The sequence below is a fragment of the Citrus sinensis genome, chromosome 1, assembly GCF_022201045.2.
Source record: "Citrus sinensis cultivar Valencia sweet orange chromosome 1, DVS_A1.0, whole genome shotgun sequence".
NCBI lineage: Eukaryota > Viridiplantae > Streptophyta > Magnoliopsida > Sapindales > Rutaceae > Citrus > Citrus sinensis.
This window is the reverse complement of record NC_068556.1, coordinates 7,421,454-7,493,542: the sequence shown is the minus strand read 5'-3', so window position 1 is coordinate 7,493,542 and position 72,089 is coordinate 7,421,454. Positions and strand designations below refer to the sequence as shown.

The 72,089-nt window shown below is 33.7% G+C and overlaps 3 protein-coding genes and 1 non-coding gene across 4 annotated transcripts; 3 read left to right on the top strand and 1 right to left on the bottom strand.

Annotated features, from left to right (window-relative positions):
• Positions 1-23,084: 23,084 nt before the first annotated feature.
• On the top strand, positions 23,085-23,607 carry LOC127903043 (60S acidic ribosomal protein P2B-like). Its single transcript, XM_052443619.1, has 3 exons — positions 23,085-23,089; positions 23,215-23,384; positions 23,483-23,607. The coding sequence occupies exons 1-3, from the start codon at positions 23,085-23,087 to the stop codon at positions 23,605-23,607; spliced, it is 300 nt and encodes a 99-aa protein (XP_052299579.1).
• A 4,389-nt stretch (positions 23,608-27,996) lies between these two features.
• Positions 27,997-37,479, top strand: LOC102614913 (dolichyl-diphosphooligosaccharide--protein glycosyltransferase subunit STT3A). The gene is made up of 23 exons (XM_006494250.4): positions 27,997-28,256; positions 28,810-28,872; positions 28,995-29,050; positions 29,152-29,223; positions 29,383-29,488; positions 29,578-29,628; positions 30,384-30,479; positions 30,635-30,694; positions 30,807-30,920; positions 31,958-32,044; positions 32,338-32,441; positions 32,670-32,765; positions 33,110-33,230; positions 33,319-33,399; positions 33,495-33,626; positions 33,736-33,981; positions 34,843-34,986; positions 35,681-35,867; positions 35,940-36,037; positions 36,238-36,317; positions 36,402-36,489; positions 36,926-37,015; positions 37,125-37,479. The coding sequence occupies exons 1-23, from the start codon at positions 28,140-28,142 to the stop codon at positions 37,182-37,184; spliced, it is 2,349 nt and encodes a 782-aa protein (XP_006494313.1). The 5' UTR covers positions 27,997-28,139; the 3' UTR covers positions 37,185-37,479.
• Positions 37,480-37,937: 458 nt separating this feature from the next.
• LOC102615209 (protein unc-13 homolog) lies at positions 37,938-42,877 on the bottom strand. The gene is made up of 5 exons (XM_006494251.4): positions 41,989-42,877; positions 40,826-41,692; positions 40,263-40,718; positions 39,497-39,686; positions 37,938-39,418 (listed from the first exon to the last, which is right to left on the bottom strand). The coding sequence occupies exons 1-5, from the start codon at positions 42,478-42,480 to the stop codon at positions 38,487-38,489; spliced, it is 2,937 nt and encodes a 978-aa protein (XP_006494314.1). The 5' UTR covers positions 42,481-42,877; the 3' UTR covers positions 37,938-38,486.
• Positions 42,878-58,619: 15,742 nt separating this feature from the next.
• On the top strand, positions 58,620-58,726 carry LOC112496519 (small nucleolar RNA R71). Its single transcript, XR_003063076.1, has one exon. It is a non-coding gene; the product is annotated as a small nucleolar RNA R71 (small nucleolar RNA).
• Positions 58,727-72,089: the final 13,363 nt, after the last annotated feature.

Sequence of the window (72,089 nt, the reverse complement as noted above, 5' to 3'; positions counted from 1 at the left end):
TCCAACTTAGGAAGATCTTTATACTAAGGTAGTAAATAGGTAAAAAGAAAAAAATGTAAAAATCTATCAAGATTAGGATTTTCTACTACTAGTGATAATTTAATTCTTGAAACAGATGCTTCATATAATTAGTGGAGTGCAGTACTAAAATATATATCAAGAAAAGATTTGTAGATATACTAGCAGAACATTTAAACCCGCAGAAAAGAATTATCATAACAAAGAAAAGGAAGGAAGTTTTAGCTATTAAAAATGGAATAGCCAAATTTACTTTCTTTTTATTACCAAAGAAATTTAAGGTACGATATAATAATACTCAAGTCAAAGGATTTAAATTTAATAAATTGCCTAATCTACCTCAATATAAAAGATTAATTAAATGGCAATAATTCTTTGTTGAATATGATTTTGAAATTGAGTATATTAAAGGATCTAACAATTGCAATGCATATTTCTTTAGTCGAGAACACAATGGAGAAAAGTCTTTCCAAAATAATAAAGGGCATAATGATGTACTTTGAAGGTCAAGAATTGCTTCTCAAGGGCAATGGCGTGATTTATAATGGGTTTGCTGTGATAAATGATGCCCATGAAAAGTTAAACAAACTTTTTCTGGACAAAAGTTTGCAAAATCATCCAAAAGTCTAGACTTCATAACAATATACTAGTAACATGCTTAAAAAGGTCAATTTCAAGGATAAATTGAGGACAAATTACCCAAAGCTCTTCACATAATTCAAAGATCACATATTTAGAGAAATTTCTCATAATTAATGATCTTAAATAGCAATATATAAAGAAAAAATGTTTTCAAAACTCTTCAATAAGCTTAAAACTTCAATTTAACCAAAGCGGATAGTCTATTCTGATGGTTAAAATCCCATTAGAAAATGACTAAGCTTATGATTATAAAAGTATTGGTAAAATAGCTTATCGAATTTGTCCAAGACAGGGATGTACCCAAATATTAACTTTGTTCTAAGAGCTGATTCAAAATTGATAAAAGAAATGTATGAATATAGTTTTCTTAACTGTGTTTATGTCAATGATGATTGTATAATATTTTTTATGAGCAGCAAAGAAAGCATATTAGCCAAGCAGACAATATTGAAAATGAAAAAGGCAATATATGAAAATCTTATAGAATCTAACTTGCCAACATACCATGAGATATGGAAGTTGCTAAAGCATCAATCATCATGTGGCTATTACTACGAAAGATCAAAAGAGGAATCTAGCGAGGAGGACATGTCGCTCAATGAAGAGCTCATAATAAGCATGTGATAGAAAGATGACTGAAAAGATAAAAGATGCTAGTCGAAAGTATCAATAATAAAGAAAAGATTCCAAAAGGATTGAAGCTTATCAAAACCATGTGAAGACTATTGGCCAATAGAAGAAAAAGACAACAATTGCCCTTAATGATAAAAGGAGAAGGGGTTACCTTATGTTCAGGGACTCCACCATCTACCAGAAAATTATAAGTGTCATATACCTCTTTAAGCTTATAAATAGAATTATATAAGAATGATCTCTGTCATTCACTTGCATGTGTATTTTTTCTTCCATAATCTCTTTTTTGTAAAAATTCCAATTATGAAATAAATAAAACTCCTTTTGAGTGAAATTATAATCTTATATATATCTTATATACTTTTAGAAATTAACCAAGAATCTTACTTACCAACACTTGTGCTAAATGAAAAAAAACTTTCTATTAGTAAGCACTCTTCCATAGGCAATTGCAAGAAATTCACTTAGACAGATCCTAATAAGCCAGTCTGCCATATATTGCATTAGGCCGTGTAGAATAGTCACTGGAGTGATCTTGAATGATGTATGGAGCTATGGCAATGCTAACCATGAACCGATCTATGGTTATAGGCAATTGGTGAATTTATTCCAAAATACCGAGGGATAGTACACTGGCTAAACTATCTTCCTATATTTTAGCAACAAACGGAAGCATGTTGTGCCTTGTTTGTTCTCTATGATTTTATAAGATAGGAAGTGATAAAAGTAACTCAAATTCATAAAAATAGAAAGATTAGTTAACAAGTTTTTGGATGCAATTGATAATTTAGATTTTAGTAAAAAATATCAAGTTATTTATTCAATTTCCATTGTTAAAGCTATATTAACTACAAGCAAACACTTATGCAAAGAGATGAAAATGATTAGCCTTAATAATGTTTAAAAAATATTTGATTCTTTTGAAGAGGAAAATAGGATAGCCTTAATGGAATTTATTTTATTTTGTCTTGAAATAATTCAAGACTGATGCAATCTAAGAATAGGACTCAAGATCGTCCATAAATGATGGATAACAACAATGACAATGTGAATTGGTTGATTTATGAGGCTGAATTTTTATTACAATTTCTATTTGAAAGCCTTGATAATATGATCTTTAGTTCAGAAAATAGATTGGATGTATGTATCAATATTTTAGAAGAAAAAATTTGATCTATGTCTCAAGAGAGACAAATAATTATAAATACAGGGTCTAATCTAGAATTTATAGACCTCTATGAATATGATAATCATTTAGAAATTTATAAAATTATAGTATAATTTTAAAAAGTCTTAAGGATAGATGTAGAAGAGATGGAAGAAGGAATGATCCAACTATTGAAAATCATTAAAACCAAGATTAATTAGGTTTATAAGGGCCATTAAGATAAATATAAAAATTTCTAGGCAACCAAAAGAATTAAAGAAACTTGAAATTTGTAATCATTATGTCAAGATTCTATCCTTCTAGTATTACTCTTATGACTTGGGTTGTGTTTTGTATTATCATTAGCATTGAAATGCTTGAAAACATTTATTAATTAGTATACGAAATCAATTGAAATAGAAATTATAAAAAAAAATCTAGTTATTAATAATAGTAATGATTAATTTTAGTTTACCTCCCTCATGAAGTGATAATCTTTAAATTGTTCCTTATTATTGAAAACATCAAGATACCCTAAAAAACTATCATCTCCCCCTTAATTTAAACGGAAAAAGGATAAGCTGGTACTTGTATAAATCCATAATGATCTTTACGAATAAAGCCATGTGAATGACGATAGCATGTGCAAACAACGTCAAATTACTCAGTATCTTTACTTAACCCCATTTTCTAGTGCAAATAAATGTATGGTGTAGATTAAAAAGAACAATGTGGCATAAAAAACTGGTGTTTTGCTTTCACGTCAAAGTAAAGCAAAGTGTCTGTACCTAGAATCATGGGCTTTGCTAAGACAAAAAATAGAGCACCATTGAAGGCACTGTAAAGATGAAATTCAAATGAGTAAGATGAACTCAAGCAGCAACAATGGAGAATTTGAGTTTTAACATCCTCCTCTAACAACTGAGGTAATAAAAATAGAATTTTTAGTAATATTTAACTATCATTTTTTGTTTTGGGCTGTATGTAAGAATTTATGTAATTTGTGGGCTCGATAATATTAGGTTAATGACATTGCATCAGGGTGTTAATCATTGATTTTGAAACATTTTTTGAAACCTTAGGTTCTGATGAATTTTGGGGTTTTTGTTGGTAGCAAAACACAAAAGAAATCTTTTCTTGTTTTTGGACTTTGAAGATTGAAAATTACAAAAACAAATCATGAATTCTGTTCTTCGTATAGCTATGAGTATTACAAGTTATTGTTGTTGGTTATGGTTGTAAGGCTCAGCGTAGGTGATGATTTTGAAAATTGAGTGGGCGGTTGTCATTTAACATTGTTTATGTGTTTTTGTACTTACCGTTTAATTACCATAACACTTGTAATGGATTATTTGCCTAATGAGGTTGTATATTCTTGTTCTCTGGGCATAATTTTACATGTGCATAATTTAAAAGTGTTGTTACTACCAAGTATAAGAGTGTTTAGTTATGATATAACATGGTGAGTCCGGGGTCGAACCATAGAGTATTTAAAAATCTAGTAGTCAATTAGACAAAAATTAATTGTAGAAAAACAAACCAATCTAAAAATTATTAACATTACGAGATCCATCCTTGGATTTCAAATTATGGTCATAACACTCTCTCAAATTTGTATTTTGTAGTTCTTTTGCTTGTTATTTAATTCTTAACTAACCATTAATGCGGATAAATATAAGATCAAGTACCTAATATGTCACAACTATATTAACGTGTCGATGTTATGTCAAAATACCATATAAATCCAAAAAGATCTAGATTTATAAATTAACATGATATAAAAGAAACAAGTAAAGAAAAAATATAAACTAATAAAATAAACTTTAAAACTCACTTAAGAGAGTAAGTAATTCAATCATTTGAACTCTTGAGTTTCACCTTTTACCTCAGCTTAGAAAATTAGCCTCCCATATTGAAAAACAAAACACTCATTTTATTTAACAAAGCTTTTGAAATATATTATGAGAGAATAAATTACACAAAAGAAGAAATTTTTCTAAGCCCCCAGTCTCAGCTTCCTCTCTTCTCTTCTCTGCACCCCACTCCATTCTTCCTCTCTTTGCTTTTTATAGACAAGAAACATATTATCTTTTATTTATTTATTTATTATTTTTGTTATATAGTTACATAGAGACGTGAGATAGTCAGGTGGCAAAATGGTCACATGACTATCATGATATGGCTCGTTTCTCTTTTTCTTTTTCTTTTTCTTTTGTTTTGTTAATCACATCTCTTCAATAATGCATTCCAAATGACATTAGTAATTCTTTTTTGTTTTTCGCTTTCAATCCCAATTTCCTCTTTATTCAAAAAATATTTACAATATAAAAATTAACACACTACAAATTAATTTTAACATAAAAATTTATTGGGGGAATATTAAGATGATTTAGGAATAATGAGCGCATTAATCAATACTTTAAATAAAAAACTGATAATTTTATATTATTAAATGTACAATTTTTACATGTAAATGTATAACTTGTTCGCAAAATTTTTTTATTGCTCTTCTTGTGTGTTACAATTGTCGCAAATTATTTGAATGGTACTAGTATATGTGTGGATTATAGATTTTAAAGCTTGTTTGTATGTTGTGATATATAAGAAAATATTTAGGAAACAAAATTTAAGGTGTTAGCTTTTATTAACTTTATGGGTGTAAGTTGGGATGTTGGCCTAATAGACCTAGATTTTTTAAGTAGAGTGATTTTGATTAGTGGTCCATTAAGACAAACTTTTAAGAGAAACAATTGACCTCTTTATAGGTTTATAATCGAGGTTACATTGCCTTGGAATAGAAAAAATGCGGCAATAGAGAATAATAGTAAAATATATTAGGTTTGACACTTGTTTAATGAAAAGAAGTACACAGAGATTATGGAGTTGCTACTATTGAATTTGATGAATGTGGATAAAAAGATATTATTTGATGATGACATTTAGACTATTATTGTAGAAGCACTACAAGCTTCTGGAAGAGTGTTCTAAAAAAGAGAAGTAAAGGCAAAACACCTACCCCTAGCCCTAAACCCGAACCTAGCATTCCATCAACCCTTACTCTTGAACCTGGCATTCCATCACCCCTTGCTCCTGAACTTATCGTTTTATCGCACTTTTTACCTGAGTCGATACATGAAACTGAAACTGAACTACAATAGGAAGCTAAACAAGTCGTAGTTGCTCTTGAACTATTAACCGCATATGATCCTAAGCCACTTACGGCAACATCAATCAACGTATTAACCACAGATCAGCTTCTTGAGAAGATTAGGCCACTGATGGAAGTGAATCTACAATAAGGTTAGCCTATAAAAGACTTTGATAGCAACTTTAATGACACACGCCAAGCCTATGACCAAACCCTATTGCCTACTCTAACAATTAACCCAAAAATTGGCCAAACACCAGCACTTGCAACCACTACTGCATCTTAACTAGACAAAGACAATGACATTACTGATGATTTCTATGATTTTACGATAGACGATGAAAATAATGATGATGATAATGGATTGGTTACTGATTACATAAATCTATCATTGTCCCAATTTTACGAAGATAATACTTTATGGATAGGTTAATCCATCTCAGATCTTGCCAGAGTATCAGTGCCTTCTTTTTTGCCAATGTCTAAACCAACGCAGTCAGTACCACCACAAGAAACACCAAGTCCCAATCATGAAGCTGGATTACATCTCAAATTTCTATCTCAAGTTGACCAAGTCGAACAATCTCAGATAACTATGATGAAGTTAAACAGAGTTAAGGGGAGAAGTGGTAAAGTGCAGTCATCTTATATGCTTATTAACAAAAAGAAAATTGCTTCTATTAAGATAAGAGCTTCTCAAAAGATTGCATAGCAGAGGTAGAAAAGACTGAAATACAAGTAATGCAACCCAAGAGGAGGGGTGAATTGGGATTTTAAAAATTATGCCATACAATTCGCTCAACAAATCAATCTAACGCCTTAATGAAATAGAAAACAATAAATTCAAACAAGCGTAAAAATAAAAGAGTAAGGGAAGAGAAAAACAAACACACGGTTTTTTACGTGGTTCGGCAATCCTCGCCTACATTCACGCCTCCAAGCCAACCAAGCTCGAGGATTTCACTATCAAAGCCTCCCAAGGCTTCAAGTTCTTACAATTGACTTACAAGGTGTCAATGAACCTTTACAATCAAGAGACTATCTCCCCAATCTCTTTACCCCAAGTGTTTCTCACACTTATACACTCACAATTTGATAAGAAATGAAAATTACAACAAAAACTCTCTTTAAGAGTAGATATGCAAATAATAGCTCACAATGATTCAATCTATGATGATTTGTGTTTTGGAAGCTCAATATATGTTGTATGATCTTATATTTGCTTGCATTCGTACTTAGAATGAAGTTTGAGTTGAGTTTTTATAGTGAAAGCCCAAAAACTAGCCGTTATAGGTAAATTCCCGCGCTCAAGCAGTTAGCCGCTCAGGAACAGTGATATTATAGTTATTTTTGAATTTTGCTGAAGTAACACTATCCACTAAAATTACACTTTGACCCAAAACTTTCTATAATTATATTATGGCCCAAAATGTCATAAAACTTTACAAATAGGTCCAATTTCAGAACTTCCTAAGAATAGTTGTCTTTCCCAAACTTTTTGAAATTATGATATGACCCCAAAGATTTTATTATTTCACACAAAAGTCCTTTTTAACATAATACCCATATTTTTCAAAGTTCTCAAAACCTTTCACTTTAGTCCAAAATATTCATAAATTATAGTATGGCCCAAAACATTTCAAATGTTTGTAAAAACGTCCAACTCCGAAATTTAATACTTATTTAAAATCAAAGATTTCAAATCTTAGCATTTAAGTTCAAATTACTTAAATCCACAACATACTTTACTTTATAAAAATAAAACCTTTTAGTTAATGAAAAGTATTTAATTAAATTAATCTCTTGAGTTTCTCAAATGTTAAATCATGCATCAATTAAATCATACCGGCTTTACAAGAATTTATCGCACTAATTTGTTCGTTGAGCTCTAAACTATATTCTTGATGTCGCCGTTGTCCGTTGAGTGTCTTCAATCTTGATTTCACTTGATTCACTTGCATAAATATTATTCTTCAAAAACTAGTGAAAATGTGAAATACAATATTTATTAAATTACTTAATACACATGTTTGTTATCATCAAAATTACATTATGTATAGTCCTTTAGGCTAACAATCTCCCCCTTTTTGATGATGATAAACATCTCATGTATTTTGACATTTATACTCCCCCTTAATACATGGCATATATAATTAAACATATAAATGAAATTCAAAACAAAAACTCCCCTTGAATATTTGATTTAGATAATTCGAAAGCTCCCCCTTAATATTTCAAAAACATGCATAAATACTTGAAATACAAAATATGTATTACATGTCTTCATATTCAAAATTCAAAATACATGACTTCCTCCCCTTCATCATCAAAATGACTAGAAATGTATGCGAAGACCGAAAAATTTAACCAAAATGACATTAGCAAAAACTTATCATATTTATTTCCCGCTTTAAAAAATAGATATATGCAATTTGAAACAAGATCACCAAAAATAATTTAATGAAAATATTACCAATTTTGGGCGAGCAAAAATTTCGGCAGAGTCTCCCCTTAAAAATGAACAAATCCTTAAATACACAATGTGGTTAAAAACACTTCCATATAAGGTTTAACAAGTATAACAAACCAACAACTCCACCAAGTTATCAAGCAACACATAAGAATTAAGCATATAATTAATCAATCCGAAAACATCATCCAAATATAACATATCCGAAGATTAAATAACAAGCATCCTTAATCCACAAATTAAAAATAACATATCCAAATATCAAACGACAAGATATCATCCGCAAATGAAAAACCACAATGCATGAATAAATGTAGTGCAGAGTGACAAATGACAAAATAAAATAGAGTGCTAAGGAGATGGTAGATGTGATGAAGAGGATGGTGGTGAAAATCCAAGAGCTGCAAAAAGTTACTGCTGGCCATCAAGAAGCTGCTGCTGTTGAGCAAAGAGACGCTCACGCTCGGAAATGGACTGAAGGTGAAAAGCTTCAAGCATAGACTGAAGTTTGTCTTGCCGCTCAGAAAGTGAATCCACTTTAGTTAACAGCTGCTGCAACGGATCCTCAGAGTCAGCTGAAGTAGAGTGGGAAGGACCCTCGGAAGGTGGAGGGCGTGAGAGATATGGAGCACTAAGATTAGGAAGCAAGTGTGGGGGACGGACATCGTTAAAGAAACGATGATCTGTAGGAGCAATGTCCCCAACCTTTTTGTTTCTTTCATCTTTATGCCATTGATTATCCCTCCAATAAAAACCCAAATTAGCAATTGATTCATCACCTAATTCCCTTGAATCCAAGGAGATTGGCTCGGTTATAGGGACATGGAAATACTCTAGAATTTGGGTAATAATACTAGCATATGGAAAGGATCTTTTGGCTAAGTTGGGAGTACTAAGCATGTGATGAAGGATAATTTACCCAATATTTAGCACCCTCTCCTCTAGAATGCAGTCTAAAATGGCTACATCTAAATGACTAACTTCATCCGCATGACTAGCCCTATGAGTAATCACATGATGAAGAACATAATGAAGGATTCGAGTTTGAAGAGGTAAGGCTTGAGATTTCAAAGGTGAGTTACAGAACGCAGTGGACAAATCACGCCGTTGACAAATTTTTCGAACGACATTTTCAAGGGAAAACCAAGGTTGTTTGATTTTGGCTCTAGCACTATACATTTCCAATCCCTCATTTGGAGTGCCAAGGATAGAATTTAGCAAAGCAACATCAAATTCAATGTGAACTATCCCAACATTAGTAACAATTCTATTTGACACTTCCGTATCCATATTCGAATAGAAAACTTTGACTAAATTTTCATAGTAAGGATCATTAACGACTAACACATTCTTCCATCCCATAGCAATAAGTAAATCTTTAAGAGATTTATCACAAATTTCTAAATTCTCCATATTATAGAGATTGACAAAATAAGGAGTAATTACCATCCTTTGGTTGAAATGGTCAAGAAAATGTTTCCGAAGTTGGAGTCGAGGAAAATGAAGCAACATAAAGTCCAAATAGTCTCCATGATCATCCTTATGCTTCTTGGCCACGTGTTTCCCTTGGACTTGTCACCACCCGCCATTGTTGGAAGAAAAAAGAGCTTAAAAATGTAATTTCGGATTTAACAAAAATTGGGTGAAATGGAATTGTTTGAGGCGAGAAAATTAATCTTAGAGATGAATGAACCTAATTTATGATGTAGAGTGAATTAAAAATGGGCTAAAGGAAACTTGAAAATGAAGAGAGAGAAACAGGTAGAGTGAGAATTTTTTATTTTGGGTTTTATGTGGAGAGTTGATGAAATGTTGTTTTGAGAGTGAAAATTGAAGGAGTAATGGATGAATAATGAGTTGAATGATTGATTTTAACAAGAAAATGAGTGAAAGATGAAGAAATTTGAGAAAGAAAATGGAGAACACTATTCATGCGTGAATGAAATGAGAATGGAATGATGAAGAACAAGTGAAGAAATCATGATGGAGAAGTGTTTAATGAAGATGAAATGCATGGGTATTAGTTTGAATGGTTGATTTGGGCATGAAAATGGATGAAAATGGAAGAAAATGGAAGTGAAAATGGATGGGTTGCTCACGGTTTTGAGTGAAAGAGAGAGCATGTGCAGAAAATAAACAAAGGAAGAAGAAGAGGCAAAAAAAATATGCCCAACTCGTGACCAAGTGGCTAGCCGCTTGGGGGCAAGCGGCTAGCCGCCTGGTTGCTGTCCAGTTGCACTCAAGTTGATTTCCGGCTAATTTCGATCAATTCCGTGACCATTTTGTGATCTCGAAACATCTCAAGAGCCAATTTAATGCATGATTCATGATTTTAAACATCTAAAAGATGATTAATTCAAACAAATAATCCATCCAACAAGCATATATTCATGAAAGACATAAGCATTCAAAAATTAATAAATCAAACACCACATATATCTAACTTGCTCAAACACTTCATAAACATTAATAATCATTAAGCAAACAATTTTAATAGAGTCAATAACATAAACAGAGATGTTAATGCGAAAATTTCATCATCCCAAGTTCATGCCGAATTTTTGAAAATTTTTCTTCGCAAAGGGGTTTTGTAAAAATATCGGCAAGTTGTTTTTCCGTAGAGATAAATTCTAATGCAATATCATCTTTTTGAACATGATCTCTCAAGAAATGATGCCTAATCTCTATATGCTTGGTTCTAGAATGTTGAATGGGATTCTTTAAAAGATTTATGGCGCTAGTATTATCACACTTGCTAGGAATTTTTTCAAGATTAATACTATAGTCTCTAAGTGTTTGTTTCATCCAAAGTGCTTGTGCACAACAACTACCTGCGGTAATATATTCCGCCTCAGTAGTTGAGAGTGCCACCGAATTTTGTTTCTTACTAAACCATGAAACAAGCGAATGACCAAGAAAATGGCAAGTTCCACTAGTACTCTTCCTATCGACCTTGTAACCAGCAAAATCGGCATCCGAATAACAAGTTAAATCTATATGAGTTCTTCTAAGATACCAAAGGCCAATATCTATGGTTCCACTGAAATGATGAAAAATTCTTTTAACAGCAAGCAAATGAGATTCCTTGAGACATGATTGAAATCTTGCACACAAACATACATTAAACATGATATTGGGTCTACTTGTGGTTAAGTAAAGTAAGGATCCGATCATACCTCGATACTTTTTAATATCAACCTCTTTACCTTTTTCATCTTTATCAAACTTGATTGTTGTACTCATTGGAGTATTCTTGGTATTTGATTCATCAATACCAAATCTCTTGAGCAAGTCTTTGACGTACTTAGCTTGGTTGATGAAGATCCCCTCATTGTTTTGTTTGATTTGAAGTCCAAGAAAATACTTCAATTCTCCTATCATGCTCATCTCAAATTCCTTACTCATACAAGAGGAAATTTCTTTGCACAAAGATTCATTAGTAGAACCAAAACTAATATCATCAATATAAATTTGAACAATAAGTATATCTTGATTTTTATTTTTAATAAAGAGGGTAGTATTCGCTCTTCCCATCGAAAAACCGTTATCCAACAAGAAATTTTTAAGCCTATCATACCATGCTCTAGGTACTTGTTTTAATCCATACAATGCTTTTGATAACTTATACACATGATTTGGAAATTTCTCATTTTCGAAACCAGGAGGTTATTTCACATAAACTTCCTCCATAATATAACCATTTAGAAAAGCACTCTTGACATCCATTTGAAATAAAATAAAATTTTTATGACATGCAAATGCTAACAACATCCTAATGGATTCTAATCTAGCTACAGGTGCAAATGTTTCATCGAAATCGATTCCTTCTTCTTGGTTGTATCCTTAAGCCACTAATCTAGCTTTATTTCTTACAACCATATCGGATTCATCCATTTTATTTCTAAATACCCATTTAGTGCCTATAATGGATTGATGTTCCGGTTTAGGAACCAATTCTCATACTTTATTTCTCTTAAATTGATTTAACTCATCTTGCATTGCCATAATCCAAAACTCATCATTTTCCGCATCCGCAAAAGATTTTGGTTCAATTTGAGAAATAAATGCAGCATGCTCACATGTGTTTCTAAGTGATGATCTAGTTGTGATACCTCTTAAAGGATCACCTAAAATTAAATCCTTAGGATGAGAGGAAACATACCTCCACTCCTTGGGAAGTGTTTGAGAACTACCTTCTTGTTGCTCCAGCTCCATATTTGTTTGTTCTTCTTGTCTATCCTCTTGATTTTCTTGTGGTGCATTCGCTTGATTCTCTTTTGATGATTCTTCTTGTAACTCTCCATCTGCATCATCATTAACAACTCCTTTCTCCGCAGAGGAGGGGTTAGATTCATCAAACGCAACATGCATGGATTCTTCAACAACTAAAGTTTTTTTATTATAAACTTTATAAGCTTTGCTTGAGTTTGAATACCCGAGAAAGATGCCAACATCAGATTTTGGATCAAATTTACCAAGATTATCTTTTGTGTTTAAAATAAAACATTTGCATCCAAAAACTTTAAAATAATCAATGTTGGGTTTTCTATCTTTCCAAAGCTCATAGGGAGTTTTATTCAGATGAGGTCTAATCAACACTTGATTTAAGACATAACAAGCGGTGTTAACGGCGTCGGCCCAAAAATATTTTGGTAATGCATTTTCATTTAACACGGTCCTAGCCATTTCTTGAATAGACCTATTCTTTCTCTCAACAACTCCATTTTGTTGTGGAGTCCTAGGTGATGAAAATTGATGCTCAATGCCAAAATCATTACAAAAATTTTCAAATGCATGATTTTCAAACTCTCCACCATGATCACTTTTAATACAAGTAATAGAATAACCCTTTTCATTTTGAACCTTTTTACAGAAAATTCTAAATGCACCAATGGCATCATCCTTATTAGCTAAGAATAATACCCATGTGTATCTAGAATAATCATCTACAATTACAAATGCATAAAATTTGCCACTTAAACTAGCATATCTAGAGGGTCCAAACAAATCTATGTGAAGTAATTAAAGAGGTTTTAAAGTAGAAATATGATTCTTGTTTTTTAAAGAGGTTTTGATTTGCTTTCCAAATTGACATGCTTCACAAATTCTATCCTTTTGAAAACTAATTTTTGGAAGACCTTTAACTAAATCGTTTTTCAAAATTTTTGAAATTAAATCCATGCTAGCATGTCCTAGTCTTCTATGCCATAACCAATCATCATCATGCAATGCCGAAAAATATTTATCATGAGTAAATGCACACTCTATATCAATCGTGTAAACATTGCCACATCTATTTCCCATAAACAAAATTTTCCCATCACATGCATTCTCAATAACACATCTTGATTTATCAAAAACAACTTTATAACTAGGGGTGGGCAAAATCGGGTTCGGATCAACCCGATCGGGTTTTGGGTTGGTCGGGTTGGATAAAAATCGATCCGAACTCCACCCGAACTTAAAACCCGATCCGATCTGATCCGAATTAAATTCGGATCGGATCGGATCGGGTTAAAAAGTCGGGTGGAGTTTGGATCAAATCGGATTCGGGTTAATTCGGGTTTCGATTAAATTCGGGTTATTCGGATGAATTCGGGTTAATTCGGGTCGGGTGTAATCGGATCGGATTCGGGTTAATTCGGGTTCGGATTAAATTCGGGTTATTCGGATCAATTCGGGTTATAATTAATTTGGCAATTGGGGAGGTGAAATTAGGAAATTAATTTATTATAATTTTATTGTATTTTTTCCTAAGGGGTTTTGGTGCTGGAAAGTCACATTCTAACTAAGGAAATTAATTTATTATAATTTTATTGTATTTTTTCTATTTTTTTTAACTCTTTTTGCCATGGGGACCTCGGGAGATACAGGCATACAGCCGTTTAAAAGAAACCAAAATTTGACAACATGTATAAAACAATTTATAGAGACGGACAGAAGATTTGCATTATTGCCCAACATTTATAAAACAAGGGATTGATTCATTACTTAGTTCTAATAATTAATTACTTAGTTCTAATAATTAACCAAACTTTGACAACATTTATCTAATCCAAAAGACAAACACAACAAACGTAAGGGATTGATTCATTTTCATTCTGGCAATAATAACATGAACGTGCATGTCATTTATAAAACAAGCATTTGTGGCTTGTGCACGTGCAGAATTTGTCAATACAAAGAAATACTCACATTCTGGCAATAACAGAATTTGTGCACTTGCAGACTATTAAAACCAACCCAACTTGTCAATACAAAGAAAAATCTTCAATGGAGTATGTCATCAATGCTTTAAGCTGTAACAAATACTCATACCTCTGCCATTTAATAATGAAAAAAGTTGAACTATCATGTGCATCCTATAACCAAAATTCCAAATAATATATGCATGGTATCCAAAATTCCAAATAATCTAAGCTGGATTCTAGTCTTCCTTTTTTCTTAGAATTTTTCAATTGGTTTCTTTTCCACTCTTGTCACCTTGCTAACTAAGACATTTCTCTCCCACCTTCCTTGTCCTCCCTCATTCATCCATCCATTCATTTCAACCAACAAAAAAAGAAAACTACTCTAGAATTAAATTCAAATGATTCAAAATTAAAAATTAACACAAAGCATAAAATTAAAATTAACACAAAGTTTAAATTTAATAGTCTCCATCCAAAGCGCAATGTCCAATTCTAAAATCTAAACATTAATCTTTAGAACACAAAATTAAACATAATTAAATAGTTTCCATTTTCCAAAACACAAATGACAAAGTTCCAAAATCCAAAACACAACAAAGTTTAAATGTAAATCTAGATCAGCTTCCTCCACGGCTCCACCGTTCCTCGCAAGCACTTTGACAACTTTTAACTTCAATTTCTTCTACTCCAAGTTGAAGAATTGAAGCATATATCCCCTAGGGAAAAATTGAAAAAATAATATATGATAACCGTTTAACTTCTTTCTTTAAGCCGCATTACAAATAAAGAGACATTAAACACAAACACATATGCCCAATTCATCACCAAGTAAATTTAAAAATAATCCTAATTCCTAAGTAATACCATTCCAGCAATTTCAATGTGTCTAAAATAAATGAAACAATTATAATATTACAATTTGAATTAAAACTTATAAATTAAAACTATAACAACTATTGTCTATTATTATAGTGTAAATTACAACCTAAACATATAATATGAAATTATAAATAATAATATATATTAAGAATTACCTTTCAAATATCCATAACACCCATATCAGCGCTCACTGTTTCCACCGTTGAAGCTTGTGATCTTACAAACTCTTTAAAATGTCAAAAAAAAATGAAATTAGTAAGTAATTTAAGTACATGTAGATGCTATTTATAAAGTTATAATACATCTTAACTTTATAAAGTATGAGAAAAATATTACCTTCTTGTAGCTCCATATGGAATATCTGCTCTTTACTATCTTCCTGAAGGTTGTAGACAGGATTAGCAAAAAGTTTAGCTTGTAACCAATTTTTGGTACATATCAATGCCTCAACCATACAAGGGATCAAAGAACTTTGATATTCGTCAATGACGCGACGCCCTGTGCTAAAGGCAGATTCAGATGCCATTGTGGAAACAGGAACACCGAGGACATCCCTTGCAATTTCCTCTAATATCGGATACTTCGATCCATTAACCTTCCACCAAAGCAAAACATTGAGCTTAAGATTGCTCGGATCTTTAACTGGGTCACTCAAATATCGTTCCACCTCAGATACTACTCTCTTGCCCTCATTCTGAACAAACACTTTCTGAGCATACCTAAAGAAAGGACGAGAAACTCAGAAAATGTCATCATCACCACTCGAAAAATGTCTCTTAAATAACTTTAAAAGCTAGATTTGCTGTCTTGCTGATTCGGGCTTCAAGCCTTCAAGTTCCAATTCCAAACTTCCAAGTTTTCCAACTTCTAATTCCAAAACAGAGAGTGAAGAGAGTCAGAGACCTTTTGAGACTGGAGACTGGATCCATGACCTGTGAGGCGTGACCGTGAATAGGTGTGGTGGCCGGATGTCAACACTCAACAGCCGTGACCCGTGAATGCCAATGGTGGAGACTTGAGTGGATCGGAGGAAGCTTGTTGGGTGGATCTTCAATCGGACTGAGTTATGGTGGAGTGGAGGATTTAAGGCGTGGATCCGGCGCTTGGTTGCAGCAGATCTATAAATCGGGTCACGATCTTCGCGAATCAGCTTTAGCTTCGGTTGGGGTCGTTCTCAGAAGTGGTTCCTGGCTGCGTGTGGTGGCCGGTTGAAGCTAGCTCCGTGAACTGTGCGTGTGTGTTTGTTGCGTGTGGTGAGGTGAGCGACGAAGGCCGTGACTTCGTGAGGCATGAATGAGTGTGGGACTGTGGGTTGGCTGCTGCCTGCTTGTGCTTGACGGCTGTTGGTTTTAGTGATTTGTGTGTGACAGTGAGGGTTTGTGAATTGTGATAGTGATACCGTGAGTGAGGGTTTGTGACTGTGAGTTGTTACTTGTTACTTTGCTTTGCTTGTGTTGTTTTCTTGGTGAATTACTGAATTGTTTTGTAACTTTTGTTACGGTGAATAGTTTGGAGTGAATTCCTGAATTGTTTTGTTGTGGTGAATACTTTGTGAAATGTGAATTACTGAATTGAATTGTGAATTACTGTAAATCCGTGAGTCTGTACTCTGTACTGTGATCTGTATTCTGTTTATGTGAGAGTGTGAGTTACTGATTCAGTGCCTGTACTCGTGTGAGATGTGAGTGTGTCATGTGTGTGTCTGTATGATACTGTAAGTGTAAATCTGTAATTTTTGCCCAAGTTTTTTTTTTTGTCTCAACCCGATCGGGTTTTCGAATCGGATCGGGTTTCACCCGATCCGATCATGATCCGATCGGGTTGAGATAATTTCACCCGATCGGGTTTTGTTGACCACCTGATCCGATCCGAACCCGAAATTTTTCAGATCGGATCGGGTGGGGTCGGATAATTTGCCTACCCCTTTATAACCTTTGTCACATAGTTGACTAATGTTAATTAAATTGTGTTTCAAATTTTCAACCAAGCACACATTTTCAATTAGAGTTGAAGAAATTTTACCAACATTTCCAATTCCGAGAAGTTTTCCTTTTGAGTTATCTCTAAAGGATACAACTCCACCATTTTCGATTTTGGTGAAATTTGAGAACCATGCATAATTTCCGGTCATATGCCTAGAACATCCGCTATTCAAGTACCATTTATTTATCTTTTTCTTCAAACCCTACAAAGAAAATCTTATGTCTTAAGTACCCAAACCTTTTTGGGTCCTTGATCGTTAGCAACGGTTCCTTTTAGAACCCACACACATTTGACACCATTATATGCATTCCTTTTTATGGGACATCTATATTTCATGTGACCATTTTGATTACAATAATGACAAACAATCTTATGATCATTTGTGGAGGTAGCTTTAACAAAACAATTCTTATAATACTTTTGCTTCAAGTTAGGCTTATACCCAAGTCCTCCTTTATCAAAAACACATTTTTGGGAGTTAAGCATGTTATCCAACATCTTTTGCTCATTTGTAAATTTTAGAACATCATTACTAAGTTCAATATTCTTTTTCTTGAGCATTTCATTTTCCTTTTTCAAATCATCTACATGTGACTCTAAATACTCATGTAAAGTGCTAGGTTTTTCATTTGATAATGCAACTCTATTATGCAAGGTTTTATTCTCTAATTCTAATCCTTTAATCTTCTCATTCAATGACTTATTGCATTTTTGCGTGGCATCCTTTTCATTTGTAAATTCTAGCAAGTGCTTTTTAAGGCATGCATTCTTTTTACCAATTTTCATTAACTCATCATGCATTTATTTAAAAGCATCATACAATTCATCATAGGTTGGATCACTTACCTCTTTGAGATCATCATCATCTCCTATTGCCATAAGTGCTAGGTTTGATACTTCTTGCGATTCTTCTTTATCGCTTGAATCTTCATCGCTATCATCCCAAGTAGCAACCATAGCTTTCTTCTTGAGTTTGTTGAGAAGTGGGCATTCCGATCTTATATGGCCGGGCTTTTTGCATTCATAGCATATGATTACCTCTTTCTTCTCCTTTTGGTTTTTGAAGTTTCTAAATTTTCTTCGGTCACCGGTTTTCTTGAAAAATTTTCTGAACCTCCTTGCTAGCATAGCCAACTCCTCATCATCCGACTCACTTTCTCCATCACTCTCATATTTTGTGGCTTTGAGTGTAATGTTTTTCTTCTTTTCCTCATTTCCTCTTTCGGCTGCCAAATCTTCCTCATAACAAATAAGAGAACCAATTAAATCATCAATAGGTAAGATATTCAAATCTTTAGCTTCCTCAATGGCAGTCCTTTTTTATCTACATTCCTTAGGTAATGACCTAATGATTTTCTTAACTTTACCCCAAGTGTTTCTCACACTTATACACTCGCAATTTGATAAGAAATGAAAATTACAACAAAAATTCTCTTTAAGAGTGGATATGCAAATAATAGCTCACAATGATTCAATCTATGATGATTTGCGTTTTGGAAGCTCAATATATGTTGTATGATCTTATATTTGCTTGCATTCGTACTTAGAATGAAGTTTGAGTTGAGTTTTTATAGTGAAAGCCCAAAAACTAGCCGTTATAGGCAAATTCCCGCGCTCAAGCGGTTAGCCGCTTGATTATCCGGCTAGCCACTCAAGAATAGTGATATTACCGTTATTTTTGAATTTTGCTAAAGTAACACTGTTCACTGAAATTACACTTTAGCCTAAAACTTTCTATAATTATATTATGGCCTAAAACGTCATAAAACTTTACAAATAGATCCAATTTCAGAACTTCCTAAGAATAGTTGTCTTTCTCAAACTTTCTGAAATTATGATATGGCCCCAAAGATTTTAGTATTTCGCACAAAGGTCATTTTTAACATAATACCCATATTTTTTCAAAGTTCTCAAAACCTTTCACTTTAGTCCAAAATATTCATAAATTATAGTATGACCCAAAACATTTCAAATGTTTGGAAAAACGTCCAACTCTGAAATTTAATACTTATTTAAAATCAAAGATTTCAAATCTTAGCATTTAAGTTCAAATTACTTAAATCCACAACATACTTTACTTTATAAAAATAAAACATTTTAGTTAATGAAAAGTATTTAATTAAATTAATCTCTTGAGCTTCTCAAATGCTAAATCATGCATCAATTAAATCATACCGGCTTTACAAGAATTTATCACACTAATTTGTTCGTTGAGCACTAAACTATATTATTGATGCGCCGTTGTCCGTTGAGTGTCTTCAATCTTGATTTCACTTAATTCACTCGCATAAATATTATCCTTCAAAAGTCATATATGGTTAATTAATAAAACGATGAACAAATTACTTAAGTTTAAAAGGTTCTGTCATATCAACAAGTGAAATGTTGTTTGAAGTTGAGGATACTAACAAGTCATTTATGATTAATAATAAAAACTCATATATGGTTAATTTAGAGGATCTTACGTGCGACTATAAACTGTGGCAAATCAGTAGTCTACCATGTAGTCATGCTCATTTAAGGACTACTTATAAAGCATATGTTGCTTTTTGCTTCGCAAAAAAGGCTTTTTAAAAATGTTATTCGGACATAATTCATTATCTGCTCAACAAGTCTAAGTGGTCACATATAGAGACTGATGAAACTCTACCTCAAAATGTATATAGACCACTTAGTAGGCCCAAGACTTATAGAAGAAAGAAGCCTGGTAAAGCACCATCCTACAAAAAAATTCATAGTTTCATGTACATACTACAGAGGCATTGGACACAATACAAGATGTTATTATTATAATATAGCCAATGCAAGCAAATAGACTAGAATAATGATAGCAAAGCGTATTCTCCCATGTGTTCATAAATTTATGTTTTTTCCCCCTAACTACCACCATATGTTTTATTATCCTTTAAAAATCTTTTATTATATTCATAATATTTAGGCGCATCGAAAGACTTTGGCAGCAGCTTCAAGCTCTGGTGAATTTTCCAAAAATAAATGTTTCTGCCTCAATGACAAGGATAAACACACCTACACAAGAAAAAAAGGGTTCTGCTACTCTCACAACTATAGCACCTATATTGACATCAACAACAACACCAACATAACCATCTAGTGTTGCAGGAAATAATGACATTACATCAAGTTTTTTTAAGTTTCATATTCAAAGGCATGACATATGTTGAATATTTAGAAGATGGAGTTAATGATTTTGTTTGCTTATCAATGTAAGTTAATTTTAAAAATTTTAGCATAGATGGAATATCAATGTGATATGAGTAACATGTGATATCAGTTTGTTCAAAACATGTTCATGATTGTGTTGTGTTTGTTGCTCAATATGTAAGTGCCAACAAGGGGTTTAGCAAACATACGACGAGCTAGACAAATGTTGGAAGTTGCATTTGAAATGCCACATACAATAGGAATTGAAATTACAGAAGAAACAACTACTCCAAGAGGCCCTTCTAATTTGCCTTTCGTACAAGAAAGACGAAAGGAGATTTAATGAGCAAATCGGTCCTTCGTATTTACTATAAGTTGTTTAATATGCCGTTGGGTTCAAATGTCTTTCAATGATGCATTTAAATTTCCTATATTGTGTTAAAATACTTATAAAGTATTGTTGTTGTGTTTTATTGCAAAGTACGTTTGAAGTGAAGGCATAGGACAACATCATTCATTTTAGCACACTCACCACAAACAAATGATAATGGTCATTTTATGTAACTTTGTATCTACAACACACTGTTAGGGCAGTGATTATGATAGTTAGAAAGAATCATAGTCAGTCTAATTTTTTTGGAGTGTTGTAATTCATGTTTTGGACAAAGATAAAAGGAGCAATAGTAGAAGGGTACAAATAGTCACTTGAATTTTTATGAAATATTCATTGCAACATACATATATAAAAAAAGAACAACTCGTGTGCTATCAAAATATAATGAACTTTTGATAATGAAATACAACACTTTGATTGCTTATGTTCATTCCTTATTTATCTCTTCCTCTTATTTGATTTTGCAACAAGCTTGACAGCTATTATCTTCAGCTTTTTATTTTCATGATGGAAAATATGTTTCTCTTCTTCATCTTGCAACTTACCCAGCCATTGTGCAATCACCTTGTACTCAAGGCTAGATGGTCCCCATCACCTGAAGTAATCACATCCCGACTTTTCACATTTATAATAAAGCCTCTTAAGATTTGTAGTAAATTTAGAAACTTTAATTGTTGCTCGTTCACTACAATAAGTACACGATTTGTTTTTAAACTTGATGACTTTGTCATTCACTTGCAACTTCGCTTTTTTGTCTTCATAAAAAAAGCTAATGGAGCTTCCCTAAGAGGATGGCATTCTCATTGCTTTGTTGGAGCTTTTAAAGCAATAGCTGGATTTCAATGCTTTGGGTTGGTGATGCATGTACATGGGTCTTTGTAATCATGAGATAATGCTATCACAAAAAATTGAATTTTTAACTAATGGTGTACTTGTAATTTGCATGACATAGCACAACTACATATGGGTCCAAAAATTTTTTTAATTTGATTTTTATGCCATTATCGTAATTTACATATAATGGCATGGCTTGTAATTACTTAACTAACATGTCTAATTTAAGGAATTTATTTAGGTTTATTAAATCATTTGCACACTTTATTTTTTTAATCTCTTTTTCACTATTTACATATTAATATTTTAATAGTTAACTTTTACATTTTCAATGACTTATCATAAATAAACTATTTTTATTCAGCCTCACATTGTCGTTATAAGAATATTATGTTAGGGTAGGGGTACTTTCGTATTTTCATTAGTCAACGGAGGTTAGTGGTTAAAGATAATGTTTTTTTAGGTAGCTTGATGTTTTTAATAAGAGTGATGATACAACCACAAACTCTTATACAAATTTATCTTGTACAAACTGACATGACATTAATTCATTAGTTGAATGAAAAATATAAAATAATAAAAATAAATCATGTCGGTGAAGTGATATTTAATTCAATCAATCTTATCATACCACATCAATTTGTACAAAATAAGTTTGTACAAGAGTTTATAGCTATATCATTACTCTTTTAATAATAAGAGGATAATTTAGAGATTGTCACTCAGAGAGGGTAACTGAAAATTTATCCTTATAATAATAACAACAACAATAACAATAATTACAATGAGACGGTAGCTATAGTGGAGCTGCTCTATTGTGGAGTATTAATGATGACTGTCAGATTCCAACATGGTTGGACCTTCATAATAATATTAGTTTCTCTCTCTTATCTTATTATTATTATTTTTATCTCTTTTGTCTTTTTTTTTTCTTTTTCTCCTCTTCTTCATTTGTTGTTCTATTTTTTTTCTTTTATTCTTCATTTCTTTTTCTCTTTTTTTTTATTTCTTATTTTTCTCTTCTTTCTTTTCTTCTCCTTTTACTCTTCATCTTCAAATCAAGTGGAAAACATCGTTCATGTTGCACAACGATAGGCTAAGCAATTGCGATAGTGCTGCATGACGAGATCAATGGCTCTATTCTGATTTATATTGAAACAACAATAATTACCTGATGAAATGGATTGGGGGGTTTTGAGTTACTGTGATATTCAATTATTTTTTGCTTTTGTATTTTTTAATATTTAAATAGAGAACAAAGTTGTAATAATAAAATTTGAGTGGGATATTTTAAGGAGTTTTGGAAATGGATCAAACTCTTGTTTGTCTCTTTATTCTACCAAGAAAACAAGAGTTGATTTTAATTGCAAATTTCGATTCTCTAATCTAGTAAGTAAACCCATCATAAATTAATTTTATCTCACAGTTATATAATAAAAATTTTTATAAAATATTTATTATTTTTGTTAAAATTATTATAAATTGTATATACTATACAATATTATTTTTTTTATTTTAGAGTTACAACATTTTTTCCTTACAGAAATTCAAAACCTCGAATCCATTTCGGTGGAGCAATAACTATGGCGTCCCACTGGAGCCCTTGACGACGAATAAAGAATTATTATACAATTTATAATAATTTGAACAAAAATTCTTTTTTGTCTATTATATCTATTGCTCCACTATCTCTCTTATTGGTGTTTGTGTTAGTGTTAAGAATCCAAAGCCTCCTAGAGAAAGAAGAAATGAAGGTGATGCAGCATATTTGTTCCCTATTTTGGGAGAAAACACCACCCCTTTTGCCGATGATATTGAGGGAATCCTTGGTTCTATTGGAGCTGATTGTGAGGACAAGAGGCTTGAACTCCTTCTATTAGAAGGTAATGGCAAAGACAAAACCGAGTTATTCGCATCTAGGCGGGGGAAATTGGCCAGAATGTCTTCTAATGGTGGAGTTGTAGTTGCTGCTACTCTGCAGGTGGTGCAAAAGCTGCCCAAGCTATTGTTGAGACCAAGAAAGAGGAGAAAGTGGAGGACAAAGAACAATCTAATGACAATATAGGCTTCGGTCTTTTCGACTCAAGAGTTACAATGCTTCCTTAACATCTTTCTCCTCAATTGCAAATTTCTAATTGGACTTATTATTTATTTATTTATTTTTTTGTAGTTATGTAGTTCTTAGTTTAATCTTTCTTTTGGGGTTATTTTTCGCCACCCCCCATATGTTTCGACAAATATTACCGTGCACCCACTTATTTCAACAATGATCGCTATGCACCCATTCCGTTAAGTTCTCCCGTTTAATTTAACGATTGTTACTGTTATTTTGGTGAAAGACGATTTTGTCCACAATTTGAATTTCAAATTATTAAATTACAAAAAATGCATCAATCACCGACAAAGTGCACGTTGAATTGGGAAATTGTCTGAAAAACTGTTACAGCCAAAAGTCAAAATTACCCACAAAATTTAACATATTTACGAGTGAAAAATTACTATTTTACCCTTAAAAAATAATGCTCCAAAAGTCTTATAACGGTAACCTGCAAGTTTCAATTGCTTGCCCAAATGCTCACAACGGCAACAAGAGATAATTATTCTACCTCAACATGTTAAATAGATTCATAATGCATGCAATTAGTTTTCACGACTGAAGAATTCATTGTTCACACCCCAATCATCCACTACAGCAAAAAATCATTATCAAACAATGCCTACTTTAGCTAATACATCCAACAGTCATGGCAAACCCCAAGCATCAAACACAAACCAAAGTCCTTCATCGAGCACCCATGGTGTCCCACATGCTGAAGACATAAATGATGGTATTATAAAGTTCTACAACAAGAGATGTTATTGCGGGTACAGGGAGTCATCAGAGTCATAACTATTGAAAGTCTGTTGCTGCTGATCAGAAGGGAAACAGGGCCTCAAATTAAAATCTTCATTATCACCTTCTTCAATATGCACTTGTTGTGTGGCAATACTGTTACAGGGAGTACTCCTTTGGTGGGAAGTTGGTGATTTTTCAAAGGTATTTACAAAGTCTTCGTATAGGGATGCATTAGAGTGAATAAGACTTGGCTGGGTATGTAATTGGTCAGGTGGTACAAGTTTCATCAGGATATCACTGGTTTGCGCTTCATTGATAGGAACATTGAGGTTGATAGCTGTGGGGTTTTCTGGTGAAATGTTTTCTGTTGTGGCATTAATAAGTGGCTGCTGGAAAAGTGAATTTCTAGCTGATGAGGTAGCTGGTTTTGAGATAATCTCCAGGTCAAGATGAATTTCATAGTAGCCGTAGTGGTTGTACAAGGACCACACTGAAAAAAGATCATCATCACTACGAATGTTAGTGCAGTCATTATCCCATGGCTATGTTAGAGTGAGCTTGAATTTCTCTTCAAAGCTTAACTTTCTTTGCAACACCATGTGCATAACCCTATTGATAAGGGCAATGGTGCTAATTTTCTCTAGATCAATTATTTCCATATTATGTGTCTCTCCCATGAATTTTACGAATACAGTGGTTCGCTTATCGTCATCCTTATCCATCTACAATTAAAAAAGAGCATAATGTAATGCTAAGGCTTACTATATAAAAATTTCTTTAATATTGACAAAAAAAACCATGCACACATGTTGTATAACAGAACAAGGCACAAACACTAAATAAACTATATTAATGTGAAAATTTATATAACCTCATGTTATTAACAACAGAAAGAATCATTGACATGCCGCACTAATTGACAATTTTCTTTAATCAAAATTTCACCTCAACATCCATGGAATTAAATTAAAAAACTAAGTAAATGGAGATGAACTTTACGTTCTTTAATTAACGAGATGGGGTTGCAGGCAAAAGATAATAGCCAAAGATTCAATTATAATATACAGATGGAGTACGAAATAGGGAAAAAAGTAATGTATAAACTTAATGTATCATTATCTAATAAATATAGTTTAGATCCACTGGAGTCTGCAAACCATGACTTTAATGTCCACAACAGTAAAAAGGCATATCCAGAACAAGTATATGCTCATGTCAAGTAATCAATACTACTTGGGCATTTAAAAAATTAAATACTCACCATTAAACTAATATGAAGAATCAATTATTAAGATATAAGATGGAAGCAATCAATATGTACATTATTGACATAAATTACCAAACAAAACATGTCTGAACAATTTCAACACAGGAAACACGTAAAACCGATAAAACCCATGACCAACCTCATCAAATCCCACATAATTATCACTCGCATGCATGTAATCTAACATGTATCGAGTAATTCTCCAACAAAAAAATCCACACGAACAACTTTAAAACCTCACCTCAATGTGTGCAGGCTGAAGCTGCAAAACCCAGTATATCCCGCTCTCACAATCCAATAAGCTGTGTAATCCTCAAGCTTCTTGAAAAACGAACATGTGGTAGGTAAGAGATCAAGCAATTGTCACGAAATTGTCTCCAACACGCAAGATTTTCCCTCCATATTGCTTCGATATTTGCTTGTACAGATTACGTTTTGCAGAGATGAAACTGTTTTTTTGAAATGACAACACTATTCTCTTCCTTGTTCTCTTTCTTCTGTGCAACAACTTTAACTTAATTTTTTATTTGTTTATAACACCCCTTGTTCTCTTTTTTCAGTGCAACAACTTTAACTTAATTTTTTATTTGTGTATAACACAATCTCTATTTTACCATTGGCTTGTTAAATTAAACGGGAGAACTTAATAGAATAGGTGTGCGGCGATCATTGTTGAAACAAGTGGGTGCACGGTAATCTTTGTCGAAACATATGGGGGGTGGCGAAAAATAACCCTTTTTTTTAAATTGGGATATTTTTAGCAGAGACCACATTACTTGTGTAAATTCTTATATTAATCATCTTTATAATGTAGATGACATTTGAAAGATTTTTTTTTAAAGTTGGGATATTTTTAGCAGAGACCACATTACTAGTGATATTAAACATTTTTTACATTATCAAAATGTAAATATTTAGTTTTTAAAATTATAATTTTTATAATTACAAAAAAAATAACACAATGCAATACAATATAGTGCAAAATAGCGGTGTTCGCGGATCGGATTTTGCGGATTGGACATCAATCCATATCCGATCCTCAATTTTATGAATTATAAATTTTCAATTCAATTCAATTTACGGATTAGTGAAACTTAATTCAAATCCAATCCATATGTCTGCGGATCGAATGTGGATTTGACCCAATCCATGTCCAATCCACCATTTGGTGGATTGATTTGCAAATTAAATTTTTTTAATTTTGTCTAATCTACGAAGTAATTAAATTAAAAAATTTAATATAAAAATAATTTATTAAATTAAAAAATAATGTAAAATAATTTTACTACCATTAAATTCAAAATTGAACAAGATTTAAATAAATTAATTGTTTAAATAAGCTAGAATAATATATTCAAAATTTTAAAATATAACACACCAAAAAAAAAATTCATTTGTTTAAATCAATATATGAAAATTAACTAAAATTATAAATTTAAATGTTGAAACTTGAAAGATTGAACGTAACAAGAAGAAATTAAGAAACTTGAAGAGCTTAAAAAGAAAGTAAGAAATTAAGGGTAATTACCTCAAGTGGTGAAGTGGAACAGTGATGGCTTGTGTGTGCGGTGGGGTAGAGATTTGGTGTTATATGCCAAAATATTTCATTTGGCTTAGGATTTTTATTTTGCTTTAGAATTTTTAATGTTTAGGAAGCTATATTTGCTTATTTAATTATTTTTTATTTTATATTGTTATCAAATAAGATATGATATTGTGTTAATTTAGCTATACTTTAATTAATTAATTAATTTATTAGTAAGTAGCATTGCTACATTTATGAGTTTTATTTTTTTATTAAATAAATACTTTTTTTTTGCGGATTCACGGATTTTTACGGATTTACAGAAGTAAATCCATATCTAATCCATCAATTGCGGATTTTTAAATTTTCAATCCAATTCAATCCACCAATCAACGGATCGGACGGATTGAGCGGATCGGATTAGATTCTGAACACCCCTAGTACGAAATATAATATAATTAAAAATTAATATAATACAATATAATAACAAATATTATACAAATTATTATAATCCAATATTAATGCAATGCATATTAATGCAATACACCTTTTATTAAATAATACAATGCACTATAATACAATATAATATGCCAAATATATTTTTAACATAATATACCTTATATTGAATAATACAATGATATGCCAAAAGCACACTCAGTGTACCTTTGTACCATAATAAGAATAGATCAAAATGGGGTCCATGTCTCGACAACTCACTCCATGCCACGTGGCATACCACGTAGTCAGTAACCAATTGGAAGTGATGTTTCTCATTATTATACAAGTCTCCGCCACGTGGAAAGAAATAGACACTTTTTGTCATTTATCTAGCTTATATACCCAATCTCGTCATTTCGCACACTTCCCGCAAATCTTCTCCCTCGCAAGTCTACGAAGTCTTCTCCTCTCACTCTCTACACTCGAGACCTACACGATACAAAAACCGCTTCATTCTCTCTTTAAGATTAACCTTTTAAGTTAACTAAAATCAGTGAGCAAATTGGTCGTCAATGGCGGCCGCAGCTAAGGCCGGCGAGGCGACCTTGCGTCACGCCTTTGGAAATGTTCTCTCATTCTTCATTCTCCTTTTGATCGGAGTTCTCGCTTTCTCGATCCGTCTCTTCTCTGTAAGATCTCCGATCATGGCATTTTTTAGATCCGATCCGAACAAACGTAATTTAATTTCTTTATTGTCTTTTGCTGCTCAGAAATGAAGGAATAATATTTGAAGAAATTGATCGTGTTAATGGAAATTTACGTTTTTGTTTTTCAAATTCAATGTTCATTTCTTTAATTTATCGAGAAAACGTAAAATAAAACGAAATTTGTTAGTTTAGATTGTAAATTTTGAATTAGATTTTAAATTTTCAACATTTTAATTTTCTGTTTTTGATATATTACTTGATGCATTTTCTCAGAAAAATTTTGTCCGAAGTCAATTTACGTTGGAAACTGGAGAGAAAAGAATTTTTTTTTAAAAAAAAAAGTATAGAATTTAAAGTATGAAAATTTAATTTTTCGTTTTTGTTCAATTCCATACTAGAGTTACTATATTTTCAAAGCTACTAAAGTTAGGTTGCATAACTATTTGTACCGGCTCACTTTTTGAATAAGCAGTTCAACTACTATTTATATTGTTATAATGTTAATAGTCTCATGGATTTGCCTATTGATTTGCAGGTTATAAAGTATGAAAGTGTCATTCATGAGTTTGACCCGTACTTCAATTACAGGGTCACTCAGGTTTTATTTTTCTCTAATAAGAAATTGCCCTTTTTTTTTTAAATATATGTCTTCTATTCTGCCGTTGCCAACAATATAAAGCTCTGTGAACAGTTAATAATCGGAATGTTTGTTGGTTTCAGTTCCTAACGAAGAATGGCATATATGATTTTTGGAACTGGTTTGATGATAGAACCTGGTAATTACAGTTACATTACAACTAGCAGATGTGTTATTATGATAGAAATTTTTCTTTTTGAAACAGTGTATTTAATCTATTGGATTCGGCTTTTATATAAGGTATCCTCTTGGTCGTGTTATTGGTGGAACTGTTTACCCTGGGTTAACCTTGACAGCAGGCACCATATGGTGGTGGGTATCTTAAGAGTTAGTAGTAAGATTACCTGTGTATTGTTTCTTTTTTGGTTACACTTTTTTACACATATAACCTTGATGTGGTTTTTCTGTTGAAAACAGTTGAAGTAGCTGGTTTATTTGCTAATTCGTTTTGTCATTGCACTTTTGTGTCAGGTTATTGAACTCCTTGAATATTCCTCTGTCAGTGGAGACAGTTTGTGTGTTCACTGCACCTATATTCTCTGCTTTTGCTTCGTGGGCAACTTACCTTCTAACTAAGGTTTGTTTAGTATGTATTTTGTGGTTCCGTCATTTCTTATCAGCTTCAAAATTCAAATTTAGTTATACTATTTGATTGATCTTCACTAGGAAGTTAAGGGTGCTGGTGCAGGACTGACAGCTGCAGCTCTTCTGGCAATGGTAAATCACTCAATGAGTAGTTTTTCCTTCTGTTGAAATAATTTTCAGACTTTCCAAACAACGACAACAGACATCTTATGTTATGACAAGTCCTTGGACGATTTGATGTCTAAGGAGTATTGCCCCATTTTACTGGTGTGTAGCGTTTATTGGAATTGATGTGTGTAGTTTCACATCCCATTTCTCTTTGACAAGAGCATTCTACTAGATGATGAATGATCAAGACAAGAACATAATATGCACACTTTTAATGTTTAAGCTTACATTTGTAGAATTTGTTTTTTCAATTTTTAAGCCTGCAATCAGAGCTTCTTAGGAATCTCAGTGATATTCAGGAGCAAATATCACGGTTGGGTTTCTATATGGTCTAGAAATCTCTTTCCCATTGGGGAAACTTCGGGTGGATGAATGATAATTTCCCTTATTTATTTTCATCATGACTAGTGGAACTTTGGAACCTGGGTCGAACCTCTGAGTTGATTTAATATCGTAGTATAAATTGTGATGCATAGCTTTGTAGATTGAAGTTATATATTGTCTGTTATGATGTTTTTTGTCCAATAGATAACTAATTTTCTGAAAAAGCAATATCAAGAAAAATTGAAACATGCACATTTGAATGGTGTTGGCAATCATTTATAAGAGATATGCTGGTGATCCTCTATGACCGTGCAAAATTTGCATTGTTTGCTGAGTAATATAATCCTTATCAACTACACCATTCACCATTGTTATATTTCATATCTTGTTTGCAGGTTCCATCATACATATCTCGATCTGTGGCCGGAAGCTACGATAATGAAGCAGTAGCAATATTTGCTTTGATTATCACTTTTTATCTTTATATAAAGGTTAGTTTTCATTTGAAGGGGGCAGGTTTATTTTAACTAAACTTGCCGGCTAACATTTTGTGCATTTAACTGTTACCATATGAAAATCTCAGGATTTTTCTACATAGTTTGTATTTTGTTTTATTGTTTTCTGATTTAAAGTACATATTATGCAGACACTGAATACTGGATCCCTCTTTTATGCCACTTTAAATGCGATTGCATACTTTTACATGGTAAGATTTTTGGTGTATCAGATGTTATATATATATATATATATATATATATATATTTTAACTTAATTTATCATCATATTTCTGCTTATCACTGCCTGTGTTTGCTATCCAGGTTTGCTCTTGGGGAGGTTATACCTTTATTATTAATCTTATTCCAATGCATGTGCTTCTGTGCATTGTAACTGGTCGCTACTCTTCTCGATTGTACATCGCATATGCTCCTCTGGTAAGTATCGTCAGCATTCGTGAATTTTTTATTGTAGTCAAGTAAACAAAAGGATTATAAATTTCACATGATCAGTGAAGATTGTAGTTTTGGAACATTTTTACTCTTTAGAAAAAGAAGGAACTGTTCAAAAATTGTCCTTTTGTCTCTTTTAGTCCTTTATGTGCTGAAAAACAATGATGAAAGTTTGTAGGGCTTGGGCCATTAGTGATGAGGTTATTTGTCAATTTCAAGAGAATATGAATTCTCAGACTTGGGGTCTTGATACTATTTTTGATGCAGGAACATCTGAGAAGTCCAACAAATGTTGGGCTATTAGCCTTTTTGGATAGTGCTCAAACTCAATTGGTTTTATTTTATTAGTAATTAGCTTTTTGTTCCTTAAGTCCTTAGGGAATTGAGAAATAATGACATACCGTATCTAAAAAACATATTATGAAAAGAATGGCACTTGCAATGCGTTTGGAGCACTGAGCTCAGAGAAGGATTCATGACCTATTTGGGATTTGGATACTATGTTATTATATGTCTAATATAATGTATTTGAAGAACCTCAGTAAGTTATTTGTTATTTTTTTCCGTATTAAAAATGGTGAAGAGCTTCAGACCAGGAGCTGAACACATGTATTTTTTTTAAATTTTCATTTGCTTATTATTATTTGCCATAGATGTTAGCTGCTTGTTAAGCTACTCTTCCAGCTTTAGTTCTGTGACTATTGTGAAATCTAAAAAGAATCAAAATTTTTGCTGTAACAATATTCTATTAAAGGCATGTTCTTTTTCCTGGGTAACAGAACTTTTGTTTTGCTTTTAACTTGTGCATCGTGTCAACTCAAAAACAATCATGCCTTTCTTAAAGAGAGGGGGTGTAAGATTGACTTATACTTTAAAATATCAGCTAGCGGCTTTTCAAAATTACACCTTTAACTTTGTACTAACTCTGTTGGATATACGGATACCAATATGAGATTCACAAATCATTTTCTTTTCCTTATTTTTTTCTTCGCTTATGTTAAAATTATAAGTTGGGATTGCAGGTTGTCCTGGGAACGTTGCTGGCCGCATTGGTGCCTGTGGTTGGATTTAATGCAGTCATGACTTCTGAACATTTTGCATCATTTTTGGTTAGTGATGTTTAATTTGGCTGGAATCTGTAATTTGTGGACTGTGGTTTAGAATTTTTATTTTATTTCAATTTCAATTTTTGAGTGTCCTACATATGGAATTGAGGCAAACATTGTATTTAACAAAATTTTCTTGCCTTTCATGCCGTGCTGGGTCTGTTGTCATTTCATGTTTACCTTTTGGAGTTATAGATGTTAGCATTACTGTTGGGACTTTTGTCTCTCTCTCACAACGTTTTCTTAATCTTAAATTTTCATTGCAATGTTTTCTTGCTGTTAAATTTTTGCCGCAGGTTTTTATTATCCTCCATGTGGTGGCTCTCGTATATTATATCAAGGGGATTCTCTCTCCCAAAATGTTTAAAGTAGCTGTCACACTTGTGGTATCAGTTGGCCTGTAAGTTTCCTTTTTCTTTTGTTTCTTTAATATGCTGATGAAATGACAAAGTTAACCTCTTGTTAGAAAGAATTATAAAATGCATTAAACTGCTAGTAATCTGTAATCATTTCATATAAACTTTTAACAGTAAAATTAATCTTTTGCAAGATGGTCTGATTTTTAAGAAAGCGTGTAATTTATCGTATCAAAGCTGATCTTTATAGTTTCACATTATTTCCTCTTCAGGGTAGTCTGTTGTGCTGTGATAGCAATTCTTGTAGCATTGGTAGCTTCTAGTCCAACAAAAGGATGGAGTGGGAGAAGTTTGAGTCTGCTTGATCCGTAAGTATCTACTATCATTTTTATTTCATCTTCATGTTTACAATTTACTCTAATGTATCCTGGTCCCTTAAATGAATGAAGTAGAAGCAAATACAGGCCATTGTGAGGGGTAATAACTGCATCAGATACACCTGAGTCCTAATTTACCTGAAATCTTGGGTTGATATTGTTCTGCTCCTGATTGAGCTCTTTTGAGTTATTGATTTGGAGAAGTTGCACCTACCCTTGGTCTGCTTTGTACATTTTAGATTTTTTATTTTAGTTTTTGTACTGTGATTTCTGATTCTGCATTAGCTTATGAAAATTTTTAATTTTTACTTCATATTTTCATTGCACTTGGACAGAACCTATGCAAGCAAGTACATACCAATTATTGCTAGTGTCAGTGAACATCAGCCCCCTACTTGGCCGTCTTACTTCATGGACATCAATGTTTTGGCATTCTTGGTTCCAGCTGGCATTATTGTAAGCTTCAAATTGTCATCACATTATGGCTTCTCATCTGCAAGTTGTGTGCATAAATTGCATTATTATGTTTGTTGTCTGCTGGCAGGCGTGCTTCTTGCCTTTATCTGATGCAAGCTCCTTCGTAGTCCTATATATTGTGACATCTGTTTACTTTTCGGGAGTGATGGTAGGTAGAACTTTGGGCTGCCAAACATTTTTAATTTTTCTTTATCTTTCCCCTCTTATATTTTGTGCGAATCATTGCTTTGGCTAAAATTACAGGTGCGCCTTATGCTTGTATTTGCCCCAGCGGCATGCATCATGTCTGGGATTGCTCTGTCTCAAGCTTTTGATGTTTTCACAAGATCAATCAAGTTTCAGCTGCTTAGAATACTAGGATTTTCTGAAGCTGATGTAAGCATGTTTCCCTTTTCCTTTTAACTTCCTGTTTAACCCATCATTCAATGAAGTCATTTAGCTTCATTACTAATACTCAGCTACCTGGAATGTTTTGGCCATTAAGGCAGGGGATGGTAGCTCTGCTAATGTTGTACCAGAAAATGATGCTGTAAAGGTTGATAAAAGTGAAGAAACAATAAAGGAACGACCCTCGAGAAAGAACAAGAAGAAGGAAAAGGAGCAAATGGAAAAGGCTCAAGCAGAAAAGACTTCGGCCAAGTCCAAAACTGAAAAGAGGCTTCTGGTTTTACCAATGGAGCTGTCTGTGATTGGTCTTCTTTTACTTGTGTTCATGGGTGCATTTTATGTGGTAATGATGCTTTTTTCTCTCTGATGCATTAACTGAACACCAGGCTCATATTCTTGCAGTTATGACTTGTATTCTATCTCTTTACAAATTGAATTATGATTTATGTTCTCGTACTACTTCCTGAAGAATATAATGAGTTTCTGGGAGCAGCTTGCATCTTATTGGTAATGTATGTGTTGTCATCTGGCTACTGAACTCCCCATTAAAGAAAAACTAAAACAGCATTGTTAATCTCTATGGATGGAGCAACACAAGTAGTGATAGCGGATACAGATTCTTAGTATGACCTGGATAGGTTTTGGAGTACCTCGTTGACATAAGTCAGATTTAGTAGCTGTGTCATGCAAGGGCTAAGTTTTATGTAAATGCACACTGATAGAAGGATACTTATGTAAATGCACACTGATAGAAGGATATTTATGTAAATGCACACTGATAGAAGGGATACTTACTGATTGGGAAACTTCCTCTCCGTTTTATTTTCTAAAGGTGAGTTGGGGTAGAATTTTTCTTCTAAATTTTAGTTTTCTGGTGGTGGGGAGGGTGTTGGGTTTGGTAAAGCAAACTGAGGGCTTGAAAGTCGGAATAGAACATGTTATTAAGAGTTTTCATTTACAAATGGTCTTCCATTTTAATTGCATTTTGCAACTTCACATAAGTTCTTGAAAAGTTACACAGCCCATTGGTTATACAAGAGCATTAAGAGTAATATTTGCTTTTCCTAATTGGAATATTCATCTTATGGTTGGTTTGATCATTTATTGGTTAATGCTTTCTTTCCACCTCTATTCGTCTATTTTGATTTATTACTGTTTCCTGATGCTTAAGATGATAGAATATAAATGATTTTTTACCTTGTAGGTTCATTGTGTCTGGGCAGCTGCAGAAGCTTATTCAGCCCCCTCTATTGTTTTAACATCTTATACACATGAAGGCCTGCATGTTTTTGATGATTTTCGTGAGGCTTATGCTTGGTTGCGCCACAATACAGAAGTGGATGACAAAGTGAGCATTCAACTTTCCTGTTTTACTGCAGTACATTTTTTGCTTATTTTGTTTTCTAAATTTATAGCCACGACTATGGAGTTGCTTTCAATTTTCTTTTTTTCATTGTTTTTTCCCCTAGTATCAAGGTGTCTTAATGTAGTAGTCTTATGATCTCTTCAAAGTCTGTGTTCAGGGTTACGGCATATCAATTTTGTTTGTTTTTCCTTGTTCATCCAGTGAATATTTGCATCTTTATTTTCATGGAAGTTGCCTTTAAGGGAAAAATAAATAAAGTGTGATAACTGCCTTGTTTATGTGAAGAGATGGCAGAAAAATAGAAGCTGGTTTGATTCTAATCATCGATAGGTCAAAATCTGTTCATTGATTGGAAAGAGATTGATAAGAATCTGATGTATCACTTTTTCTTTTTAGTACTATTTTTGTTTCTATATTTCTCTGAAGTCTGATGTAGAAAGGTACATGATGCATATGTATCTTATATGTGCTTCTTGGTTCAGTGCCACCAATTTATCGACATTTGTATATTTTATCATCTACTGTAGTTTTGGCAATGCTACTTGTACCTTGATGGATTTTATGACCTAAATTATGAGTTCTTGTGTCTTGAAATAAAGTTGAATTTGCTGATGTTGCATCTTTAAACAAAAGAAGATCTTAACTGACATCAATTCCTACTGAAAACTCCTCGCAGGTTGCATCATGGTGGGATTATGGTTACCAAACGACTGCCATGGCTAACCGGACAGTCATTGTTGATAATAATACTTGGAACAACACTCATATTGCAACTGTTGGCACTGCCATGTCTTCTCCTGAGAAGGCAGCATGGGAAATTTTTAACTCACTGGATGTAAAATATGTGCTTGTCGTCTTTGGAGGTTTGCTTCCTTCTTGTGTGTTTCAGAATTCATGCCTAAAATAATGTGTCTCACGGGTACTTCACTCTTTAGGTCTTGTTGGTTACCCCAGTGATGATATCAATAAGTTCCTGTGGATGGTCCGTATAGGAGGGGGTGTTTTCCCTCATATTAAAGAACCTGATTATCTGGTAGGTTTCTGTTTAGATATAATTACCTAAAAATGAATTCTTGTTTTTGGCTTCTTGTTCAGAATAGAACTTGGCTGCTGTATTGCAGATGTCATGTAGCTGATTAACATTTTGGTTCTTTGGCTAAGAAACTGGTTGCTTCAACTTTATTTTGCTTATAAATGGTACTAACTGGTTTATACTTTGCTTTCTTTCTAAAGAGGGATGGTCAATATCGGATTGATTCTCAGGCTACTCCAACTATGCTAAATTGTCTCATGTATAAACTTTCATATTACAGGTCTGCTTTTGTTGTAAGCTTATGAATTTCCATTTTTAATTTGGCTGTTGGAGTAGTTATTTCATTACTATGTATTTCTTGCAGATTTGTGGAGACTGATGGCAAAGGCTTTGATAGAGTGAGGCGGACTGAGATTGGGAAGAAATATTTCAAACTTACACATTTTGAGGAGGTAAGACAATCTTGAATTTCATTTCATTAAATGTGCAGTGAGAATTGCAACACAAAATGTTCTGAAAAATACTCAAGTAGAGATCATAACAAGTTTTGAAAGTGACTATTAAAGTGATTCTCAGATGTTCGGCAACTAATATACTGGAAATTATTTTGTTGATGACCAGATTTTTATTTCTTATATCTTTGTGGTATAATTGCAGTTCTGGTTGCCAGAAATTAGTTAAGTGATAATTTAGAGGATACTGGACCTGCTTTCAATCCATCTTTTGCACTGTTCATATTGTTGGTGACAAGTACAAATGATGGTCCACTATATATTTCTGAAATTTACCCCGTCTGATTACTTTGCTTTTAAGTTGGCACTCTTGCTTACTTCATTTTGAGGGAATTATTGCTTTTAAGTTGGTATTCTGTCCCTTTTCTCAATTCAGGTATTCACTACTCACCACTGGATGGTTCGGATATATAAATTGAAACCTTCAAAAAATAGGATTAGAGGAAAGATGAAGAAATCAAAGTCGGTATGTAGAATTGTTCTATCTTTTTCCTTTTTATGTAGACTGTATATCTTGAGAATTTTTTACCACACTATATATATCTACTTACTGTTATTACTCGTCAACGTGGCAGAGAACAAGCACACCCAGCTCAAAAAGAAGCGGATCACGAAAGAAGAATCCTTGGCAGTAGGAAGTAACTTTTTGTAGGGAAATGTTTTAGGTTACTTGTCTGTAACTCAAATTTAAATGTACCCTGAATCTTTTGAGAAGGATCACACAGGAGTAGCTGGTCATTTCCATGGTGGAAATCGAAACGATATATCAAAAGATTTTGCAGTCTTTTCATATGATCCTTGTTATTGGTCCCTCGTGATAATCCTCCCCATTTTTTAGATTTGAGTCATTTTTAACCAGTTTTGGAATTGGCTGTTTGGCTTGTCATTTGCTCAAAGTATATTATAGCCCTTAGAAACAAAATTTGCCTATGATGTGCATGGTGATTGATTTGCTGCATATACCATCACATTTCGTTTTCCATTTTCTGTGGCACTGTTTTCGCCATCAATATATCAAATTGTTGTTACGATGCGTGCATACATTAGACTTTTTAGCTTTTATTTATCAAGAAATACAAAATTAGTTCTAGCGAAAATGCGGACTTGTGAAGGCGCTTCTATTCTGAAATAGAGCAGGACTGCTTTGCACCAACAGCGGTTCGATTCAGGTTTCACAAATGTGAATGTGTAGCCTGATCGAATACAGTATGTGGAGTATTATAGACATCCAGCAGTTGGTTAACCAAAAATAATCTAATTGAGCTTGTAGCTGCCGTATCTGACTAGGTTGGTTTGACTTAAAAATTGGAATACATTTCTTTGTTCTGAAAACAAGGAATTTAAAATCTAAACGAGCATAAACAACACAAAATTATGGGGATTTGACATATTTCGAAGAGATCATTCATTAAATCCGACTGTGTTGAGTATTTCACAACAAACATACGACATATTGACATATCTACAAAACAAAACAATTTCCTTCAAATTACATAACCTCCATCTCTGTAACTTGCATTCCCTACTGGAAAATATACCCAAAAAATAAAGACCAAGAAAGAAAAATTATGAGTAAGAAGCCAAAAAACCTCGCCATCTCGATTGAATGCCTCTAAATGTGGAAATTTGGGTTGAAGATTCAGCCATCCTCCCCGTTGCATAGTAACAATCCAGTCACTCGGATGTCAAACAACCAATGCGAACACCATTGTCTTAGAATTTTAAATCCTCAAGGCTAATCGGTTCTACGAACTTGTTAACTTCTTTAATAATTAGTGAAGGCTCCTGACTAAAAGAATCCAGCCGGTAAATTACTATACAGGAGAATATTTGCCTACAATTACAGCTGCTAACCGAGGCCTCCACCAAAAGCATGCTGCAGAAATATTTGAAATATGCTCGCATAAATAATACTAGTACTCACCAATTCACCAAAGCTACAATTTCTTAGGCAAGTTGTACGCCTTCTTCAAAAATTTCACAGCTGTTTCATCACTCCGATAACAGAGAACTCGCAGGACCGTGTTTGGTTCAGTGGGATTCCATTGTCCTGAAGTTGGAGGTAGTGGAAGTCTAGATTTAGCAGAAGAGCCATAACTCTCCAAAGTCAAACGTTTGAATTCCTCAATCAGGCTCTCAGTATCATTATGATATAATGGGAGAATACTTCTAACAGAAGTTGAAAACTTATCTATCAAATCTGCAGGCAATCCATCCCCATTAGACCAGAAAAGATCACAAAGAAACTTAAAATCCTCTTCTATTATATCAGAGTCTTGATGAGTGAAAGCTCGGGAAGGGCCTCCAGCAAGCAAAACCAACAGAAACCCTTCAAAAGAAGCTTTCATAATGTCAGTAATAACACGTGTTCTGACCCTGTCATGCACGGTTGATGATATGATTTCCAAATAGTGCTCAAGTTCCTGAAGAAATGGTTCAATCCTAGAAGATGAAACCTCCCCAACATACAGGCCATCCCAAAGAACATGACTTAGATCATGGAAGATGACCTTGTATGCTATTGCCTCAGAGAGTTGTTGGATTGCTTCTACAGAAGAAGCAGCTGAGAGCTCAAACCTTTTCTCTATTCCATTTGTGATATTGTCTGTTCGTGTGAAATGAGAACTCCTTAGTTGATGGACTGTCTTCTTCTCCAAGACCTCTAACTCTTTACGAATATGCTGGAAAGTATTAATGCGACAACATAGTTGGGGTACTCCAAAGGAGTTATCCCCATTTGTGGTTCCAACCTGGGATTTCCTCTTCTGTGCCGTGTGCAACTTTTCTTTCCTTTTGAATGCACCAAATTTTGACCCCATTGTACACCTAGTCAGAGCAGGCATAGTAGGAATAAAATTATTTCGGCTGCCTGCAGATCACGAAAGAAACTGCTGTTATTATGGAGATAAATAGTTGAAAACAATTATTCAAGCTTCATTAAACGTACCACAGCCAGATTTTGCCTTTAATACATAATGTTGAAGACATCCATCAAGACCACTTATCAATTCTGGAAGCAAGACTGAATGCATGGGTATTGGCAACATAAAGAATGCTTCCATTGTTTCATCTATAGTTCGAAGGACTTCAACAGCAGAAGGAGCAATACTCTCTTTATTTGCTCGTGCATTCCAAACCTAGAGAAATGAGGATGACACATGATAGATTAGGTTAAGCAATTAGAAGAAAGGCCAATTTCAAATAAGCAATGGCATGAGAAAATAGAGTGAAAGAAAAGTTCAAAGTCACATGATAAAGGTTTACTAATCAATAACCAGTCTGCTAAAACAAGTACAAATGAACAGAATACTGCTGGTTTTGCTAATGCTCTTACTGTTTGGCACCTATGAAATATTGATTAGGGATTAAACACAAAAGAAATAAAACTCCTAGTGCCATATGCAATCACTGGAGTTATTGCATTATTAGAAAACATTAATTGTATGTCAGTTAAAAAAATTGAACAATCAGAACAGAGAAATAACACCACCTACATCTTCCCAAGACACCAGCGAAACTGACAACAGAAAGAACTAAGCTGGCAGAGTAACCTATCAACAAACAGACAACACTCCATCCAATCCAGATGATGACTATCCTAATTAAATCTCAAGCAGATCAGCAGGTGCAGGACCAAGTATGTGTTACAATCAAATTCAGGACCATTCATTTCCAATCACTTTGAATTAGATGCTGAAAGAACACCAACATACCTCTTGTTGCAAATTTCTGCAAACCCATTCCTTCAGTCTGTCCACTCTAATATTTATCCACGACTTTGCCAGATTGCCAATTGCAGCTTCAGCCTCATAAGGAGGCATCTCCTGTATTATTGATTTCCCACCATCCTCACTGTCTACTGAATCTTCAACTGCAATTTGCACAAGATTTTTCTCCAATTTGTCAGCAGCTAACAGCACTTGTATAGCATCAGGAGTCAACTCAGTGATGCCTGAAACAAATTGCCTCAGCTCGTTTCCATAGCAAGAATGAAGAGTGGCTACAGCTACACCTGCCGCAAGAGGATGCCATCTCTTAAGTATTGGGCTAAATATTGTTTTCTCGTCAAAAGCCAGTTCAGTAACATCCTGTGCTAGGATGGAAAGAACAGGGAGATGATTTGGCTGGTTTTTGGACAATTTCTTGCTAGAGTTCACCTTCTTCAATTTCTGTCATGATACAAATCAAAACAAATCTTAGAGTCATACTTTTAACAGCAAAATAAGCAGGCAAACCTTAATGACAGTAGGGAATATGATGAATATATGAAACTCGCCTGAGCAAAAGCAGTACGTAACGAAGATCTTATGTATGTGTCAACCCTATCATGAGCCACATCAACTTGATTTTTCTTTCCGCGATACTCTTGAGAAATGCCTTCCACCAATATAGTAGCTGATAAAACGCCAAGAGAAACAACAGTTTCCAGAGAATCAATATTGTCATCGTGGAAAATATCATGGTAATCACGAAGTCTTTGTCCGGCCCAATCCAGTATTGTATTCAATATGGAGCTCAAAATCTTAGAATAATCTGCATCCTTGGCTGCCTTTGCATCTTTTTCAATTTCCATCAACAGATTATTGGCAGCAAATAATAGGTCACTTTCCACTTGGCCAGTGGAAACATAACGGTGAAACAAAATCCAGCCAAAACAAAGATTATGTAGCATTTGATTAACTCCAAGGATCTCCCATGTCTTCTTTATGAGTTCTAAAACCTCATCAACCTCTTCAATAACTGATGTGGGCTCATTTACATCAAAACAAGCTTCTAAAAGAATTCGGTAGATTCTGAGATTCAACGGAAATCCTTCTGCCCAGTGGCATTTTTCAGAAATAGAACCGTCAAATGATCTGCAAGCGAGAGACATAACAACACTCCTTAAATTTTGCATTGATTCATAATTCTTTCCAGTTTCCAAGGGTCTTTCTACAGCCCCACGAATAATTTGCCGAAGTCTCCGTGCATCAGTGCTAGTGTTATCAAGCGGCAGGTGAGGATGCATAAGGAGTCCAGCTTCAAGAAGCTTGAAAATTCTCTTCTTCCAAGCTTCATATTCTTTCTGACTGGTAAAATCCGTAGGCTTGATCTGCTGCAACAGCTCCAAAGGCAGAACCATTGTTTCAATGCGTTTTCCAAGCTGAAACAAACATGCACATTAGTAATAATTAACTACAAATTATTTAATGACTGTGTCCATACATCCCTTATAAATAAGGATAACAAAATACTAGCCATATATAGAAAAGAAAAATTAAAAAACAAAAAAATTGGTGCTATTTCCAATACTCTTTAAGTAACGAAAACATGCGATCACTCTGTTGGAATTAGGTTCCGCGCGCAGAAACTTCCTGGTAATCTTCTCTGTCGTAGAAAGCGTATAATTACAAAAATAACCCTGTAAAAATCATAATTCCCCGAGTGCCCGACTCTCACCTGACTACCAGCAATCCTCAGCAAGGCTCTCCGGATTCTAGAATCGGTTTGCTCCGAGATTCGCATCTGCGCTCTCACCAGCTCACCAACGGTCACCGCTCGCTTCGCCTTCCCTTGACCCACCGACTCGCCGCTAACTCTCTTCTTAATCGATTTCATCCCAAGCGCCTTCTTGACTTTACTCGCCGCAGTCGACGTCAGCGATCGCTGCAGCGACGGCGCCGAAGAAAGCGACGGAGCTGGAGTGCGCTCCGCCCGCTCGGATTGCGGTATGTAAGTCAACGGCCGCACGCCGGTGCTCCGGCAGGCTCCGACGAGGATCTCGTAAGCGGTTTCCCGGAGCTCGGAATCGGATATATTGGGAGCCGCGTCGCCAAACGGCGAAACGACGTCGTCGATTGGGTAAGCGGGCATTATGTGAACGTTATTATTATTAACGTGTCTCTTGGAGTCCCCCGGTGGCGCGGCTTTATCTCGAGAAGACTGAGACATGACTCTCTTTTTTTTTTTAATTTAAAAATAATATAATTAAAGTGTTTGGGGATTTTGCTTTTTTTATCAAAACCGAATCAAATAAAGAGGATTAAAGAACAAGACTTGAAGTGTTCGAACGAGTATGTGTGTAATAAGAAGAGTGATTCTTGCTTGACTTTTAAGGAAGTGATTGATATTAAATGCAATGTTAGAAAAAAAAATGAAGAATAAAAATTAGATAAAAAGTTTGTAGATGTTTTAGCAGCTCCCATACAAATGAAAAATGAATAAAAGTTAGTTAGTGCCACTGTTGGTGGTGGTGATGATGGCGGTGGATACTGGATAAGAAGGCAACTATTTGAAAGGAAATGATAATAAAAACTGCATTAGCAGGCAGGATATTTTCTTTTGTTTTTGCACTTCTATTGCAATTCGGTAATACTACACCTTTTTTTTTTAATTTTAATTTTTTAAATGAAATTATAAATTTATGTTAGACTAATACAGCTATTTTTTATAATTTTTTATTCAGGTTATATTGATGCAGGGTAGGTTTTTTTCTTCTTTTTTTTTAAATTACATAACGTCAAATTTGTTTATAATAAAATATTTAACTTTTGAATTTTTTAATCTCTAAACAGAAAAAAGCATTAAGTATACATAAAGTTGGATCTTTAATAATTAATTAATTTTTTTTTATTTATTGGAAATGGGAAGGAAAGATCCATTGAGCATCGGTCATCATCATTAGGTGAACGTGAAAGTTAATTTCATCGCATGCTACAAAGACGCGTGTATGAATAATGATGGTGAGGTGATGCTTCAATGCAAATTTTAAAGGTTTTGAAATTCAGCGTAAAGCGGCAGCTGACAAACTACCAAACCAATTCCTCTTTTCGCTTTATGGATGAGAGAGAATACTAACTATTTCCACCCTCTTGTTTATTTATTTATTTTTGCTAATTCACCTTTCATAAAAGTTAGCCGTTGCGGTTTCGAATCTCGCCGGTACTTATTGCTCTGCGCATGCGGGTTTTGCTATTTTCGTTAGGCATGGTCATTCGGTTCGGTTTTTGTCGTCGAATCGTGAAAAATGTTCACAAAATAAAAGATCGATTGTTTCTTATCTGATCCGATTCAAAATTAAATTAAAATTAGGGAATCAATCGGTTCACTGTTCTAAATTTTAAAAAAAATATTATTTATCTATAAGTAATAATATTTTTTTATTATAAAATTAGTTTACATTAATTTTTTTACATAAATCATAAATTATAGTGGTTACAATTGAATTGAATTAAGTAACAAATTTAAAATTTAAGTTAATATAAAAGAAAAAATATTAAAATTCTTAAATAAACCAAACTGAAACCTGATTAAAGAATTGAACCGAATCAAAATTATTTTGTTTTGATTTGGTTCTTTAATTGGGTTTGATTTCGATTCATTTATTTATGAGCCAATCAATTTCGCTTTGGCTCGGTTTAGGGGTAGAACCAAACCAAATCGGTTAATGCCTTCATGACTAATGAAGCATTACAGCTCAATGGCTCACCCACGTTTGTCTTAAATTATATTTTTTAAGGACCAATTTGGTGATGCTGTAAATTTTAAAATAATTATTGTGAATTGCAGTATAAAAAGAAAATTAGTTAAACATTTGGTAAAATTATTTTTAATAGTACTGTAAATTTTAAAAATAATTATATGTATTTAGTAAATTTTATTATTAAACTACTATAAGAATTAAATTACTAAAATGAACATAATGTTGAATAAATAAAGATTTTAATTTTAATTTTTTTTATCTCAATATAATTGGAAATAAAAATAATTTCTTTAAATTTAATGATTTTATTTCTTAATTAATAAGATAATTTTGGATTTTTATAATACATATGAGGATATATATACAATTGTATTCAAGTTTAAAACTAATTTTTAAAATTAGATTTTGAAAAGCTCATTCTTCCTTACTTTTCAAAATCTAATGTAGGACATAATGATTTTGCTAAGAGTAATTTAAAATAATTTACTAAGCACCAAAATTAACTTTTAACTTTTCAATAATACTTTTGAGCCTCTTAAAAATAATATCAAATAGACCCTAATTCTAGTATTTCAAAAAAATATTTATTGAATTCCAATCATACCCTCCAAACTTTATGAAAAAAATTAAAATTAAAATATCAAATAATTTTGATAATGGTTGTGCAATTCTTAATTTACATTTTGTATCAACTAATCATTATATTGTTAACATTGTCGAGAATTTATTGATGTCACATGAGTAATTTTGTCATTTCATTAACCTTAAATCCTAAATAAAAATTAATAATTAAACAAAACAAATCCTAATTCGTTCCCTAAATTAATTTTCTTTTCCTTTATTTTGATTTATTTTCCATCTTTTTTGGGTTTTCTCAATACTTAATAGGGTAACAACTGAAAGAAAACACACCAATAAATAATTACGCTTTTTCACCTCAAAGCAATTTGTCATCTTTGAAGAGTTGCACAAAAGATTTTTTGAAAAAAAAAAAAAAAGAAACCAATTATTTATATCAAACAAAATTAAAATAGGACTGAGTCAATAAGTGTATCCACGATTTCACAAGAAACAAAAGTATAAATATAGTCTGCCCAATCAAAAAAGGCCAAGTGTTGATTACCGATAATTATGATTTGTGTTGTCAATTTTGTGGTGGTGGTGGTGAGCGTTGATTACCGAGTCCCATCGTATCGCGCCGGTGTGTTGACATTTGGGGTTCCAAAGATGACCCGCACATGATCTAAAGAATACGTCAAATTAATAATACAAGATTCTGTGACGGCAGATGAAACATTCAAATTTAGAAGAGGCCAAGCATATGTTACCGTAAGATAAAATTGGTAATAAAAAAAAAACAATAAGATGAAGCATTGAAATCGTGATAAATAATGTCAAACCGTATGGCATTTTACTAATTATGTCACACTGATTCGATTATGTATGTTACACTTGGGTGATTAAGAACTTCATTATTCAAACTTTAAATGTCGATCGTGTGTACATGTGATTGGGTGGTGTGTTACTGAAAGTCCATCCAATTAATAAAAGCTGGTTGATAGCCATCATAAAAGGTCGATAGGTGCGATGTCTTTAACATTGAAGGAACTAAAACCTTCAAAAACTGCAAGAAAATTGAGTGATTTACCTCGTCTGACTTCAGTTTGGCAGACCTACGAAATAAATTTAGAAGGGTTTAGTAAATTGATTAAAAAATTTTGGACAAGATAATAAGAGCCAACAGAAAAAATTAAAATTAAAATATTCAATTTCATTGACATAATCATTTTCAAACACTTCTTCAACTGTTCTCGATGTGTTTTTATGTTTTGAAAATATTGTATAATAGCTTCATTGTCAATACAAGCAAATACATCTTTTTCAATATCTACAACTAAGTTATCATTCAACCATTGATCATCCATCTGGTTTCGAACTCTATTCTCTCAGCAATGGCACTGGCTACGGATAGAATTAAAGTCAATGTAACCAATAAATAAACTAACATACCAATGTAACCACTAAATAAACTAACATATATACCTTGTCCTTTTTAGTCTTCACAATTGTCCTTGCAAGTTCACCAATCCGTTTCAATCTTGAAAACTCTTTACCAGACCACAAATCTATGATGTAAAACGGATAGAATTAAAGCCAATGAAACCAATAAATAAACTAACGGATAAATCTTGCCCTTTTTAGTCTTTAAAATTGTCCTTGCAAGTTCATCAATCTCTTTCAATCTTGAAAACTCTATACTAGACCACAAATCTATGATGTAAACATCAAGTTGCATCTTAGATGCTATAACATCTATTGTAGAAAAATATTTTAGGATAAAATTCAGGAAGTCGTAATAATTTTTCCTTGTCAAAAGCTACAAATAAATCATTTGAAACACAGACAGGCCAAACAAATAAGCAACTCAATATTTGACTCATTGAAATGATTATTTTAGGTGGCTTTCACAACAAATGGTGCCATGGTAGCATCTCTCAAGGAAAAATGTAAAGTCCATTTAAATGACATCCCAGATTAATCTAAATTCTTATTTTGATTGATAGCTTGTAAAAGGAGAACACTTCGTATTACCAATTAAGAAAAACTAATATTACGACTGCATGAATGATTTCAACTATTAAAAAAATTAATCTAATTGATAATGTAAAACTCATGTACTCAAGTGATTGATTATAAAATAATGTACTAATGAGCATTCACATGCATAAACATTCATATCTATGTATCTCACGAGAATTCATATTCATGATTGTTTCATGAGCACTCATGATCATCTTATACATTGTCATATATGCTTCCAAAAATCTCAAAATTCATTTTAAAACTGCCCGGATTACTCAGGAACACATTTCCCACTAGAACTTCAGTGTATGGAACAGTTCAAAGAATAAGAAATATCCCCTCCTACATCAAGGGAAAAGAAGATTTTCTCCTAGAACTTTAATTTAGGGGAAAAGTTCAAAAAACAAAAAATATACCCTCATACATCAACGGAAAACCCCTAGAACTTCAGTTTAAGGAAAAAGTTTTAAAAAACAATTAATATTCTCTCTTATGTTAAGAGAAAAGTAAAATTCCTCATAAAACTTCAATTCAAGGGAAACGTCTAAGAACAATTAATATTTCTTCTTATATCAAGAAAGAACAACTAATATACTTACACAAAGAATTCTAGTTCACGAAAACAATTTAGTGAAATAGTTCATTTTTCCTTACTCCAAAAAAGGAGAAAATTTCCTTAATAAAATTCCTCCGAAATATCTCATTTTTCCCTAAGCCAATGCAGAGCCTAAGCTAATAAGGAAGAAAATTTCCTAAAAAACATGTTAATAGGCAGAAAAGTTTCGTAATAAAATTTCTCTGGAATAACTCACTTTTCCTTATGCCAAGAAAAAAAATGAAATCTTAGGTCAACAAAGAAGAAAAACTTCCCTAAGCCAATTAGGAGTAAAACTTCCCTCATAATACTCCTTCAAAAAAGTTCATTTTTTCCCAGGCCAATAAGGAGAAAAAGTTCTGCAATAAAATTCTTTCAGGATAACTCACTTTTCCTTAGACCAACAAAAAAGAAAAACTTTCCTAGGCCTATAATAAAGAAAAACTTTCTAAACTAATAACAAGGAAAATTTTCCTAAGCCAATAAAGAGGAAAAACTTTCCAAGGCTACCAACAAGTAAAAACTTTCCTAGGCCAATAAAAAAAATCCTCAATAAAATTCTCGAGGTCAACGTAGAGATAAAACCTCTATAGGCTAATAAGGAGAAAATTTTCCTTATAAAATTCCTTCAAAATATCTCACTTTCCCTAGAACAACGTAGAGGAAAAACTTTTCTAAGCCAATAAGGAGAAAAATTGCCCTAATAAAATTCCTTCTGAATCACTCACTTTTCCCTATTCCAATATAAAGAAAAGTTTTTTCTAGGCCGAAAAGAAAAAAAATTTCCCTAAAAAAATTTCTTTGGAATAACTCATTTTTCCTTAAGCCAACATAGTGGAAAAACCTCCATAAACCAATAAGGAGAAAGTTCCCTTATAAAATTCTTTCGGAATAACTCACTTTTCCCTAGGCCAACGTAAAGAAAAAAATTCTCTAGGCCCGCATAGAGGAAAATTTTTCCTAGGTCAATAAGGAGAAAAGTTTCCTTAATAAAGTTCCTCTGAAATAGCTCACTTTCCTAGACCAACAAAAGGAAGAACTTCCCTAGCACAAGGAGGAAAATTTTCATAATAGTATTCTTTTGCAATAATCCATTTTTTCCCACTTCAAAAAGAGGAGAAATTTCCCTAAGTCAACAAGTAAGAAAGATTCCCTAATAATATTCCTCCATAATAAATTAATTTTCCCTAAGGCAACAAAGACAAAAAATATTCCCAAGACCAACAAAAAGAAAAAGATTTATAATAATAGTCCTCCAAAATAGGTTATTTTTCTGTATGTTAAGGAGAAAAAAAAAATTAGCCCAGAGAAGAAAAACTTCTCTAGGCCAACAAGAAAGGCTCCTTAATAATATTACTCCACAATAGATCAATTCTCCTTAAGCCAACAAAGATGAAAAATTTCATAAGCCAATTAAAAGGAAAAGTTATTGTTGATTGATTTCTATAATCAATTATTATCAATGCCAATGTGCAAGTATACACAATAAGTAATAAAGTGATAAGTATTCAAGATCGTCTCTACAAGGATTGATGTTACTCCAAAAAGCTAAAGCAATCACAATAGTGCAAATCAACTAAAGACCGAAACAAACAACTGTCAAATAATTCTATCGTAACTAATAATTGCGAGAGTTGGAAATAAAACATTACTGTAATGAAATAAACTAAATTAAATGTGTCTAAGATTCAATTGAGAATATAGTAGTTGAATGATCAAACTCTCCTAATGGGGTGAATGTTGTTTACCAAATTAGCACCAGTTGTTACAATAAGTGTTGCAGCAATAGGTAGAATAAATCTGCATCCGCAGCTATCGCATGTTGGAAATCTCATACCTTTAAATCTACTAACAATGACCAGTTGCTCATATATCTATGGTACGACATTATAACCTTTAATCTCTCCACCCTACAAGGTGAACACCTATGTCTAGAGTGACACAAATCTTAACTTCAAGTATTGCCCTTATGAGATTCAAGGTAACCTAATCCAAGAAACTCGACTTAAGAACAAGTAATACTCTAATAATATCCGCTAAAACGTGTCATTTTGCTGCTCTATCTTAACTGTAACTATTAAATAGGTGGTCAACCGAAATAACAGTTGTATTCATAAAAACTACTAGAGTATAATGCTACAGTGTTACCATAACAACATAAAAGAACAGTCAAGAACTCATTGGATTATTTGTCATTCAACTACAAGTAAATTTAGTTCATAATCTGGATGAGAAAAATAAACACAAATATATTGATCTCGGAATACATCCAAACAATTCAAGGAAGAAGAGAAAATATAAGTTGAGCACGATGAAAGACAAATAATTCTGCACGGTTCTTTCTTTGTTTCCGAATAGCACTCCCCAATCTGATCTCCTTCTTCTTGTCTTTGTAATTATTTTTTATGATAATTCATCGCTGCCTTTCTATGTGGTGCACGCCTCCTTTTATATTGCAAATTAGGGTAGAAGACCCAAAGTCCATGCGCGTGTGTGCGTTTAAATTATGAAACATGCAGATCGCGATTTTATGGCTGACCTACGCTTTAAGCTTTCTCCCGCATTACTCTCTGATTGCTGCAGCACTGGTTGCTTTAGCATCCACAACAGCACTGCATTATTCTCGATTGTGCTTGTCTTCTTTTGTGGCCATCTTCTTTCCTCCTCTTGCTTATCTAATGTCTCAGCATCCGCTTATAAATTTAAAACCTACAATTATGCACTTGTTTTTAGCACAAATTACTTGGTTTAAACAAAACTTATTAAAACTCAACTAAAATGAATGTTTATGCAAAAGGTAACCAAAATGTAATAAAAACACCTTATTTGCTCTCTAAATGATCTTGATTTAAGTCTAGAATTGATGTAATAACTCTCATTTCCTAGAGTTATCACACCCCCAAACTTAAACTGTTACTTGTCCTCAAGTAATGACACATACTACTTTCCAGCAAACAAACATGCACAAAACCTTAGCTCTTCTATCAACTTTGCAAGGATTCTTCCACCTTCATATCACAATCCCAATCATACAAAATGCCCATAGTAAATAAGTTCTAGATTTAAGCTTCTTTCTATCCATAGTGTGTGTGTGCTTCCTTTGATTGAATTCCAGATATGTTATAACATTATCAAAAGATTGCATAAATTTCCGCAGTGATATACTTCATTCATAAATGGGGTAGCATAAATTTTACATACTCAAACTGTGATTGTTTTAACATTGATTAAACTGGGTAGTACTCAACCTCCTCACTGTAACATTTATCTTTCATGTGAATGTCAATCACTTGTAATGATGACGCCCAGTTACTTAAACCATGCCCAGATCAGAGTTACTGTAGCAATATCTGTGGTATAATCTTATCTAGAGGTATCTTTTACTTAAAACTGAACATGGGGCTCATGAACAGACCTGGCTACTCAATGCCTTAGATAGAGAATTTCTTTTTCTCTCTTTTTTTTAGTTTTTTTTTAGAACTGCTACAACATTGCTCATAACTCTCGCTACCTTTGACACAATTCTGCATATGGGGTACATACTCAGATCTGGTTACTCAGTAACTGGAGTCATTGGAGCAGAGTTTATTTCATAGATATCACAGTCAATCAACTTGCTTCTCCCCCCAAACTTAATATCTTTTCTATTCTTTTGGCTCTGCTCTAGCAATCTCATACAATTCAACCAAAGTCTAGGTGTTGGGATAGAATTTCACTTCTATCTGTAACTATCTCTACTTAGCATTCTCATAAATATTGACTAATACTCAATTTATCTTCATTAGGCTTTCAAATCCATACACAAATATTAGATAAAGAGCTTCATACAGCACAAACATAAACACATGCATTCAGAAACAACCCCCCCAAACTTGAGAGATGTTGGGTCCTCACAAGCATACAGAACAAATGCACACAACTTGACAAGGATATGGAAGACCTTGGAAAATACCACACAAATTGACAAACAGAAAAAGCTTTTATATATATATATATATATATATAAGCAAACTAATAAGAAAAGAGTACTCCCCTGTGGTGGGGACTGCAGCACATGATGGGATGCTCTCAGCGCTTCTTGGATGCACTGCGCAGCTTATCCTTTGGTGAAGCTTTTGGGGAAGCAGCTAGCAATGGCTTTGTCTTTTTCACTACGGGGCTAGCGAGAGGATTTGGGATTGTTGTAGCAGTACCTGTAGATGTATTGCCTTTTCGTTTGCTGGATTGTCTTGTACTGGTGCGAATAGGCTAGCTAGAAGTTTACTGGGGAGGCTTTATAGTTAATGCATCAGCTGTCTGGCCCTCAGCTGTGATGGCCATAATGACCGCAAGTAGTTGCTTGGCTTGCTCAGGTGTAGGCATAGCTATGGCTGCTGCAGCAGCCAGTTCAGCATCGACTTGCTCCATTTCATCGTCAGAGGCTGGAGGTGTTGTCATTTTTGCTTTGCCCTTGGCCTTTCTCTTGCTCGCGAGGACTGGAATAGACGGCTCCTCTTCAAGGTCTTCCTCTTCCTCTTCTTGAATAATGTGCTTTTTCCTAGTTTTGGGCTGGGCTGGCATGGTTGGTTCCTCACGTTCCTTCACCGAATTGTCCTCTGCTTCTGTGGGTGAGCTATTAGTCTCAGACTTGTCACATTTTTCCTCAGGTGGATCAGATGGTTCAGCATCTTCTGATTTTTTCTCTACTTGTGGTTCGGCTGCAGCATCTTCTGTTGATTCCTTTGTGGCAGTGGCTTCTACACTAGCCTCCGCTGGAGCATCTGTAGTGTGGGTGTCAAAATTAAACTGCTGGAGCAGTGCATCAGGGAAGTTCCAGTGAGTGTGTTTCATGTACAGAGTAAATTATTGTAGTTGGTTGTCCAGGTGTTGTAGATAACTCCAAAACCGACCATTTTCCCTCTGCTAAGCTTCCACACATTGAGTTATATTGTTGTTGAGTGCCTGGATAGTCTGTTCCAAGCCAATAGCTCGTCTTGCTCCTGTGACAACAGTTGGTTCAATGGTTGTTCCAGCACTCTCACCAGCAACTCGCTCAATGGTACGTGCCGTAAAGGCACCATCATTTTTTACATGTTCATCTCTAGCGTCAAGATGAACTCCTGATACTACACAAATTCTGGTGACGAGTGAGAGAAATAGTAAGGCAGCAGTTCGATGAGTTTTGACTGCACAATCACGGATTTCTTTCGCAACGATGCTCCCTACGTCTATAGGAAGCCCTCGAACTATGACATATAACAAGACCAACCTTTCTTGCGAAACTATAGTAGTGTGAGTGGTAGGCATAAGCCTAGATTTAAGAAATTTCACCCACACCTTAGCAATAGGTTTCAAATCTATCCTATTAACTACACGCCCTTCCTCGTTAGCCCATGATGCCCCTTCGATTGTAAGAGTTGTGAAAATGGTGTTCCACTTTTTCGGGGTTAACTTATCACGCAACTTAGCATACTCACAAGTAATTTCAGCAGGTAAGTTATAGAAAGCATTGATAACTCGGGAGTCTAGTGGGACAAGTGTATTTCTTACCCAAATGTTGTGCTGATCAGGGCTTACCAAATTGGCGTAAAATTCTTTGACTATAGGCAGCACAGGATCTTAAGGGTGGTTGCAAAACTCTAGCCATCCTCGCTTTGTTACAGCATTATGAATTGTTTGCACAATTCCCATGAGTTGGTCTGGAAATTGAAACCTTTTTTCTTCCAGAATCTGACGCGGCTCTATGAATTCTTCATATTTTTCTTCAGCATGGTAACTCTGGAATCGTGACGGATCTTTGAGGCGGCTTGCTATTTTCTTATATCTCGGCATTGCTGTGGCAGTAACAAATTGAGGCTACTATTCCTGAGAGTAAAAAGAGAAAAAGAAGTTAAGAATTAGAAGAGTTGGATTTGTGAATGAAATGGGGAATAGTGGTGTAGAGTACTAAGCACAGTGACTCCTTTTTATAGTGGACTTTTAGTTGGAGATAAATACAGTAACTTGAAATAATTGAGGGAATAAAATATTTTGAATTAAATGTGCATATCCCAAAATCATCGGCCAGTGAATTTAAAGCTTTAATTTCGGAGATTTGTTTCCGTAATTTCTATCCATATCCATGCGTCCATCTGTCACGATTTTATCTCCAACAGTAAGTGAAAGGCTCCAGCTTTTAATTTACTGTAACGGTAAAATTAGCTGCTGCAGCATCCATTCGCTTATTCTAACAACGGATACATACTCCCAACGAAAGCTTCTGACGCGTGGTTCACCTCTGAATTCTGCCACCATACACTCTCACATGTCAATATAGAATTCAATTGTCACACTTACTAAAATTAAGTCTAAAATTATTTTAAAAATAGATATATCAAATTAAAGTGAAAATAAAGTATGCAATAATGGAAAAGGATAAAAATAAATGGTTAATATGGGAAAAACATGATTAAATAAAATGTAAAAGAAAAAGAGTTGTCTATAAAACCAAATGATATCAAAATTGGTTTGAAGTGGCTATCTCCTCAATAGGCTGCCTCTTATGAAGCGCTTGATTTAAGGTCCTTCAGCCTGACCTTCTTTCTTTGTTCAATGACTGGGTTTTTTAAAGAGTAACACCTCCTTTGAACATTCTGCTGCTAGATGTATGTAATGCTTAACCCTGTGTCCATTAACCTTGAATTCGTGGCCTGTTTGTTCATCGAGAAGATCAACAACTCCATGAGGATACAATTTTAATAGCTTAAACGGGCCAGACCATCGTGACTTGAGCTTTCCCAAAAATAATCTTAGTCTTGTATTGTGAAGCAACACTAATTGACCAGGGTAGAATTGCATGTGCTGAATATGCTTGTCGTGCTAGTGTTAGGTCCTCTCTTTATAGATTCTTGCATTTTCATATGAAAATAGTCGTAATTCATCAAGCTCACAAAGTTGAAGTTTCCTTTGCTCTGTTGCAGCATGCATATCCCAGTTTAATTTCTTCAGTGTCCAATGTGCTTTATGCTCTAGCTCTAGTGGCAAATGACAAGCTTTGCCATACACAATTCGGTAAGGAGACATTCTAAGTGGAGTTTTGTATGTTGTTCTGTAGGCCTATAGAGAGTCATGCAAGTGTAAAGATCAATCCTTCCTTGTTGGGTTCACCGCTTTTTCTAAGATCTTTTTAATTTCTCTGTTGGACACTTCAGCTTGACCATTGGATTGTGGGTGATATGTTGTTGCTATCTTGTGTCTGACTCCATATTTCATCATTGCTACAGCAAAGATTTTGTTGCAAAAATGTGTGCCTTCATCACTGATAATTGCTCTAGGAGTGCCAAACCTGGAAAAAATATTTTTCTAAAGAAAAGTGACCATGATTTTAGCATCATTGGTAGGTAATGTTGCAGCTTCTACCCACTTGGATACGTAATCCACAGCAACAAGGATATATACGTTCCCAAAAGATGGGGGAAAAGGTCCTATGAAATCTATTCCCCAAACATAAAAGACTTCCACTTCCAGTATGTTAGTCAATGGCATCTCATGTCTGTTAGTTATGTTCCCTGTCTTTTGACACATGTCACAACATTTAATAAATGCATAAGCATCTTTAAAAATAGTGGGCCAATAATAACCTGATTGCATAACTTTGGCAGCTGTTCTGTGACCACCAAAATGTCCTCCATATGCTGCAGCATGACATGACTCCAGTATATGAGGTATTTCTTCTGCTGCAACACATCTTCTTATTACTTGATCTGAGCATAGCTTATATAAATGTGGGTCACCCCACTGATAACTTCTAACATCATGAAGAAATTTTTTTTCTCTTGAAACTTCAGCTCAGGTGGTAGCAACCCAATTACTAAGTAGTTAGCAAAGTCTACATACCATGAAGATTCTGACTGCTGAAGCATCTGTGCTTGTTGTACTACCAACAGTTGTTCATCAGGAAAAGTTTCGGTGATGCCCATATTTGTCAATGTACTAATGTCTACTTCCAGGCGTGACAAATAGTCTGCCACTTAATTCTCAGTCCCCTTTCTATCTTTAATTTCCAGATCAAATTCTTGAAGCAGTAAGATCCATCTTATTAATCTTGGTTTGGCATCCTTCTTTGAAATTAAATATTTGATGGCTGCATGGTTTGTGTAAACAGTTACTTTAGTACCCACCAGGTAAGCTCTGAATTTGTCAAAAGCAAAAACTACTGCTAGCAACTCTTTCTCTATAGTGGTGTAATCGATCTGAGTTGGAGTGAACGTTTTGCTTGGATAGTATACGGAATGAAAAACCTTGTCCTTTCTTTGCCCTAATACTACTTCCACAGAATGATCACTAGCATCACACATCAATTCAAATGGTAAAGTCCAATATGGAGATATAACTACTGGAGCAGTGATCAAAGCTTTCTTTAATTCTCCAAATGCTTGAAGGCAATATTTGTCAAAGTGAAATGGTTTATCATGCTCCAGCAATGAACACAGAGGCTTAGCTACTTTGGAAAAATTCTTAATGAATCTTCTGTAGAATCCAGCATGACCCAAAAAACTCCTAATACCCTTTACTGAAGTTGGAGGTGGCAGTTTATCTATTACCTCTATCTTGGCTTTGTCTACCTCAATACCATCCTTGGATATCTTGTGACCCAACACTATTCCTTCTTGCACCATGAAATGGCACTTTTCCTAATTGAGTATTAAGTTGGTCATCTCACATTTTTTAAGAACTTCTTCCAAGTTGTGTAAACAATCATTGTATGTTTCCCCAAAAATTGAAAAGTCATCCATGAAAACTTCCAAACTCTACTCTACCATATCAAAAAATATAGACATTATGTATCTCTGAAAAGTTACTGTAGCATTGCATAGCCCAAATGGCATTCTTCTGAAGGTAAATTTTCCATAGGGACAAGTAAATGTAGTCTTCTCTTGATCCTCTGGAGCTATAGCAATCTAGTTGTAGCCCGAATACCCATCTAAGAAGCAGTAGTACTATTTTCCAACAAATCTGTCCAACATCTGATCTATGAATGGAAGTGAGAATTGGTCTTTCCTTGTGGCTTTATTGAGCTTCCTGTAATCCATACACACTCTCCATCCAGTCACTGTCCTTGTAGGAATAAGTTCATTCTTCTCATTAGTCATTACTGTTATCTCTACTTTTTTTGGAACACATTGAACTGGGCTTACCCACGAACTGTCCGATATTAGGAATATGACTCCAGCATCTAACCATTTGATGATTTCATTCTTCACCACTTCTTTCATAATAGGATTCAGCCTTCTCTGGTGCTCCACCGAATGGCTGGAACAATTCTCTAACAGGATTTTATGCATACATATGGATGGGCTTATCCCCTTTATATCTGCCATGGTCCATCCAATTGCTCTTTTGTATTTTCCCAGCAAATCTACTAGACTCTATTCTTGACCTGCATCCAAAGTAGAAGAAATGATTACAGAGAGTGTGTTGTTTTGACCAAGATAAGTATACTTTAAATGTGAAAGTAACAATTTTAATTCAAAGCTAGAAGGTGATTCAATAGATGGTAAAGTTATTTTTAGTTCCCTGTCTGAAAGATTCAGGTGTTCAATAAACCTGCTGTGCTTATCAGATTGTTGTTTGTCCATCTAATCTGTTTGGATTACTGCAACATCTTCCTCTTCAACATCCTCAAAGGTGGTAACTTTGTCAAGTACATTACTACAGCATCTGTCCATTTTGTCTGCTACAACAAGATCCACTACACTTAGGAAATTGTAATCTTCTACTTCATCAGGGTTCCTTATAGCCTCCAATACATTAAATGTGACTTGTTGATCATTCACTCTCATGGTGAGCTCTCCTTTCTGCACATCTATCAAAGTTTTTCCAGTTGCTAGAAAAGGTCTTGTAAGTATAATGGGTACCTCTTTGTCAGCTTCAAAGTCCAGCACAATGAAATCCACTAGAAATATGAATTTGCAACCTTCACCAATACATCCTCTATCTTTCATTCAGGGTATGCATGAGATCTGTCAGCTAATTGCAGAGTGACTGTTGTTGGTCTGCACTCCCCTACTCCTAGTTGCTTAAATACAGATAATGGCATTAAATTAATACTAGCTCTCAAGTCACAAAGTGCTCTGCCAGCATACCTAGTCCCTATAGAACAGGGTATTGTAAAACTCCCTAGATCTTTCAATTTTGTGGAAATTTTATACAGGCAATCCACATGACTGTTTTCCTGTGTTAAAGTAATAATTTTAAACTCTCCCAACCTTCTTTTTCGTGCCAAGATATCTTTTAGAAATTTCACATAATTTGGCATTTACTCCAAAGCTTCCACAAAAGGTATATTTATGTGCAGTTGCTATAACACTTTTAGGACCTTGCCGAACTGCTTGTCTTGTTTTTTCTTCTGGAACCTTTATGGGAAAGGTGGTGGATGTCTAAACTGTGGGTAGTTTTAGGAGATATCGAACTTTGTTTGTTTGATTTGGTGCAAGTTGTAACTACTGGTGTTGTGACTTCTTTTTCAGCATGTTCTGGTTGAATTTCCTCTGCAGTTACTGTAGCTTGGCTCATGTAACCAGTGTCTTAAAGAGGATTTTGGTGTAACAGGCTTTCCTTTGAGTTGGTTTTTGTGCTGAATTGTATTCCATCCCATTTTTTGTCACCTCAACTGGGATATCAACATTCTTGCCAGACCTCAAACTAATTATTTCGCAGTGTTCTTTGATCTCTCTCCTAGGGTCTTCTGTGTTGTTAGGTAGGCTTCATTGAGTTCTGCTGCTCATTATTGTAGCTAGTTGTCCCATTTGGTTCTCAAGGTTTCTCAAGGACACAGCTTGACTCTGCATAATTGCTTCATTCTTTCCAATATACTCCTTGATCAGTGCTTCTAGTAAAGTGATTGGATCCTGACTAATATGCTTTTGCCCTTGACTTTATTGATGAAAATCAGGTGGTTGTGTGTTTCTACTAAGTCTATTCAATGCTGGAGCATTTCGATTCTGACTGCTCCATGAGAAATTTGGGTGTTGTTTCCAACCTGGGTTGTAAGTATTTGAATATGGGTTGTTCTGAGGTTGTCGATTGAAGTTACCCACATAGTTTACTGAAGCTGGATTTCTAGGACAGTTATCAAAATCATGTTCTTCACCACAATAGACACAAGAAAGTTCAGTAACTTGCTTTACTGTTGCTGGAGCAACTGTCATGACTTTTACCATGTTAGTCAATGAGGTTACTTGTGCTGATAAGACTGTAATTGCATCAATGTTATGTACCCCTGCTAATCTTCTTGCTGCTGGTTGCCTAGCTGAAGGCCACTGGTAATTATTGTTGGCAATTCTTTCCAGAATTTCATAAGCTTCAGTGTAAGATTTGGATAACAAAGCTCCATTTGCTGAAGCATCCACCATTAACCTTGTACTCGGATTCAACCCATTGTAGAAAGTTTCCAATTGAATACAACAAGGGATACCATGATGAGGACACCTTCTTAGCAATTCCTTGAATCTTTCCCACGCCTCGTATAAACTTTCATCTTCAAGTTGATGGAAGGAAGTAATCTCATTCCGTAGTTTTGCATTTTTTTTTTGTGGGAAATATTTCATTAGGAATTTATCAGTCAATTTATTCCATGTAGTAATGGAATTAGAGGGTAACGAATTTAACCATGCTCTTTCTCGATCTCTTAAGGAATAAAGGAAGTGCCTCAGCCTTAAGGCATCTTATATTGCTCCAGCAATCTTGAAAGCATCACTTACTTCCCAGAACAATTTAATATGGAGATGACGATCTTTATTAGGCAATCCATTGAATTATCCCACTGTTTGTAACATTTGAAACATCACTGGTTTCAACTCAAAATTTGTTGCTTCTATCTCAGGTCTGATTATCCCAGGGTGTACAACTTGCGGGGTTAGTACAGCGTAATCTCTTATAGCTCTGTCTCTGTCATCACCCATGTAAATAATATTGTTGTTGCCTGGCTATCTCCCGTTGGCATGTTCATTCTGCTCTTCTTGAATGTTGACTGGTTGTAGAAGCCCGTGAGGATTCAAATTTTGCGCATCCTGTAAATTATTCATGCTTGAAGCAATTTCTGAATTCCTTTGTTCTCTTCGTAGTCTCCTGACTGTCCTTTCAATTTCAGCATCAAATTGGAATGCCACAGATCTGTCTTTGCGCATCCATATACCGATCTGCCAATAAATAGAATGAATCAAATCAAATTTGGCGCTATCACGATTTATTTCACACTTCAAAACTAAACAATCAATCCCCGGCAACGGCGCCAAAAACATGTTGATTGATTTCTATAATCAATTATTATCAATACCAATATGCAAGTATACACAACAAGTAATAAAGTGATGAGTATTCAAGATCGTCTCCACAGGGATTGATGTTACTCTAAAATACTAAAGCAATCACAATAGTGCAAATCAACTAAAGACCGAAACAAATAATTGTCAAATAATTCTATCGTAACTAATAATTGCGAGAGTTGGGAATAAAACATTATTGTAATGAAATAAACTAAGTTAAATGTGTCTAAGATTCAATTGAGAATATAGTAGTTGAATTATTAAACTCTCCTAATGGGGTGACTGTTATTTACCAAATTAGCACCAGTTGTCACAATAAGTGCTGCAGCAATGGGTAGAATAAATATGCATCTGCAGCTATCGCATGTTGGAAATCTCATATCTTTAAATCTACTAACAATGATCAGTTGCTCATATATTTATGGTACGGCATTATAACATTTAATCTCTCCACCCTACAAGGTGAACACCTATGTCTAGAGTGACACAAATCTTAACTTCAAGTATTGCCCTTATGGGATTCAAGGTAACCTAATCCAGGAAACTCGACTTAAGAACAAGTAATACTCTAATAATATCCGCTAAAACGTGTCATTTTGCTGCTCTATCTTAACTGTAACTATTAAATGGGTGGTCAACCGAAATAACAGTTGTATTCATAAAAACTACTAGAGTATAATGCTACAGCGTTACCATAACAACATAAAAGAACAGTCAAGAACTCATTGGATTATTTGTCATTCAACTACAAGTAAATTTAGTTCATAATCTGGATGAGAAAAATAAACACAAATATATTGATCTCGGAATATATTCAAATAATTCAAAGAAGAAGAGAAAATATAAGTTGAGCACGATGAAAGACAAATAACTCTGCACGGTTCTTTTCTTTGTTTCCGAATAGCACTCCTCAATCTGATCTCCTTCTTCTTGCCTTTGTAATTATTTTTTATGATAATTCCTCGCACGCCTCCTTTTATATTGCAAATTAGGGTAGAAGACCCGAAGTCCATATGCGTGTGTGCGTTTAAATTAAGAAACATGCATATCGCGATTTTATGGCTGACCCACGCTTTAAGCTTTATCCCGCATTGCTTTCTGATTACTGCAGCACTGGTTGCCTTAGCATCCACAACAGCACTGCATTATTCTCGATTGTGCTTGTCTTCTTTTGTGGTCATCTTCTTTCCTCCTCTTACTCATCTAATGTCTCAGTATCCCCTTATAAATTTAAAACCTACAATTATGCACTTGTTTTTAGCACAAATTACTTGATTTAAACAAAACTTATTAAAACCCAACTAAAATGATTGTTTATGCAAAAGGTAACTAAAATGTAATAAAAACACCTTATTTGCTCTCTAAATGATCTTGATTTAAGTCTAGAATTGATGTAATAACTCTCATTTCCTATAGTTATCAGTTATTTAATAACATTCCTCGAGAATATGTCACTTTTCTTTACGCCAATAAGGAGAAAAAAAAACTTCCTATGCTAATAAGGAGGAAAAATTTCTTTAGACAATATAGAGGAAAAAAAACTTTCCTAGGCTAGCAAAGAGAACAAATTTTCCTAGGCCAACAACGAAGAAATACTTTCCTAGGCCAAAAATAAGAAAAACTTCCCAGGTCAAAAATGAAAAAAAGTTTCCTAGTAATGTTCGTCCAAAATAGGTCATATTATTATTTCCATATGGGAAAGAAGCAGGAAAATTTTTCTAAGCCAACAAAGAAAAAAATTTCCAGGGCCAACAATAAGAAAAAAACTTTCCTTATTCAAGCTAATAAGGAGGAAAATTTCCCTAGGCCAATAAAAAAGAAAAGATTTCCTAGGCTAACAATGAGTAAAAGCTTTCTTAGGCTAACAAGAAGGAAATGTTCCCTAGGCCAACATAGAGGAAAAACTAGCTTAGGCCAATAAGGAAAAAAAATTCCTAATAAAATTTCTTCAAAATAGCTCACTTTTTCATATGTCAATGTAGAGAAAATCTTCCCTAAGCCAATAAGGAAAAAAAAAAGATTTTCCAAAGAAAATTTCTCCAAAATAGCTCACTTTTTTGTATGCCAACGTAGAAGAAAAGATTTTGTAGGCCAATAAGGAAGAAAAGTTCACTTTTCCCTATGTCAATAAGGAGGGAAATTTCTCATGGCCAACAAAGAGAAATAACTTTTCTCCACCAACAAAGAGGGAGATTTCCCTAGTGATATTCCCATCAAATATGTTTTCCCTATGCTAAAGAGGAAATATTTTCTTAGGCCAATAAGAAGAAAAAGCTTCCCTAGGTTATCAAGTAACAAAGATTCCCTAATGATATTCCTCTATAATAGATCAACTGTCCCTGAATTAACAAATTTTTCTCTAATAATATTTCTTGAGAATATGTTACTTTTTTTAACCCAATAAGGAGAACAAATTTTCTAAGCTAACAAAGAGGAAAAGATAGGCTAATAAAGAGGAGAAGTCCTATAATTAGTATGATTAAATATTAGTAACAATAGCTTGATTGTTACTAATTTGAGGAGGGAGTAATATCTCATTAAATATTTAGTATATCGAAGCTTAAGGCTACCCACATTCCATGAAGAAAATTTCCACAAGCAATATTATCGAATGATAATATACAGGGTTATAACAATTCCAATTTTATAAGGAACAATTTCATAAACAAAGTTCCTAGATTATTGAAATTCTAGTCACGAAATCATCGTAATCAGAATAGTGCAATCGTAGAAGGAAACTACACAACTTTTCAAATGTGCCTCTAAGTCTAATAATGGATTCGCCCAGAATCGAAAAAGACAAGAGGAATCAAAACTTATCACCAAAACAAAAAGCGAAATTAAGAATAATGGAAATCCAGAATCAGAAGCTACATCTATAACTTTAATGGCACTCAAGCCATGGCCCAAAAAAAAAAAAAACAAGAGCCAACATCCAATAAGACAATTAACAACTAAGGAAAAAACCAAGGCAAACAAAAGCCAAGGCCATAAGAGTAAGTCAAACCAAGAAAAAGCCATTTTTCCTTGCTTTGAAAAGGCGGAAAAACTCCATAATAATATTCCTACGGAGTTGCTCACTTCTTCCATAGGCTAAGAATGAGGAAAAATTTTCCTAGGCTAACAGTGAGGAAAAGTTTTCCTACGCCAAAAAAGGAATAAAAATTCCAATAAGGAGAAAAAGTTCTATAATAATATTCCTCCAAAATAAGTTACTTTTCCTTTACTAAGAAAAAAAAAACTCAAACGCCAACAAAAAGGAAATACTTTCCTAAGCTAATAAGGAAGAAAAATTTACTAACAATATTCTTTTAGAACAGTTTCATAATAATAGTCCTCCAGAGTAGGTTACTTCCTCTACTAAGAAAAAAATTCTAAATGCCAACAAAGAAGAAAAACTTTCCTAAGCCAATAAAGAAGAAGTTCCCTCACAGTTTTCATCTGCAATACCTTGCTTTTTTCTTGCACGGATAAGGAGGAAAAATTTCATAACATCTTTTCGACAAATATTTCACTTTTCATAAAAGCTAATAATGAGGAAAAACTTCCCTAGGCCAATAAAGAAAAAATGTTTTGTGATAATATTCCTCTAGAATAAGCAATTTTTTTCTATGCTAAGAAAGTTTCAATGCCCTATAAGGCAACTGAAGATTAAGGAAAAACCTAAGCAAACAAAAGGTAAGGCAAGAAGAGTATGCCAAGCCATGAGAAAGCCAATACATAACAAGGTAAACAAAGGCTAATGAAAAACTGTGGCAAACAAAAGTTAAGGAAAAACCAAGACAAAAACTAAGGAAAACAAAAGCAAAGCTAACAAAAGAAAGCCAAATAAAGGTATGGCCAACCCTATACAAGGCAAGAGAAAAATGAGCCATGCTAAACTAAGGCATAAGATATATGCTTACTAAAATTCTGAAATAAAAAAAAAATTCGTAAACCACTCTTGGGCTAATTGGAATGCCCAACGAAAAATTCACATTTCCACTTATAACTTTGGTTTACCAAAAAAAAAAAAAGGCTTAAAGAATAATTACCATTTCCTCCTAGAACTTCGGTTTAAAGGAAAATTTTAGAGAGCTAACATTTTATCCAAGAATTTTAATTCAAAGGAAAAAGTTCACTATTTCCTAAGTCAACACGAGAAAAGTTCATTGATACATTCCTCTGAAAATATATTCAAATGCCCAAGGCATAGTTTTTTCAAAAAGGCCACGTGGCCAATCAAACAAATGTCAGAACTTCCTATTCTGATCAAAGTATTTTTTAAAAAAAATACAATTGTAAGGGAAGTAGTGTAGGTGCCAAAAGGCGCCTAACCATGTCACGTATCAATCGTATCAGATAATAGAAGCTATTCTAGGGAAATAACACCTTAGCTATTCCGGGGTAAATAACATTCAAGCAATTTTGCGGAAATAACACCTAAGTAAAAATTCTCCAAGAGCTCATAAAAATGGCAAGAGAGGAAATTAGTTTCGCAATCTATTAGTTTAGGGAAATCACGCCTAAATGTCATACTAGTAAGAAAACACATAGGGGCGGAAAATTTTCCTAGATCAAATTCACCTCCATGTGTACAAAAATAATGGGTGACACGTGTCATTAGATTGAGGGTTCAAAGTAAAACCCTAAATCCACATCACTCATTATCTATAAATATAGACCGATCTCTAAGAGAAATGAGGTCTTTGGCCTCCAAAAGCATTGTTCATACTTAAAAAGAGAAAATCATCTTCTCAATCTTTCTTCTTTCTTCTTTCTTCTTTCTTCTTTCTTTAATCTTGATTAAACATTAACCTAGGCGTCAGAGTGCTTTTTTCAGGTACTCATCCCTTTAGATTCAAGGCCAATGATTGTGACAAGTTCTCTACAAACTACAAATACGTGTGAAGGCAAAAAAATCCAACACCTTCATCGATAAACCATGGTTTTGAACATTGGTAAATGGGATTCACTTTTTATTACAATGACTTCAAATTTGTTTGTTACAAAATGTAGACATGTGGTAAGTTAAATGTATTAATTACCTTCTACAATGGTATTAAATCTTAAAAAAAATTAAAACCTTGGGGTATGGGATTATTTTTAATTTGTAATGTCAAGTGTGTTAGGGTATTCTCAAACTAATCTGCCTATTGACTGTTGTTTTGCAACTAAAGTCCATTGTGATGGTATTGCAGCATGGTGATTCAAATTATTTATCTAGAAGTTTGAACTTGAAGGATTTTCCATTTGAGTTTTGTACCAGCTAGCCCAAGACATATAATGAATATGATTGTGCACTATATGTTATATTATAAAAAGGCATAAAATGTGGTCATGCCTTTTTAAGGGAGAGATGAAATTATGTTTTATCTGTTAAATGCAATAATCTGTACGCTTGTTTGATTGAATTGAAACCTTAGGATAACCCTCTAATTATAGTGTTTGTGCATATTATTTAGGTCCGGTTTCATTCAGATACTGAGAGGGCATGCATTGTCCTCGAACTCATCATTTATAGTTCCAATTGTTTAAAGGATAAAGTTCTTTCAAGTACTGAGAAGCATCAAAAGCATCTCGATGATGCATCACATTCTCTTTATGAAGTGATTCAAAACAAGTGTTTATGTCAACGTAGGAGGTTAATATGACTTGTATTTAATGTTTAACTGCTTTACATATTTTTTATTTTATGTAATGTTCATATATGTTATATTTGTATAATTGGCAGTACCTTAAATTTTAACCGCAATATAATTGTAGAATGTAGTAGTTTTTTTATATATTTAGTTGATGACAATGTTAGTTTAGCATTCGTAAGCACCTTTTATTAAGTGAATTGAATGATGGTTTCAACTCATCGTGCCTGTCTATGTAGAAAAACTTTTGTCACAACTATCATAGTTTGAAACCACTATGCTAAGTAAATATAAACCAACAAGATAGGTTAACTTGTACAATAATATATTGATCAACAAATAAATAGTGTGTGTGCAGTTGAATGAGACGGTACATTCACAGCTTATAGCCATGATGCTCGTTTTGAAAGTAATCTTATCAATTCCAAATGTGACCATAGTTTTATCGGTGCAGTAAATGAAGTTGCAATGTTGTTTGATAAGCTTTAAAAGGCATTTGTATTCAGGGTTGGGATAGTTGTTCATTGTCTGAACTTCTTATAAAAAATTATTACTACGAATCTGAAGATGCTCCTAGTGGTATACATTCATCTTGTTTGTTATGCCATCAATACATTCATGTAATGTCAGTGTACTCATAGCGTGTAAGATGTATTTATCACGTCATCTCTATTTCATTCCAAGGCATTGATATCACAAAAGAAGTCCATGCACTAGCTTCAACAGTCCTCTAATTGTTGTTGTGTCATTCTTTTTTGACATTGTACTAAGAAAACAACATCTGCTGCATTTTTTGTTGCTACTGTTTTCCCACCTTTACTCTCTTCACTAAATGCTTTGTGACAACAACCTTTGGATCTTGCACAACATTGTCTCTTCTCTATAAACGTTGTCTTGTTGGTTCTTCATTCTGATAGTTTGTCTCTAATCTCAATGTAAACTGATGAATATCTGTAATTGCTACATTATATGTGGCTACACTAGATCTAGCATATCTTAGCGAACTTTGGCATTGTGTTTATCTACAATGAAGTTCTTTTTTTAATCAAATTCTTCTTCGGTTAAAGTATTGACCATGCGCTGGCGAAAATATTTTAGTAGAATTTGTGCTTTTTACATTTGTTTGGGCATTTCGAGCCAAACGCCAGCAACACAATCCATGGGACGCTTCTATAAATGTTTTACTTATTGCATTTCACATTCTTTTGTCCCCATCAGTTGTTACTATCTTCAGTTACTTGTTATTCATTGCAGATTAAGTGTCTGTAACAACCATGTGTATATGTGCTCTATTTCATTTGATATTAAAGCAAAGCCGAAAACTATTGTTCGCTGATGGTGATTAATCCCCAAAATTACCACAAAATATTTCCAATAAGCATTTTTCTTGCAAATGGCGTCAAATGCTATAACATCACAAAACAATACATAATCTATTGTCACACTGAAATAAGTCCCCGGGTCGATTTGAACTAGAAACTATGAAGTCAAAATAGAAATAAGGATATAAGTTTTTCTTTCCATCTAGATATGATAGGCATGTCTTTATACTCGATTTTTTAAACTTCTAGTGCCTTTTTGAATTTAGCCTATTTTGCACATCCCTTTTAGTATACCCAACTTTGTTGTAACCCTTAGATCTGTCAACCATGAACTCGTGTATCTGAGATGCCTTTACTCTCACTCTCTATAGTGACAAAGTCATAGACAAGTCTGAATCAATAACTCTTCTATGGTACCTTATGTGGTGCACAAGCTTTTGCCAGGTTAACTTGTGATTGTGGACTCCAGGAAAGAAACTACATACCTACTGGCGTTTTTCCTCATTCAAAATAATTTGGAATATTACCTTACAACTTATCCTTGTCACCGCCTTTGCTTCTCTTATTCTACTTATTTTTTCGATGTGTTTTATAGGTCTGAATCCTTCTTAGCTACAGACCTATATTCTACCAGTGATAATCCTTTCAACATTACTACATTTATTGAGTTTATGTGCGCTAATTGTCCTAGGCATTCCTAATAATACATGTCAGCTTCCTTTTTAGTTGCAAATTCTTTTCATACTGTGTTTCTGTGCACCAATTACCAAATTCTTTCTTAACATTTGATTCTTGGATTTTATTATTGTTGTTGTTGTTAATGATAAAAACTTTATAATTAATTAATGTATTAATATATTATTAATGATAATTAATAATAATAATAATTTTTGAATAAATAATCAAAATTATTAAAATACAAAATAATAATTAAGACCATAGTTAATTAAGAATATTTTAGTAATTTCTAACAATTTAACTCATTTCAATTCCTATTTTAATACAAAGTAAATACACTAATAACAATCCAACTCATTCTGTTTTCGATTTTGATTCTGATTCTTATAGTCTAAGTGATCAACTTATTTTGATTCTCATTCCCCACTCTTATTCTAGCCCACTCATATTCCTATCTATTCAAATTCTTCCACATTCTAATTCTCGTTTAGTAAACACACCACGAATTCAATCTATTTCACATTCATTTTTATCACCATAGAATCTTTATCCATCACTATCTTCTTCAACTAATCCATAAAATAAAACCCTTGATTCATATATATCTATTTAACCATCAAACACTCAAACTCACCATCCAACAACTTGAGATACATGAATTAATAGGGTTAACAATTATAATATTCGATCATAAAACCCAAATAGACTAACTAAACCTTAAACAAGAATACCAAATCCTAAAAAGAATTAATAGGCAACAGCAACAAAGATCACAGTGAAGTAGCTGACACACTTGTGTCATGTAGCCTAATCTCGAAGCAGATACTACTGATGTTATGAGTTGTTGTGCAGCTATCAACACCCCACTGTAGTTGTTGATCTCTTCACTCAAAAAAAGAGGAGGAAGAAGAAGAAGAAAGGGAAAAAAAATAAAAACAAATGAAGATAAAACATAGAAGAAGTGAACAAAAAAAAAAAAAAAAAAGGAAACGAAGAAGAACAAAGAAAAAAAGAAAATAAAATTTTATTGGGTTTCCTTTTTTTTTTATTAGCGACTTACGCACTTTGCACTTTTAAAAATAACGGGTAAATACATAATTTTGCGTGCGCTGTATAAAATGTCCACTCTACTCAGGTAGTTAGCAATTCCTATAACAACAATGCCTGTGGAGACGATCTTAAATATTTAATATTATATTACTTGTTGTGTACACTAGTACATTGACACCAAGAGCATTTGAATTTATCCCAACAATACCTCACATCAATATGCTTAGATTTCAAATAGTATATCGAATTCTTTACTAAGTGAATGACACTCTGACTGCCGCAATACATGTTGTATTGTTTTCTAATGCTTTTGGTGTCAATGTACAAGTATACACAACAAGTAATATAATGATAAATATTCAAAATCGTCTCTACATGAATTGTTGTTATGGGAATTGCTATAGTAATTTTATCATGCAAAATTTTTTATTTTAAATTTGAATTAAAATAAATTATTAAACTAATGAACTAATTAAAATAAAAACGCAATAAGAAAAATGCAATAACCTAAAATAGCCCGGCAAATGCTAGGATGTAACTAAGGGGAATGAAGTAGTTGAGTGATTAAACTCACTTAATAAAGTTGTCATACGAAATAATGAATTAAAATAAGTATTATCCAAACAACGTGCTATAACAAACACGTAGCAACACAAAATATTAGTTAATTACCCTCAAGTTTGTTCATCACTCAACCATAAGTAAATTTAGTTCATACTTTGCGATAAAACAAGAATTAAAATAGTTGCAGTTGTTAAACAATTTATCATAACAAGATAGAACAAGATAACAATAAATAAGAGTGAGATCCGCTTGATCTTCTTCTTGAATTTCTTAGTTGGAGCCCACAATTCTCTCTCTTGATCTTTGTTTTCTCTTATTTTGTTTCTTTATTTTTTCTCTAATGACAGCCCTTCTTTTTTTCCTTTGCTTGTGTGCTTTTTTTATATCTGAAAATTAGGGTAAACGGAAGTCTAGGGCACGTATCTTCCAGATTAGGAAACTTCATATCGTAATCTTACAAGTATCTCGCACGAAATCTTCTCTGTCATTGCTCTAAAATAACTACAATAACGATGCTACAGCAATAGTGCTACAACATTGGCTTTAACATCTGCATTGTTCCAAACTTGTTTCAATTCTTCTTTAACCAAGTTCTTTCCTCATCTTTACAAGCCCATTGCAGCCACATTCCTTCCTTGAAATTTGAGCTTCCAGTCACCTACAATTATGCATATGATCTAAGCACACAATTTATTATAAATCAAATAAAATTTATTAAAAATAAACTAAAATTGATATTCATGCAAAATATAACTAAAATGTAATAAAAACATGTCATTTACTCTCTAAGTATAGTTGATTTAAGACTAAAAGTATCATGATAACTCACATTTCATAGAGTTATCAATACACAATAAAGTTGTCTTGCTTCACACCCAACTCTTGTAAGAAATTCTTCATCCACAAGATTTCTTTGCAACCTTTAGTGATTGCAATATACTCTACTTCAGTGGTAGACAAGGCAACACATTGCTGAAGTCTGGACTGTCATAAGACTGCTTCCCTTGCAAAGGTGAGCAAATATCCTGATAGAGATTTTCTCGAATCAACATCTCTTGCCACATCTGCATCTATGTACACTTGTAACACAGGATCGTCACCACCAAAACATAAACATACCTTGGAAATGCTTCTGAGATATTTGAGAATCCACTTCACTGCTGTTTAGAGTTCTTTGCCTAGATTGGAGAGAAACAGATTGACTACACTAATTGCATGAGCAATATTTAGTCTTGTACAAACCATGGCTTACATCAAACTACTAACTGCTGAAGCAAAAGAAACTCATCTCATCTCATACTTCTCCTTCTCACTTGTAGGACAATGTTCATAACTAATCTTGAAATGGCCCGCAAGTGGAAAACAAACGGATTTTAGCTTGCCCATATTAAATCTTTCTAGAACTCTTTCAACATGTGTTTTTTAAGATAACCATATCGACCTAGATTTTCTATCGAGGGAAATCTTTATGCCAAGAATCTATTTTGTCAATCTCAAATCCTGCATTACAAAAGACTCACTAAGCTTTCTCATCATATTGTCAATCTTACTAGCATCATGGTCGACAATCAACTTGTCATCCATATAAAGCAAAAGAATGATGAAATCATTATCACCAAACTTCTTCACAAAAAAAGAATGGTCGCACATAGTCTTGTTGAAACCATGATTCTCTATAAAAGAATCAAACTTCTTGTACCACTGTCTTAGTGCCTGTTGCAACATATATAAACTTTTCTTCAACTAGCACACAAGTTCTTCTTTGTCTTTGACACTTAACCCTTTATGTTGCTCCATGTATATTTTCTCCTCTAAATCACCATGCAAGAAAGTTGTCTTCGCATCAAGTTGTTCAATCTCCAAATTTAAACTAGCTACTAATCCCAAAACAACTCGGATAAAAGAAATCTTCACTGCAAGAGAAAATATTTCTTCAAAATCAATACCTTTCTCTGACTGAAACCCTTCACAACCAATCTATCCTTGTGCCACTGTTGTGAGTTATTTTCAATCTTCAACCGGTAAACTTATTTGTTCTTCGGTGCCCTTTTTCCCTTAGGCAGCTTCACTAAGTCATAAGTGTAGTTCGCATTCAAGAATTTCATCTCCTTTTGTATAGCTTTAACTAGAGTTGGCAAAACGGGTCATCGGGTCGTGTTCGTGTCGTGTCAGCTTCGTGTCGTGTCAAATTTAGCTCGACCCAAACCCGACCCATTTAATAATCGTGTCAAAATATTGAGACCCAAACCCGACACGGAAAAATAATCGGGTTACCCAATAACCCGTTTAATATCTATATATTGAACAAAAGTTACATCAAATATTTACACATTGTCATACATACGTATGCACATACATACATACATAATTTATCGATATTATAAAATATACATATCTACTAAAATATTACACACACTATTGGGGTTTTAATTATATATATGTAAATAAGATTATATATCAATATTATAAAATATACATGTCTACCAATATTTTATACATTTACACTATTAAAGCTTTAAATGTATTTAAAATTTTATAAATAAACTATTGTGTCTATATTCATCCTTTTAAAGAATAAAAATAATAAAGAAAATCATCTCTAATATTTGAGTTTTGATGAAAAGAATCTGTAAATTATTTTAAAATAGAAAATATAATCGGGTCATTGATCAGGTAAATGGGTCAAGAATTTTAATCATAACCCGACACGGAAAAAAATCGTGTTGACCCGGACCCGACCCATTTAATAATCGTGTTAAATTCGACGACCCATACCCATTTATTGGTGTCGTGTTCGTGTCGGGTAATCGGGTCGTGTTAAATTTTATCAGCTCTAGCTTTAACCCACTCATTCTTATACCGGTGAGACATGGGTTCTTCAAAACATTCTGGTTGTCCTTCATCTATAAGCATCATATATTCATGTGGAGGATATCTAGTAGAAAGTTGTCATTCTCTAGTGGATCTTTTCAATTCTGGCTTAAGTGGTGGTGCTGGTGGTTCTAGAGGTGCATGGGCAACTGGTTCTGCTGGACCATCATTATTATCCTCTCTAGCTCCCCCATTATCATCATGAACTACAAGTTGAAAAACTAAAGTTGAAATAATAGAAATCTCTGGAGATGATTAAAACTTGTCACTCTTCTCCACATCAATAACTATTTGATCTTCAAGGAACACAACATCTCTACTTCTGATCATTTTCTAAGAAAATACATTCATTGGCTTTATCATCAAGCTTTGATCTCTTATCTCGAAGGATATGAACATATGCTCTACAACCAAACACTCTAAGTGTTTATAAAAAACATCTTTTTCGGTCCAAACTCTATTAGGTACATCGCCATCTAATGGAGCTAAAGAAGAAGGTTAATCAAGTCA

Bases quoted from the DNA above. Each gene is read 5' to 3' on its own strand.
- LOC102615209 (XM_006494251.4), bottom strand. From the start codon at position 42,480: ATGTCTCAGTCTTCTCGAGATAAAGCCGCGCCACCGGGGGACTCCAAG. The intron at 40,719-40,825 runs GCGAGTTTCATA...GTATCATGACAG, and splicing joins TACGTACTGCTTTTGCTCAG to AAATTGAAGAAGGTGAACTC. The intron at 39,419-39,496 runs GTACGTTTAATG...CGTGATCTGCAG, and splicing joins AAAGGCAAAATCTGGCTGTG to GCAGCCGAAATAATTTTATT.
- LOC102614913 (XM_006494250.4), top strand. From the start codon at position 28,140: ATGGCGGCCGCAGCTAAGGCCGGCGAGGCGACCTTGCGTCACGCCTTT. The intron at 30,480-30,634 runs GTTAGTTTTCAT...CATATTATGCAG, and splicing joins CTTTTTATCTTTATATAAAG to ACACTGAATACTGGATCCCT. The intron at 32,766-33,109 runs GTAAGTATCTAC...GCACTTGGACAG, and splicing joins AGTTTGAGTCTGCTTGATCC to AACCTATGCAAGCAAGTACA.
- LOC127903043 (XM_052443619.1), top strand. The intron at 23,385-23,482 runs GTAATGGCAAAG...GCTACTCTGCAG, and splicing joins TGAACTCCTTCTATTAGAAG to GTGGTGCAAAAGCTGCCCAA.